The following is a 72089-nucleotide window of genomic DNA, read 5'->3' as shown; positions in this document are numbered from 1 at the left end:
GACTACGTTTGTTATTGTTGGTCGCCATTTTACCATAGCCGCAAAGTGCACTGTCGTAAATTGTCGTAATTCGATACCGCAAATAGAACTACGCGTTAATGACGTAAGCATCGTCCCGTTCTACCTTAACTTACCGTGAAAAGTCGTACAAAGTGAACGCAAAGTTGTGCAAAGTGATTACAAAGTTTGTAGATGTATTTGTATGTTTGACCTAAGTTGTTGGCATATAGAAACCCGCAATTGTAAAGTCAAACAAATGAATAAAAGCGAGATGAAAACAGCCTATATTAGCAGAGTATCACATGAGCTGACTGACCGTAAAGATGATAGAAGCAGCATGCAATGTTGATAAAAGCGTTCAAAACGTTGGCGGAGTTGCATGTATATATAACCTAAGTCATTGGAATGCCAACCCAGCAGTTAAATTTCGAAAACATTGAGTATATGTCTAGAAAATTCCCGATATGTAAGCAGATTATCGCAACTGCGAACCGAAAATTGAAGACAAAATGCTTACAAAGTTATGAAAAGCGATTGCAAAGTTTGTAGAATCGTTTGGCAATGTTACATATGATATTATATTGACGGATTCCATAGTCAAAAGTTCGAAAACGTAAATACACATTTCGCACATTGCCGTTAAAGTAACGTACTATCACTCGAAGCATGTAGAGGTCATAGGTCAATTCAAGAAGTTACTTGTACAAAAGCTATCAAGTTTAAAACAGATTCAAAAATGAAATAGTCGCTAATTCGAGTATATTTCCAATTACGTAAGCAGTAGTGTGGGTAGGTGAAGAGACAAAGTTTAATGTTAAGCTCAATCGGGCATGGTTAGTTCTTGCATGGGAGACTGCCTGAGAAAACCATCTGGGGATTTTTTTTGGTTTCATCACATACATATCAAAGATATGAGACAACGTTCGTGCATCTTTTTTTCACTGTGATGTTAATCATTTTTAGTAGAAAGACATGGAAATTTTCGCTTGTTTTCAAATTCATGAACATTTTTCAATTTCCCTATTATTTTCGGAGAACAAGTTGGTGACGCTGTCGGCACATAGTGGAGTTTGACCTGTTAACTTACCGTGAAAAGTCGTACAAAGTGAACGCAAAGTTGTGCAAAGTGATTACAAAGTTTGTAGATGCAATTGTATGTTTGACCTAAGTTGTTGGCATATAGAAACCCGCAATTGTAAAGTCAAACAAATGAATAAAAGCGAGATGAAAACAGCCGATATTAGCAGAGTATCACATGAGCTAACTGACCGTAAAGATGATAGAAGCAGCATGCAAAGTTGATAAAAGCGTTCAAAACGTTGGCGGAGTTGCATGTATATATAACCTAAGTCATTGGAATGCCAACCCCGCAGTTAAATTTCGAAAACATTGAGTATATGTCTAGAAAATTCCCGATATGTAAGCAGATTATCGCAACTGCGAACCGAAAATCGAAGACAAAATGCTTACAAAGTTATGAAAAGCGATTGCAAAGTTTGTAGAATCGTGTGGCAATGTTACATATGATATTATATTGACGGATTCCATAGTCAAAAGTTCGAAAACGTAAATACACATTTCGCACATTGCCGTTAAAGTAACGTACTATCACTCGAAGCATGTAGAGGTCATAGGTCAATTCAAGAAGTTACTTGTACAAAAGCTATCAAGTTTAAAACAGTTTCAAAGATGAAATAGTCGCTAATTCGAGTATATTTCCAATTACGTAAGCAGTAGTGTGGGTAGTTGAAGAGTCAATGTTTAAAGTTAAGCTCAATCGGGCATGGTTAGTTCTTGCATGGGAGACTGCCTGAGAAAACCAGCTGGAGATTTTTTTTTGGTTTCATCACATACATATCAAAGATATGAGACAATGTTCGTGCATCTTTTTTTCTCTGTGATGTTAATCATTTTTAGTAGAAAGACATGGAAAATTAGGCTTGTTTTCAAATTCATGAACATTTTTCAATTTCCCTATTATTTTCGGAGAACAAGTTGGTGACGCTGTCGGCACATAGTGGAGTTTGACCTGTTAACTTACCGTGAAAAGTCGTACAAAGTGAACGCAAAGTTGTGCAAAGTGATTAAAGTTTGTAGATGTATTTGTATGTTTGACCTAAGTTGTTGGCATATAGAAACCCGCAATTGTAAAGTCAAACAAATGAATAAAAGCGAGATGAAAACAGCCGATATTAGCAGAGTATCACATGAGCTGACTGACCGTAAAGATGATAGAAGCAGCATGCAAAGTTGATAAAAGCGTTCAAAACGTTGGCGGAGTTGCATGTATATATAACCTAAGTCATTGGAATGCCAACCCAGCAGTTAAATTTCGAAAACATTGAGTATATGTCTAGAAAATTCCCGATATGTAAGCAGATTATCGCAACTGCGAACCGAAAATTGAAGACAAAATGCTTACAAAGTTATGAAAAGCGATGGCAAAGTTTGTAGAATCGTTTGGCAATGTTACATATGATATTATATTGACGGATTCCATAGTCAAAAGTTCGAAAAGGTAAATACACATTTCGCTCATTGCCGTTAAAGTAACGTACTATCACTCGAAGCATGTAGAGGTCATAGGTCAATTCAAGAAGTTACTTGTACAAAAGCTATCAAGTTTAAAACAGTTTCAAAAATGAAATAGTCGCTAATTCGAGTATATTTCCAATTACGTAAGCAGTAGTGTGGGTAGGTGAAGAGACAAAGTTTAATGTTAAGCTCAATCGGGCATGGTTAGTTATTGCATGGGAGACTGCCTGAGAAAACCATCTGGGGATTTTTTTTGGTTTCATCACATACATATGAAAGATATGAGACAACGTTCGTGCATCTTTTTTTCACTGTGATGTTAATCATTTTAGTAGAAAGACATGGAAATTTACGCTTGTTTTCAAATTCATGAACATTTTTCAATTTCCCTATTATTTTCGGAGAACAAGTTGGTGACGCTGTCGGCACATAGTGGAGTTTGACCTGATAACTTACAGTGAAAAGTCGTACAAAGTGAACGCAAAGTTGTGCAAAGTGATTAAAGTTTGTAGATGTATTTGTATGTTTGACCTAAGTTGTTGGCATATAGAAACCCGCAATTGTAAAGTCAAACAAATGAATAAAAGCGAGATGAAAACAGCCGATATTAGCAGAGTATCACATGAGCTGACTGACCGTAAAGATGATAGAAGCAGCATGCAAAGTTGATAAAAGCGTTCAAAACGTTGGCGGAGTTGCATGTATATATAACTTAAGTCATTGGAATGCCAACCCCGCATTTAAATTTCGAAAACATTGAGTATATGTCTAGAAAATTCCCGATATGTAAGCAGATTATCGCAACTGCGAACCGAAAATCGAAGACAAAATGCTTACAAAGTTATGAAAAGCGATTGCAAAGTTTGTAGAATCGTGTGGCAATGTTACATATGATATTATATTGACGGATTCCATAGTCAAAAGTTCGAAAACGTAAATACACATTTCGCACATTGCCGTTAAAGTAACGTACTATCACTCGAAGCATGTAGAGGTCATAGGTCAATTCAAGAAGTTACTTGTACAAAAGCTATCAAGTTTAAAACAGTTTCAAAGATGAAATAGTCGCTAATTCGAGTATATTTCTAATTACGTAAGCATTAGTGTGGGTAGTTGAAGAGTCAATGTTTAAAGTTAAGCTCAATCGGGCATGGTTAGTTCTTGCATGGGAGACTGCCTGAGAAAACCAGCTGGAGATTTTTTTTTGGTTTCATCACATACATATCAAAGATATGAGACAATGTTCGTGCATCTTTTTTTCTCTGTGATGTTAATCATTTTTAGTAGAAAGACATGGAAAATTAGGCTTGTTTTCAAATTCATGAACATTTTTCAATTTCCCTATTATTTTCGGAGAACAAGTTGGTGACGCTGTCGGCACATAGTGGAGTTTGACCTGATAACTTACAGTGAAAAGTCGTACAAAGTGAACGCAAAGTTGTGCAAAGTGATTAAAGTTTGTAGATGTATTTGTATGTTTGACCTAAGTTGTTGGCATATAGAAACCCGCAATTGTAAAGTCAAACAAATGAATAAAAGCGAGATGAAAACAGCCGATATTAGCAGAGTATCACATGAGCTGACTGACCGTAAAGATGATAGAAGCAGCATGCAAAGTTGATAAAAGCGTTCAAAACGTTGGCGGAGTTGCATGTATATATAACCTAAGTCATTGGAATGCCAACCCCGCAGTTAAATTTCGAAAACATTGAGTATATGTCTAGAAAATTCCCGATATGTAAGCAGATTATCGCAACTGCGAACCGAAAATCGAAGACAAAATGCTTACAAAGTTATGAAAAGCGATTGCAAAGTTTGTAGAATCGTGTGGCAATGTTACATATGATATTATATTGACGGATTCCATAGTCAAAAGTTCGAAAACGTAAATACACATTTCGCACATTGCCGTTAAAGTAACGTACTATCACTCGAAGCATGTAGAGGTCATAGGTCAATTCAAGAAGTTACTTGTACAAAAGCTATCAAGTTTAAAACAGTTTCAAAGATGAAATAGTCGCTAATTCGAGTATATTTCTAATTACGTAAGCATTAGTGTGGGTAGTTGAAGAGTCAATGTTTAAAGTTAAGCTCAATCGGGCATGGTTAGTTCTTGCATGGGAGACTGCCTGAGAAAACCAGCTGGAGATTTTTTTTTGGTTTCATCACATACATATCAAAGATATGAGACAATGTTCGTGCATCTTTTTTTCTCTGTGATGTTAATCATTTTTAGTAGAAAGACATGGAAAATTAGGCTTGTTTTCAAATTCATGAACATTTTTCAATTTCCCTATTATTTTCGGAGAACAAGTTGGTGACGCTGTCGGCACATAGTGGAGTTTGACCTGATAACTTACAGTGAAAAGTCGTACAAAGTGAACGCAAAGTTGTGCAAAGTGATTAAAGTTTGTAGATGTATTTGTATGTTTGACCTAAGTTGTTGGCATATAGAAACCCGCAATTGTAAAGTCAAACAAATGAATAAAAGCGAGATGAAAACAGCCGATATTAGCAGAGTATCACATGAGCTGACTGACCGTAAAGATGATAGAAGCAGCATGCAAAGTTGATAAAAGCGTTCAAAACGTTGGCGGAGTTGCATGTATATATAACCTAAGTCATTGGAATGCCAACCCCGCAGTTAAATTTCGAAAACATTGAGTATATGTCTAGAAAATTCCCGATATGTAAGCAGATTATCGCAACTGCGAACCGAAAATCGAAGACAAAATGCTTACAAAGTTATGAAAAGCGATTGCAAAGTTTGTAGAATCGTGTGGCAATGTTACATATGATATTATATTGACGGATTCCATAGTCAAAAGTTCGAAAACGTAAATACACATTTCGCACATTGCCGTTAAAGTAACGTACTATCACTCGAAGCATGTAGAGGTCATAGGTCAATTCAAGAAGTTACTTGTACAAAAGCTATCAAGTTTAAAACAGTTTCAAAGATGAAATAGTCGCTAATTCGAGTATATTTCCAATTACGTAAGCAGTAGTGTGGGTAGTTGAAGAGTCAATGTTTAAAGTTAATCTCAATCGGGCATGGTTAGTTCTTGCATGGGAGACTGCCTGAGAAAACCATCTGGGGATTTTTTTTGGTTTCATCACATACATATGAAAGATATGAGACAACGTTCGTGCATCTTTTTTTCACTGTGATGTTAATCATTTTAGTAGAAAGACATGGAAATTAACGCTTGTTTTCAAATTCATGAACATTTTTCAATTTCCCTATTATTTTCGGAGAACAAGTTGGTGACGCTGTCGGCACATAGTGGAGTTTGACCTGTTAACTTACCGTGAAAAGTCGTACAAAGTGAACGCAAAGTTGTGCAAAGTGATTACAAAGTTTGTAGATGCAATTGTATGTTTGACCTAAGTTGTTGGCATATAGAAACCCGCAATTGTAAAGTCAAACAAATGAATAAAAGCGAGATGAAAACAGCCGATATTAGCAGAGTATCACATGAGCTGACTGACCGTAAAGATGATAGAAGCAGCATGCAAAGTTGATAAAAGCGTTCAAAACGTTGGCGGAGTTGCATGTATATATAACCTAAGTCATTGGAATGCCAACCCCGCAGGTAAATTTCGAAAACATTGAGTATATGTCTAGAAAATTCCCGATATGTAAGCAGATTATCGCAACTGCGAACCGAAAATCGAAGACAAAATGCTTACAAAGTTATGAAAAGCGATTGCAAAGTTTGTAGAATTGTGTGGCAATGTTACATATGATATTATATTGACGGATTCCATAGTCAAAAGTTCGAAAACGTAAATACACATTTCGCACATTGCCGTTAAAGTAATGTACTATCACTCGAAGCATGTAGAGGTCATAGGTCAATTCAAGAAGTTACTTGTACAAAAGCTATCAAGTTTAAAACAGTTTCAAAGATGAAATAGTCGCTAATTCGAGTATATTTCCAATTACGTAAGCAGTAGTGTGGGTAGTTGAAGAGACAATGTTTAAAGTTGAGCTCAATCGGGCATGGTTAGTTCTTGCATGGGAGACTGCCTGAGAAAACCAGCTGGAGATTTTTTTTTGGTTTCATCACATACATATCAAAGATATGAGACAATGTTCGTGCATCTTTTTTTCTCTGTGATGTTAATCATTTTTAGTAGAAAGACATGGACAATTAGGCTTGTTTTCAAATTCATGAACATTTTTCAATTTCCCTATTATTTTCGGAGAACAAGTTGGTGACGCTGTCGGCACATAGTGGAGTTTGACCTGTTAACTTACAGTGAAAAGTCGTACAAAGTGAACGCAAAGTTGTGCAAAGTGATTAAAGTTTGTAGATGTATTTGTATGTTTGACCTAAGTTGTTGGCATATAGAAACCCGCAATTGTAAAGTCAAACAAATGAATAAAAGCGAGATGAAAACAGCCGATATTAGCAGAGTATCACATGAGCTGACTGACCGTAAAGATGATAGAAGCAGCATGCAAAGTTGATAAAAGCGTTCAAAACGTTGGCGGAGTTGCATGTATATATAACCTAAGTCATTGGAATGCCAACCCCGCATTTAAATTTCGAAAACATTGAGTATATGTCTAGAAAATTCCCGATATGTAAGCAGATTATCGCAACTGCGAACCGAAAATCGAAGACAAAATGCTTACAAAGTTATGAAAAGCGATTGCAAAGTTTGTAGAATCGTGTGGCAATGTTACATATGATATTATATTGACGGATTCCATAGTCAAAAGTTCGAAAACGTAAATACACATTTCGCACATTGCCGTTAAAGTAACGTACTATCACTCGAAGCATGTAGAGGTCATAGGTCAATTCAAGAAGTTACTTGTACAAAAGCTATCAAGTTTAAAACAGTTTCAAAGATGAAATAGTCGCTAATTCGAGTATATTTCTAATTACGTAAGCATTAGTGTGGGTAGTTGAAGAGTCAATGTTTAAAGTTAAGCTCAATCGGGCATGGTTAGTTCTTGCATGGGAGACTGCCTGAGAAAACCAGCTGGAGATTTTTTTTTGGTTTCATCACATACATATCAAAGATATGAGACAATGTTCGTGCATCTTTTTTTCTCTGTGATGTTAATCATTTTTAGTAGAAGGACATGGAAAATTAGGCTTGTTTTCAAATTCATGAACATTTTTCAATTTCCCTATTATTTTCGGAGAACAAGTTGGTGACGCTGTCGGCACATAGTGGAGTTTGACCTGTTAACTTACCGTGAAAAGTCGTACAAAGTGAACGCAAAGTTGTGCAAAGTGATTACAAAGTTTGTAGATGCATTTGTATGTTTGACCTAAGTTGTTGGCATATAGAAACCCGCAATTGTAAAGTCAAACAAATGAATAAAAGCGAGATGAAAACAGCCGATATTAGCAGAGTATCACATGAGCTAACTGACCGTAAAGATGATAGAAGCAGCATGCAAAGTTGATAAAAGCGTTCAAAACGTTGGCGGAGTTGCATGTATATATAACCTAAGTCATTGGAATGCCAACCCCGCAGTTAAATTTCGAAAACATTGAGTATATGTCTAGAAAATTCCCGATATGTAAGCAGATTATCGCAACTGCGAACCGAAAATCGAAGACAAAATGCTTACAAAGTTATGAAAAGCGATTGCAAAGTTTGTAGAATCGTTTGGCAATGTTACATATGATATTATATTGACGGATTCCATAGTCAAAAGTTCGAAAAGGTAAATACACATTTCGCTCATTGCCGTTAAAGTAACGTACTATCACTCGAAGCATGTAGAGGTCATAGGTCAATTCAAGAAGTTACTTGTACAAAAGCTATCAAGTTTAAAACAGTTTCAAAAATGAAATAGTCGCTAATTCGAGTATATTTCCAATTACGTAAGCAGTAGTGTGGGTAGGTGAAGAGACAAAGTTTAATGTTAAGCTCAATCGGGCATGGTTAGTTATTGCATGGGAGACTGCCTGAGAAAACCATCTGGGGATTTTTTTTGGTTTCATCACATACATATGAAAGATATGAGACAACGTTCGTGCATCTTTTTTTCACTGTGATGTTAATCATTTTAGTAGAAAGACATGGAAATTTACGCTTGTTTTCAAATTCATGAACATTTTTCAATTTCCCTATTATTTTCGGAGAACAAGTTGGTGACGCTGTCGGCACATAGTGGAGTTTGACCTGATAACTTACAGTGAAAAGTCGTACAAAGTGAACGCAAAGTTGTGCAAAGTGATTAAAGTTTGTAGATGTATTTGTATGTTTGACCTAAGTTGTTGGCATATAGAAACCCGCAATTGTAAAGTCAAACAAATGAATAAAAGCGAGATGAAAACAGCCGATATTAGCAGAGTATCACATGAGCTGACTGACCGTAAAGATGATAGAAGCAGCATGCAAAGTTGATAAAAGCGTTCAAAACGTTGGCGGAGTTGCATGTATATATAACTTAAGTCATTGGAATGCCAACCCCGCATTTAAATTTCGAAAACATTGAGTATATGTCTAGAAAATTCCCGATATGTAAGCAGATTATCGCAACTGCGAACCGAAAATCGAAGACAAAATGCTTACAAAGTTATGAAAAGCGATTGCAAAGTTTGTAGAATCGTGTGGCAATGTTACATATGATATTATATTGACGGATTCCATAGTCAAAAGTTCGAAAACGTAAATACACATTTCGCACATTGCCGTTAAAGTAACGTACTATCACTCGAAGCATGTAGAGGTCATAGGTCAATTCAAGAAGTTACTTGTACAAAAGCTATCAAGTTTAAAACAGTTTCAAAGATGAAATAGTCGCTAATTCGAGTATATTTCTAATTACGTAAGCATTAGTGTGGGTAGTTGAAGAGTCAATGTTTAAAGTTAAGCTCAATCGGGCATGGTTAGTTCTTGCATGGGAGACTGCCTGAGAAAACCAGCTGGAGATTTTTTTTTGGTTTCATCACATACATATCAAAGATATGAGACAATGTTCGTGCATCTTTTTTTCTCTGTGATGTTAATCATTTTTAGTAGAAAGACATGGAAAATTAGGCTTGTTTTCAAATTCATGAACATTTTTCAATTTCCCTATTATTTTCGGAGAACAAGTTGGTGACGCTGTCGGCACATAGTGGAGTTTGACCTGATAACTTACAGTGAAAAGTCGTACAAAGTGAACGCAAAGTTGTGCAAAGTGATTAAAGTTTGTAGATGTATTTGTATGTTTGACCTAAGTTGTTGGCATATAGAAACCCGCAATTGTAAAGTCAAACAAATGAATAAAAGCGAGATGAAAACAGCCGATATTAGCAGAGTATCACATGAGCTGACTGACCGTAAAGATGATAGAAGCAGCATGCAAAGTTGATAAAAGCGTTCAAAACGTTGGCGGAGTTGCATGTATATATAACCTAAGTCATTGGAATGCCAACCCCGCAGTTAAATTTCGAAAACATTGAGTATATGTCTAGAAAATTCCCGATATGTAAGCAGATTATCGCAACTGCGAACCGAAAATCGAAGACAAAATGCTTACAAAGTTATGAAAAGCGATTGCAAAGTTTGTAGAATCGTTTGGCAATGTTACATATGATATTATATTGACGGATTCCATAGTCAAAAGTTCGAAAAGGTAAATACACATTTCGCTCATTGCCGTTAAAGTAACGTACTATCACTCTAAGCATGTAGAGGTCATAGGTCAATTCAAGAAGTTACTTGTACAAAAGCTATCAAGTTTAAAACAGTTTCAAAAATGAAATAGTCGCTAATTCGAGTATATTTCCAATTACGTAAGCAGTAGTGTGGGTAGGTGAAGAGACAAAGTTTAATGTTAAGCTCAATCGGGCATGGTTAGTTATTGCATGGGAGACTGCCTGAGAAAACCATCTGGGGATTTTTTTTGGTTTCATCACATACATATGAAAGATATGAGACAACGTTCGTGCATCTTTTTTTCACTGTGATGTTAATCATTTTAGTAGAAAGACATGGAAATTTACGCTTGTTTTCAAATTCATGAACATTTTTCAATTTCCCTATTATTTTCGGAGAACAAGTTGGTGACGCTGTCGGCACATAGTGGAGTTTGACCTGATAACTTACAGTGAAAAGTCGTACAAAGTGAACGCAAAGTTGTGCAAAGTGATTAAAGTTTGTAGATGTATTTGTATGTTTGACCTAAGTTGTTGGCATATAGAAACCCGCAATTGTAAAGTCAAACAAATGAATAAAAGCGAGATGAAAACAGCCGATATTAGCAGAGTATCACATGAGCTGACTGACCGTAAAGATGATAGAAGCAGCATGCAAAGTTGATAAAAGCGTTCAAAACGTTGGCGGAGTTGCATGTATATATAACTTAAGTCATTGGAATGCCAACCCCGCATTTAAATTTCGAAAACATTGAGTATATGTCTAGAAAATTCCCGATATGTAAGCAGATTATCGCAACTGCGAACCGAAAATCGAAGACAAAATGCTTACAAAGTTATGAAAAGCGATTGCAAAGTTTGTAGAATCGTGTGGCAATGTTACATATGATATTATATTGACGGATTCCATAGTCAAAAGTTCGAAAACGTAAATACACATTTCGCACATTGCCGTTAAAGTAACGTACTATCACTCGAAGCATGTAGAGGTCATAGGTCAATTCAAGAAGTTACTTGTACAAAAGCTATCAAGTTTAAAACAGTTTCAAAGATGAAATAGTCGCTAATTCGAGTATATTTCTAATTACGTAAGCATTAGTGTGGGTAGTTGAAGAGTCAATGTTTAAAGTTAAGCTCAATCGGGCATGGTTAGTTCTTGCATGGGAGACTGCCTGAGAAAACCAGCTGGAGATTTTTTTTTGGTTTCATCACATACATATCAAAGATATGAGACAATGTTCGTGCATCTTTTTTTCTCTGTGATGTTAATCATTTTTAGTAGAAAGACATGGAAAATTAGGCTTGTTTTCAAATTCATGAACATTTTTCAATTTCCCTATTATTTTCGGAGAACAAGTTGGTGACGCTGTCGGCACATAGTGGAGTTTGACCTGATAACTTACAGTGAAAAGTCGTACAAAGTGAACGCAAAGTTGTGCAAAGTGATTAAAGTTTGTAGATGTATTTGTATGTTTGACCTAAGTTGTTGGCATATAGAAACCCGCAATTGTAAAGTCAAACAAATGAATAAAAGCGAGATGAAAACAGCCGATATTAGCAGAGTATCACATGAGCTGACTGACCGTAAAGATGATAGAAGCAGCATGCAAAGTTGATAAAAGCGTTCAAAACGTTGGCGGAGTTGCATGTATATATAACCTAAGTCATTGGAATGCCAACCCCGCAGTTAAATTTCGAAAACATTGAGTATATGTCTAGAAAATTCCCGATATGTAAGCAGATTATCGCAACTGCGAACCGAAAATCGAAGACAAAATGCTTACAAAGTTATGAAAAGCGATTGCAAAGTTTGTAGAATCGTGTGGCAATGTTACATATGATATTATATTGACGGATTCCATAGTCAAAAGTTCGAAAACGTAAATACACATTTCGCACATTGCCGTTAAAGTAACGTACTATCACTCGAAGCATGTAGAGGTCATAGGTCAATTCAAGAAGTTACTTGTACAAAAGCTATCAAGTTTAAAACAGTTTCAAAGATGAAATAGTCGCTAATTCGAGTATATTTCTAATTACGTAAGCATTAGTGTGGGTAGTTGAAGAGTCAATGTTTAAAGTTAAGCTCAATCGGGCATGGTTAGTTCTTGCATGGGAGACTGCCTGAGAAAACCAGCTGGAGATTTTTTTTTGGTTTCATCACATACATATCAAAGATATGAGACAATGTTCGTGCATCTTTTTTTCTCTGTGATGTTAATCATTTTTAGTAGAAAGACATGGAAAATTAGGCTTGTTTTCAAATTCATGAACATTTTTCAATTTCCCTATTATTTTCGGAGAACAAGTTGGTGACGCTGTCGGCACATAGTGGAGTTTGACCTGATAACTTACAGTGAAAAGTCGTACAAAGTGAACGCAAAGTTGTGCAAAGTGATTAAAGTTTGTAGATGTATTTGTATGTTTGACCTAAGTTGTTGGCATATAGAAACCCGCAATTGTAAAGTCAAACAAATGAATAAAAGCGAGATGAAAACAGCCGATATTAGCAGAGTATCACATGAGCTGACTGACCGTAAAGATGATAGAAGCAGCATGCAAAGTTGATAAAAGCGTTCAAAACGTTGGCGGAGTTGCATGTATATATAACCTAAGTCATTGGAATGCCAACCCCGCAGTTAAATTTCGAAAACATTGAGTATATGTCTAGAAAATTCCCGATATGTAAGCAGATTATCGCAACTGCGAACCGAAAATCGAAGACAAAATGCTTACAAAGTTATGAAAAGCGATTGCAAAGTTTGTAGAATCGTGTGGCAATGTTACATATGATATTATATTGACGGATTCCATAGTCAAAAGTTCGAAAACGTAAATACACATTTCGCACATTGCCGTTAAAGTAACGTACTATCACTCGAAGCATGTAGAGGTCATAGGTCAATTCAAGAAGTTACTTGTACAAAAGCTATCAAGTTTAAAACAGTTTCAAAGATGAAATAGTCGCTAATTCGAGTATATTTCCAATTACGTAAGCAGTAGTGTGGGTAGTTGAAGAGTCAATGTTTAAAGTTAATCTCAATCGGGCATGGTTAGTTCTTGCATGGGAGACTGCCTGAGAAAACCATCTGGGGATTTTTTTTGGTTTCATCACATACATATGAAAGATATGAGACAACGTTCGTGCATCTTTTTTTCACTGTGATGTTAATCATTTTAGTAGAAAGACATGGAAATTAACGCTTGTTTTCAAATTCATGAACATTTTTCAATTTCCCTATTATTTTCGGAGAACAAGTTGGTGACGCTGTCGGCACATAGTGGAGTTTGACCTGTTAACTTACCGTGAAAAGTCGTACAAAGTGAACGCAAAGTTGTGCAAAGTGATTACAAAGTTTGTAGATGCAATTGTATGTTTGACCTAAGTTGTTGGCATATAGAAACCCGCAATTGTAAAGTCAAACAAATGAATAAAAGCGAGATGAAAACAGCCGATATTAGCAGAGTATCACATGAGCTGACTGACCGTAAAGATGATAGAAGCAGCATGCAAAGTTGATAAAAGCGTTCAAAACGTTGGCGGAGTTGCATGTATATATAACCTAAGTCATTGGAATGCCAACCCCGCAGGTAAATTTCGAAAACATTGAGTATATGTCTAGAAAATTCCCGATATGTAAGCAGATTATCGCAACTGCGAACCGAAAATCGAAGACAAAATGCTTACAAAGTTATGAAAAGCGATTGCAAAGTTTGTAGAATTGTGTGGCAATGTTACATATGATATTATATTGACGGATTCCATAGTCAAAAGTTCGAAAACGTAAATACACATTTCGCACATTGCCGTTAAAGTAATGTACTATCACTCGAAGCATGTAGAGGTCATAGGTCAATTCAAGAAGTTACTTGTACAAAAGCTATCAAGTTTAAAACAGTTTCAAAGATGAAATAGTCGCTAATTCGAGTATATTTCCAATTACGTAAGCAGTAGTGTGGGTAGTTGAAGAGACAATGTTTAAAGTTGAGCTCAATCGGGCATGGTTAGTTCTTGCATGGGAGACTGCCTGAGAAAACCAGCTGGAGATTTTTTTTTGGTTTCATCACATACATATCAAAGATATGAGACAATGTTCGTGCATCTTTTTTTCTCTGTGATGTTAATCATTTTTAGTAGAAAGACATGGACAATTAGGCTTGTTTTCAAATTCATGAACATTTTTCAATTTCCCTATTATTTTCGGAGAACAAGTTGGTGACGCTGTCGGCACATAGTGGAGTTTGACCTGTTAACTTACAGTGAAAAGTCGTACAAAGTGAACGCAAAGTTGTGCAAAGTGATTAAAGTTTGTAGATGTATTTGTATGTTTGACCTAAGTTGTTGGCATATAGAAACCCGCAATTGTAAAGTCAAACAAATGAATAAAAGCGAGATGAAAACAGCCGATATTAGCAGAGTATCACATGAGCTGACTGACCGTAAAGATGATAGAAGCAGCATGCAAAGTTGATAAAAGCGTTCAAAACGTTGGCGGAGTTGCATGTATATATAACCTAAGTCATTGGAATGCCAACCCCGCATTTAAATTTCGAAAACATTGAGTATATGTCTAGAAAATTCCCGATATGTAAGCAGATTATCGCAACTGCGAACCGAAAATCGAAGACAAAATGCTTACAAAGTTATGAAAAGCGATTGCAAAGTTTGTAGAATCGTGTGGCAATGTTACATATGATATTATATTGACGGATTCCATAGTCAAAAGTTCGAAAACGTAAATACACATTTCGCACATTGCCGTTAAAGTAACGTACTATCACTCGAAGCATGTAGAGGTCATAGGTCAATTCAAGAAGTTACTTGTACAAAAGCTATCAAGTTTAAAACAGTTTCAAAGATGAAATAGTCGCTAATTCGAGTATATTTCTAATTACGTAAGCATTAGTGTGGGTAGTTGAAGAGTCAATGTTTAAAGTTAAGCTCAATCGGGCATGGTTAGTTCTTGCATGGGAGACTGCCTGAGAAAACCAGCTGGAGATTTTTTTTTGGTTTCATCACATACATATCAAAGATATGAGACAATGTTCGTGCATCTTTTTTTCTCTGTGATGTTAATCATTTTTAGTAGAAGGACATGGAAAATTAGGCTTGTTTTCAAATTCATGAACATTTTTCAATTTCCCTATTATTTTCGGAGAACAAGTTGGTGACGCTGTCGGCACATAGTGGAGTTTGACCTGTTAACTTACCGTGAAAAGTCGTACAAAGTGAACGCAAAGTTGTGCAAAGTGATTACAAAGTTTGTAGATGCATTTGTATGTTTGACCTAAGTTGTTGGCATATAGAAACCCGCAATTGTAAAGTCAAACAAATGAATAAAAGCGAGATGAAAACAGCCGATATTAGCAGAGTATCACATGAGCTAACTGACCGTAAAGATGATAGAAGCAGCATGCAAAGTTGATAAAAGCGTTCAAAACGTTGGCGGAGTTGCATGTATATATAACCTAAGTCATTGGAATGCCAACCCCGCAGTTAAATTTCGAAAACATTGAGTATATGTCTAGAAAATTCCCGATATGTAAGCAGATTATCGCAACTGCGAACCGAAAATCGAAGACAAAATGCTTACAAAGTTATGAAAAGCGATTGCAAAGTTTGTAGAATCGTGTGGCAATGTTACATATGATATTATATTGACGGATTCCATAGTCAAAAGTTCGAAAACGTAAATACACATTTCGCACATTGCCGTTAAAGTAACGTACTATCACTCGAAGCATGTAGAGGTCATAGGTCAATTCAAGAAGTTACTTGTACAAAAGCTATCAAGTTTAAAACAGTTTCAAAAATGAAATAGTCGCTAATTCGAGTATATTTCCAATTACGTAAGCAGTAGTGTGGGTAGGTGAAGAGACAATGTTTAATGTTAAGCTCAATCGGGCATGGTTAGTTCTTGCATGGGAGACTGCCTGAGAAAACCATCTGGGGATTTTTTTTGGTTTCATCACATACATATCAAAGATATGAGAAATCGTTCGTGCATCTTTTTCTTCACTGTGATGTTAATCATTTTTAGTAGAAAGACATGGAAATTTAGGCTTGTTTTCAAATTCATGAACATTTTTCAATTTCCCTATTATTTTCGGAGAACAAGTTGGTGACGCTGTCGGCACATAGTGGAGTTTGACCTGTTAACTTACCGTGAAAAGTCGTACAAAGTGAACGCAAAGTTGTGCAAAGTGATTACAAAGTTTGTAGATGCATTTGTATGTTTGACCTAAGTTGTTGGCATATAGAAACCCGCAATTGTAAAGTCAAACAAATGAATAAAAGCGAGATGAAAACAGCCGATATTAGCAGAGTATCACATGAGCTAACTGACCGTAAAGATGATAGAAGCAGCATGCAAAGTTGATAAAAGCGTTCAAAACGTTGGCGGAGTTGCATGTATATATAACCTAAGTCATTGGAATGCCAACCCCGCAGTTAAATTTCGAAAACATTGAGTATATGTCTAGAAAATTCCCGATATGTAAGCAGATTATCGCAACTGCGAACCGAAAATCGAAGACAAAATGCTTACAAAGTTATGAAAAGCGATTGCAAAGTTTGTAGAATCGTGTGGCAATGTTACATATGATATTATATTGACGGATTCCATGGTCAAAAGTTCGAAAACGTAAATACACATTTCGCACATTGCCGTTAAAGTAACGTACTATCACTCGAAGCATGTAGAGGTCATAGGTCAATTCAAGAAGTTACTTGTACAAAAGCTATCAAGTTTAAAACAGTTTCAAAGATGAAATAGTCGCTAATTCGAGTATATTTCCAATTACGTAAGCAGTAGTGTGGGTAGTTGAGGAGTCAATGTTTAAAGTTAAGCTCAATCGGGCATGGTTAGTTCTTGCATGGGAGACTGCCTGAGAAAACCAGCTGGAGATTTTTTTTTGGTTTCATCACATACATATCAAAGATATGAGACAATGTTCGTGCATCTTTTTTTCTCTGTGCTGTTAATCATTTTTAGTAGAAAGACATGGAAAATTAGGCTTGTTTTCAAATTCATGAACATTTTTCAATTTCCCTATTATTTTCGGAGAACAAGTTGGTGACGCTGTCGGCACATAGTGGAGTTTGACCTGTTAACTTACCGTGAAAAGTCGTACAAAGTGAACGCAAAGTTGTGCAAAGTGATTAAAGTTTGTAGATGTATTTGTATGTTTGACCTAAGTTGTTGGCATATAGAAACCCGCAATTGTAAAGTCAAACAAATGAATAAAAGCGAGATGAAAACAGCCGATATTAGCAGAGTATCACATGAGCTGACTGACCGTAAAGATGATAGAAGCAGCATGCAAAGTTGATAAAAGCGTTCAAAACGTTGGCGGAGTTGCATGTATATATAACCTAAGTCATTGGAATGCCAACCCAGCAGTTAAATTTCGAAAACATTGAGTATATGTCTAGAAAATTCCCGATATGTAAGCAGATTATTGCAACTGCGAACCGAAAATTGAAGACAAAATGCTTACAAAGTTATGAAAAGCGATTGCAAAGTTTGTAGAATCGTTTGGCAATGTTACATATGATATTATATTGACGGATTCCATAGTCAAAAGTTCGAAAACGTAAATACACATTTCGCACATTGCCGTTAAAGTAACGTACTATCACTCGAAGCATGTAGAGGTCATAGGTCAATTCAAGAAGTTACTTGTACAAAAGCTATCAAGTTTAAAACAGTTTCAAAAATGAAATAGTCGCTAATTCGAGTATATTTCCAATTACGTAAGCAGTAGTGTGGGTAGGTGAAGAGACAAAGTTTAATGTTAAGCTCAATCGGGCATGGTTAGTTCTTGCATGGGAGACTGCCTGAGAAAACCATCTGGAGATTTTTTTTGGTTTCATCACATACATATGAAAGATATGAGACAACGTTCGTGCATCTTTTTTTCACTGTGATGTTAATCATTTTAGTAGAAAGACATGGAAATTTACGCTTGTTTTCAAATTCATGAACATTTTTCAATTCCCTATTATTTTCGGAGAACAAGTTGGTGACGCTGTCGGCACAGAGTGGAGTTTGACCTGTTAACTTACCGTGAAAAGTCGTACAAAGTGAACGCAAAGTTGTGCAAAGTGATTACAAAGTTTGTAGATGCAATTGTATGTTTGACCTAAGTTGTTGGCATATAGAAACCCGCAATTGTAAAGTCAAACAAATGAATAAAAGCGAGATGAAAACAGCCGATATTAGCAGAGTATCACATGAGCTGACTGACCGTAAAGATGATAGAAGCAGCATGCAAAGTTGATAAAAGTGTTCAAAACGTTGGCGGAGTTGCATGTATATATAACCTAAGTCATTGGAATGCCAACCCCGCAGTTAAATTTCGAAAACATTGAGTATATGTCTAGAAAATTCCCGATATGTAAGCAGATTATCGCAACTGCGAACCGAAAATCGAAGACAAAATGCTTACAAAGTTATGAAAAGCGATTGCAAAGTTTGTAGAATCGTGTGGCAATGTTACATATGATATTATATTGACGGATTCCATAGTCAAAAGTTCGAAAACGTAAATACACATTTCGCACATTGCCGTTAAAGTAACGTACTATCACTCGAAGCATGTAGAGGTCATAGGTCAATTCAAGAAGTTACTTGTACAAAAGCTATCAAGTTTAAAACAGTTTCAAAGATGAAATAGTCGCTAATTCGAGTATATTTCCAATTACGTAAGCAGTAGTGTGGGTAGTTGAAGAGACAAAGTTTAAAGTTAAGCTCAATCGGCCATGGTTAGTTCTTGCATGGGAGACTGCCTGAGAAAACCAGCTGGAGATTTTTTTTTGGTTTCATCACATACATATCAAAGATATGAGACAATGTTCGTGCATCTTTTTTTCTCTGTGATGTTAATCATTTTTAGTAGAAAGACATGGAAAATTAGGCTTGTTTTCAAATTCATGAACATTTTTCAATTTCCCTATTATTTTCGGAGAACAAGTTGGTGACGCTGTCGGCACATAGTGGAGTTTGACCTGTTAACTTACAGTGAAAAGTCGTACAAAGTGAACGCAAAGTTGTGCAAAGTGATTAAAGTTTGTAGATGTATTTGTATGTTTGACCTAAGTTGTTGGCATATAGAAACCCGCAATTGTAAAGTCAAACAAATGAATAAAAGCGAGATGAAAACAGCCGATATTAGCAGAGTATCACATGAGCTGACTGACCGTAAAGATGATAGAAGCAGCATGCAAAGTTGATAAAAGCGTTCAAAACGTTGGCGGAGTTGCATGTATATATAACCTAAGTCATTGGAATGCCAACCCCGCAGTTAAATTTCGAAAACATTGAGTATATGTCTAGAAAATTCCCGATATGTAAGCAGATTATCGCAACTGCGAACCGAAAATCGAAGACAAAATGCTTACAAAGTTATGAAAAGCGATTGCAAAGTTTGTAGAATCGTGTGGCAATGTTACATATGATATTATATTGACGGATTCCATAGTCAAAAGTTCGAAAACGTAAATACACATTTCGCACATTGCCGTTAAAGTAACGTACTATCACTCGAAGCATGTAGAGGTCATAGGTCAATTCAAGAAGTTACTTGTACAAAAGCTATCAAGTTTAAAACAGTTTCAAAGATGAAATAGTCGCTAATTCGAGTATATTTCTAATTACGTAAGCATTAGTGTGGGTAGTTGAAGAGTCAATGTTTAAAGTTAAGCTCAATCGGGCATGGTTAGTTCTTGCATGGGAGACTGCCTGAGAAAACAAGCTGGAGATTTTTTTTTGGTTTCATCACATACATATCAAAGATATGAGACAATGTTCGTGCATCTTTTTTTCTCTGTGATGTTAATCATTTTTAGTAGAAAGACATGGAAAATTAGGCTTGTTTTCAAATTCATGAACATTTTTCAATTTCCCTATTATTTTCGGAGAACAAGTTGGTGACGCTGTCGGCACATAGTGGAGTTTGACCTGTTAACTTACCGTGAAAAGTCGTACAAAGTGAACGCAAAGTTGTGCAAAGTGATTAAAGTTTGTAGATGTATTTGTATGTTTGACCTAAGTTGTTGGCATATAGAAACCCGCAATTGTAAAGTCAAACAAATGAATTAAAGCGAGATGAAAACAGCCGATATTAGCAGAGTATCACATGAGCTGACTGACCGTAAAGATGATAGAAGCAGCATGCAAAGTTGATAAAAGCGTTCAAAACGTTGGCGGAGTTGCATGTATATATAACCTAAGTCATTGGAATGCCAACCCCGCATTTAAATTTCGAAAACATTGAGTATATGTCTAGAAAATTCCCGATATGTAAGCAGATTATCGCAACTGCGAACCGAAAATCGAAGACAAAATGCTTACAAAGTTATGAAAAGCGATTGCAAAGTTTGTAGAATCGTTTGGCAATGTTACATATGATATTATATTGACGGATTCCATAGTCAAAAGTTCGAAAACGTAAATACACATTTCGCACATTGCCGTTAAAGTAACGTACTATCACTCGAAGCATGTAGAGGTCATAGGTCAATTCAAGAAGTTACTTGTACAAAAGCTATCAGGTTTAAAACAGTTTCAAAAATGAAATAGTCGCTAATTCGAGTATATTTCCAATTACGTAAGCAGTAGTGTGGGTAGGTGAAGAGACAAAGTTTAATGTTAAGCTCAATCGGGCATGGTTAGTTCTTGCATGGGAGACTGCCTGAGAAAACCATCTGGGGATTTTTTTTGGTTTCATCACATACATATCAAAGATATGAGACAACGTTCGTGCATCTTTTTTTCACTGTGATGTTAATCATTTTTAGTAGAAAGACATGGAAATGTAGGCTTGTTTTCAAATTCATGAACATTTTTCAATTTCCCTATTATTTTCGGAGAACAAGTTGGTGACGCTGTCGGCACATAGTGGAGTTTGACCTGTTAACTTACCGTGAAAAGTCGTACAAAGTGAACGCAAAGTTGTGCAAAGTGATTACAAAGTTTGTAGATGCATTTGTATGTTTGACCTAAGTTGTTGGCATATAGAAACCCGCAATTGTAAAGTCAAACAAATGAATAAAAGCGAGATGAAAACAGCCGATATTAGCAGAGTATCACATGAGCTGACTGACCGTAAAGATGATAGAAGCAGCATGCAAAGTTGATAAAAGCGTTCAAAACGTTGGCGGAGTTGCATGTATATATAACCTAAGTCATTGGAATGCCAACCCCGCATTTAAATTTCGAAAACATTGAGTATATGTCTAGAAAATTTCCGATATGTAAGCAGATTATCGCAACTGCGAACCGAAAATCGAAGACAAAATGCTTACAAAGTTATGAAAAGCGATTGCAAAGTTTGTAGAATCGTGTGGCAATGTTACATATGATATTATATTGACGGATTCCATAGTCAAAAGTTCGAAAACGTAAATACACATTTCGCACATTGCCGTTAAAGTAACGTACTATCACTCGAAGCATGTAGAGGTCATAGGTCAATTCAAGAAGTTACTTGTACAAAAGCTATCAAGTTTAAAACAGTTTCAAAGATGAAATAGTCGCTAATTCGAGTATATTTCCAATTACGTAAGCATTAGTGTGGGTAGTTGAAGAGTCAATGTTTAAAGTTAAGCTCAATCGGGCATGGTTATTTCTTGCATGGGAGACTGCCTGAGAAAACCAGCTGGAGATTTTTTTTTGGTTTCATCACATACATATCAAAGATATGAGACAATGTTCGTGCATCTTTTTTTCTCTGTGATGTTAATCATTTTTAGTAGAAAGACATGGAAAATTAGGCTTGTTTTCAAATTCATGAACATTTTTCAATTTCCCTATTATTTTCGGAGAACAAGTTGGTGACGCTGTCGGCACATAGTGGAGTTTGACCTGTTAACTTACAGTGAAAAGTCGTACAAAGTGAACGCAAAGTTGTGCAAAGTGATTAAAGTTTGTAGATGTATTTGTATGTTTGACCTAAGTTGTTGGCATATAGAAACCCGCAATTGTAAAGTCAAACAAATGAATAAAAGCGAGATGAAAACAGCCGATATTAGCAGAGTATCACATGAGCTGACTGACCGTAAAGATGATAGAAGCAGCATGCAAAGTTGATAAAAGCGTTCAAAACGTTGGCGGAGTTGCATGTATATATAACCTAAGTCATTGGAATGCCAACCCCGCATTTAAATTTCGAAAACATTGAGTATATGTCTAGAAAATTCCCGATATGTAAGCAGATTATCGCAACTGCGAACCGAAAATCGAAGACAAAATGCTTACAAAGTTATGAAAAGCGATTGCAAAGTTTGTAGAATCGTGTGGCAATGTTACATATGATATTATATTGACGGATTCCATAGTCAAAAGTTCGAAAACGTAAATACACATTTCGCACATTGCCGTTAAAGTAACGTACTATCACTCGAAGCATGTAGAGGTCATAGGTCAATTCAAGAAGTTACTTGTACAAAAGCTATCAAGTTTAAAACAGTTTCAAAGATGAAATAGTCGCTAATTCGAGTATATTTCTAATTACGTAAGCATTAGTGTGGGTAGTTGAAGAGTCAATGTTTAAAGTTAAGCTCAATCGGGCATGGTTAGTTCTTGCATGGGAGACTGCCTGAGAAAACCAGCTGGAGATTTTTTTTTGGTTTCATCACATACATATCAAAGATATGAGACAATGTTCGTGCATCTTTTTTTCTCTGTGATGTTAATCATTTTTAGTAGAAAGACATGGAAAATTAGGCTTGTTTTCAAATTCATGAACATTTTTCAATTTCCCTATTATTTTCGGAGAACAAGTTGGTGACGCTGTCGGCACATAGTGGAGTTTGACCTGTTAACTTACCGTGAAAAGTCGTACAAAGTGAACGCAAAGTTGTGCAAAGTGATTAAAGTTTGTAGATGTATTTGTATGTTTGACCTAAGTTGTTGGCATATAGAAACCCGCAATTGTAAAGTCAAACAAATGAATAAAAGCGAGATGAAAACAGCCGATATTAGCAGAGTATCACATGAGCTGACTGACCGTAAAGATGATAGAAGCAGCATGCAAAGTTGATAAAAGCGTTCAAAACGTTGGCGGAGTTGCATGTATATATAACCTAAGTCATTGGAATGCCAACCCCGCATTTAAATTTCGAAAACATTGAGTATATGTCTAGAAAATTCCCGATATGTAAGCAGATTATCGCAACTGCGAACCGAAAATCGAAGACAAAATGCTTACAAAGTTATGAAAAGCGATTGCAAAGTTTGTAGAATCGTTTGGCAATGTTACATATGATATTATATTGACGGATTCCATAGTCAAAAGTTCGAAAACGTAAATACACATTTCGCACATTGCCGTTAAAGTAACGTACTATCACTCGAAGCATGTAGAGGTCATAGGTCAATTCAAGAAGTTACTTGTACAAAAGCTATCAGGTTTAAAACAGTTTCAAAAATGAAATAGTCGCTAATTCGAGTATATTTCCAATTACGTAAGCAGTAGTGTGGGTAGGTGAAGAGACAAAGTTTAATGTTAAGCTCAATCGGGCATGGTTAGTTCTTGCATGGGAGACTGCCTGAGAAAACCATCTGGGGATTTTTTTTGGTTTCATCACATACATATCAAAGATATGAGACAACGTTCGTGCATCTTTTTTTCACTGTGATGTTAATCATTTTTAGTAGAAAGACATGGAAATTTAGGCTTGTTTTCAAATTCATGAACATTTTTCAATTTCCCTATTATTTTCGGAGAACAAGTTGGTGACGCTGTCGGCACATAGTGGAGTTTGACCTGTTAACTTACCGTGAAAAGTCGTACAAAGTGAACGCAAAGTTGTGCAAAGTGATTACAAAGTTTGTAGATGCATTTGTATGTTTGACCTAAGTTGTTGGCATATAGAAACCCGCAATTGTAAAGTCAAACAAATGAATAAAAGCGAGATGAAAACAGCCGATATTAGCAGAGTATCACATGAGCTGACTGACCGTAAAGATGATAGAAGCAGCATGCAAAGTTGATAAAAGCGTTCAAAACGTTGGCGGAGTTGCATGTATATATAACCTAAGTCATTGGAATGCCAACCCCGCATTTAAATTTCGAAAATATTGAGTATATGTCTAGAAAATTCCCGATATGTAAGCAGATTATCGCAACTGCGAACCGAAAATCGAAGACAAAATGCTTACAATGATATGAAAAGCGATTGCAAAGTTTGTAGAATCGTTTGGCAATGTTACATATGATATTATATTGACGGATTCCATAGTCAAAAGTTCGAAAACGTAAATACACATTTCGCACATTGCCGTTAAAGTAACGTACTATCACTCGAAGCATGTAGAGGTCATAGGTCAATTCAAGAAGTTACTTGTACAAAAGCTATCAGGTTTAAAACAGTTTCAAAAATAAAATAGTCGCTAATTCGAGTATATTTCCAATTACGTAAGCAGTAGTGTGGGTAGGTGAAGAGACAAAGTTTAATGTTAAGCTCAATCGGGCATGGTTAGTTCTTGCATGGGAGACTGCCTGAGAAAACCATCTGGGGATTTTTTTTGGTTTCATCACATACATATCAAAGATATGAGACAACGTTCGTGCATCTTTTTTTCACTGTGATGTTAATCATTTTTAGTAGAAAGACATGGAAATTTAGGCTTGTTTTCAAATTCATGAACATTTTTCAATTTCCCTATTATTTTCGGAGAACAAGTTGGTGACGCTGTCGGCACATAGTGGAGTTTGACCTGCTAACTTACCGTGAAAAGTCGTACAAAGTGAACGCAAAGTTGTGCAAAGTGACTACAAAGTTTGTAGATGCATTTGTATGTTTGACCTAAGTTGTTGGCATATAGAAACCCGCAATTGTAAAGTCAAACAAATGAATAAAAGCGAGATGAAAACAGCCTATATTAGCAGAGTATCACATGAGCTGACTGACCGTAAAGATGATAGAAGCAGCATGCAAAGTTGATAAAAGCGTTCAAAACGTTGGCGGAGTTGCATGTATATATAACCTAAGTCATTGGAATGCCAACCCCGCATTTAAATTTCGAAAACATTTAGTATATGTCTAGAAAATTCCCGATATGTAAGCAGATTATCGCAACTGCGAACCGAAAATCGAAGACAAAATGCTTACAAAGTTATGAAAAGCGATTGCAAAGTTTGTAGAATCGTTTGGCAATGTTACATATGATATTATATTGACGGATTCCATAGTCAAAAGTTCGAAAACGTAAATACACATTTCGCACATTGCCGTTAAAGTAACGTACTATCACTCGAAGCATGTAGAGGTCATAGGTCAATTCAAGAAGTTACTTGTACAAAAGCTATCAGGTTTAAAACAGTTTCAAAAATGAAATAGTCGCTAATTCGAGTATATTTCCAATTACGTAAGCAGTAGTGTGGGTAGGTGAAGAGACAAAGTTTAATGTTAAGCTCAATCGGGCATGGTTAGTTCTTGCATGGGAGACTGCCTGAGAAAACCATCTGGAGATTTTTTTTGGTTTCATCACATACATATCAAAGATATGAGACAACGTTCGTGCATCTTTTTTTCACTGTGATGTTAATCATTTTTAGTAGAAAGACATGGAAATTTAGGCTTGTTTTCAAATTCATGAACATTTTTCAATTTCCCTATTATTTTCGGAGAACAAGTTGGTGACGCTGTCGGCACATAGTGGAGTTTGACCTGTTAACTTACCGTGAAAAGTCGTACAAAGTGAACGCAAAGTTGTGCAAAGTGATTACAAGTTTGTAGATGTATTTGTATGTTTGACCTAAGTTGATGGCATATAGAAACCCGCAATTGTAAAGTCAAACAAATGAATAAAAGCGAGATGAAAACAGCCTATATTAGCAGAGTATCACATGAGCTGACTGACCGTAAAGATGATAGAAGCAGCATGCAATGTTGATAAAAGCGTTCAAAACGTTGGCGGAGTTGCATGTATATATAACCTAAGTCATTGGAATGCCAACCCAGCAGTTAAATTACGAAAACATTGAGTATATGTCTAGAAAATTCCCGATATGTAAGCAGATTATCGCAACTGCGAACCGAAAATTGAAGACAAAATGCTTACAAAGTTATGAAAAGCGATTGCAAAGTTTGTAGAATCGTTTGGCAATGTTACATATGATATTATATTGACGGATTCCATAGTCAAAAGTTCGAAAACGTAAATACACATTTCGCACATTGCCGTTAAAGTAACGTACTATCACTCGAAGCATGTAGAGGTCATAGGTCAATTCAAGAAGTTACTTGTACAAAAGCTATCAAGTTTAAAACAGTTTCAAAGATGAAATAGTCGCTAATTCGAGTATATTTCCAATTACGTAAGCAGTAGTGTGGGTAGTTGAAGAGTCAATGTTTAAAGTTAAGCTCAATCGGGCATGGTTAGTTCTTGCATGGGAGACTGCCTGAGAAAACCATCGAGGGATTTTTTTGGTTTCATCACATACATATGAAAGATATGAGACAACGTTCGTGCATCTTTTTTTCACTGTGATGTTAATCATTTTTAGTAGAAAGACATGGAAATTTAGGCTTGTTTTCAAATTCATGAACATTTTTCAATTTCCCTATTATTTTCGGAGAACAAGTTGGTGACGCTGTCGGCACATAGTGGAGTTTGACCTTTTAACTTACCGTGAAAAGTCGTACAAAGTGAACGCAAGGTTGTGCAAAGTGATTACAAATTTTGTAGATGCATTTGTATGTTTGACCTAAGTTGTTGGCATATAGAAACCCGCAATTGTAAAGTCAAACAAATGAATAAAAGCGAGATGAAAACAGCCTATATTAGCAGAGTATCACATGAGCTGACTGACCGTAAAGATGATAGAAGCAGCATGCAAAGTTGATAAAAGCGTTCAAAACGTTGGCGGAGTTGCATGTATATATAACCTAAGTCATTGGAATGCCAACCCCGCAGTTAAATTTCGAAAACATTGAGTATATGTCTAGAAAATTCCCGATATGTAAGCAGATTATCGCAACTGCGAACCGAAAATCGAAGACAAAATGCTTACAAAGTTATGAAAAGCGATTGCAAAGTTTGTAGAATCGTTTGGCAATGTTACATATGATATTATATTGACGGATTCCATAGTCAAAAGTTGGAAAACGTAAATACATATTTCGCACATTGCCGTTAAAGTAACGTACTATCACTCGAAGCATGTAGAGGTCATAGGTCAATTCAATAAGTTACTTGTACAAAAGCTATCAAGTTTAAAACAGTTTCAAAAATGAAATAGTCGCTAATTCGAGTATATTTCCAATTACGTAAGCAGTAGTGTGGGTAGGTGAAGAGACAAAGTTTAATGTTAAGCTCAATCGGGCATGGTTAGTTCTTGCATGGGAGACTGCCTGAGAAAACCATCTGGGGATTTTTTTTGGTTTCATCACATACATATCAAAGATATGATAAAACGTTCGTGCATCTTTTTCTTCACTGTGATGTTAATCATTTTTAGTAGAAAGACATGGACATTTAGGCTTGTTTTCAAATTCATGAACATTTTTCAATTTCCCTATTATTTTCGGAGAACAAGTTGGTGACGCTGTCGGCACATAGTGGAGTTTGACCTGTTAACTTACCGTGAAAAGTCGTACAAAGTGAACGCAAAGTTGTGCAAAGTGATTACAAAGTTTGTAGATGTATTTGTATGTTTGGCCTAAGTTGTTGGCATATAGAAACCCGCAATTGTAAAGTCAAACAAATGAATAAAAGCGAGATGAAAACAGCCTATATTATCAGAGTATCACATGAGCTGACTGACCGTAAAGATGATAGAAGCAGCATGCAATGTTGATAAAAGCGTTCAAAACGTTGGCGGAGTTGCATGTATATATAACCTAAGTCATTGGAATGCCATCCCAGCAGTTAAATTTCGAAAACATTGAGTATATGTCTAGAAAATTTCCGATATGTAAGCAGATTATCGCAACTGCGAACCGAAAATTGAAGGCAAAATGCTTACAAAGTTATGAAAAGCGATTGAAAAGTTTGTAGAATCGTTTGGCAATGTTACATATGATATTATATTGACGGATTCCATAGTCAAAAGTTCGAAAACGTAAATACACATTTCGCACATTGCCGTTAAAGTAACGTACTATCACTCGAAGCATGTAGAGGTCATAGGTCAATTCAAGAAGTTACTTGTACAAAAGCTATCAAGTTTAAAACAGTTTCAAAGATGAAATAGTCGCTAATTCGAGTATATTTCCAATTACGTAAGCAGTAGTGTGGGTAGTTGAAGAGTCAATGTTTAAAGTTAAGCTCAATCGGGCATGGTTAGTTCTAGCATGGGAGACTGCCTGAGAAAACCATCTGGGGATTTTTTTGGTTTCATCACATACATATGAAAGATATGAGACAACGTTCGTGCATCTTTTTTTCACTGTGATGTTAATCATTTTTAGTAGAAAGACATGGAAATTTAGGCTTGTTTTCAAATTCATGAACATTTTTCAATTTCCCTATTATTTTCGGAGAACAAGTTGGTGACGCTGTCGGCACATAGTGGAGTTTGACCTGTTAACTTACCGTGAAAAGTCGTACAAAGTGAACGCAAAGTTGTGCAAAGTGATTACAAATTTTGTAGATGCATTTATATGTTTGACCTAAGTTGTTGGCATATAGAAACCCGCAATTGTAAAGTCAAACAAATGAATAAAAGCGAGATGAAAACAGCCTATATTATCAGAGTATCACATGAGCTGACTGACCGTAAAGATGATAGAAGCAGCATGCAAAGTTGATAAAAGCGTTCAAAACGTTGGCGGAGTTGCATGTATATATAACCTAAGTCATTGGAATGCCAACCCCGCAGTTAAATTTCGAAAACATTGAGTATATGTCTAGAAAATTCCCGATATGTAAGCAGATTATCGCAACTGCGAACCGAAAATCGAAGACAAAATGCTTACAAAGTTATGAAAAGCGATTGCAAAGTTTGTAGAATCGTTTGGCAATGTTACATATGATATTATATTGACGGATTCCATAGTCAAAAGTTCGAAAACGTAAATACACATTTCGCACATTGCCGTTAAAGTAACGTACTATCACTCGAAGCATGTAGAGGTCCTAGGTCAATTCAAGAAGTTACTTGTACAAAAGCTATCAAGTTTAAAACAGTTTCAAAGATGAAATAGTCGCTAATTCGAGTATATTTCCAATTAGGTAAGCAGTAGTGTGGGTAGTTGAAGAGACAAAGTTTAAAGTTAAGCTCAATCGGGCATGGTTAGTTCTTGCATGGGAGACTGCCTGAGAAAACCAGCTGGAGATTTTTTTTGGTTTCATCACATACATATCAAAGATATGAGACAACGTTCGTGCATCTTTTTTTCACTGTGATGTTAATCATTTTTAGTAGAAAGACATGGAAATTTAGGCTTGTTTTCAAATTCATGAACATTTTTCAATTTCCCTATTATTTTCGGAGAACAAGTTGGTGACGCTGTCGGCACATAGTGGAGTTTGACCAGTTAACTTACCGTGAAAAGTCGTACAAAGTGAACGCAAAGTTGTGCAAAGTGATTACAAAGTTTGTAGATTCATTTGTATGTTTGACCTAAGTTGTTGGCATATAGAAACCCGCAATTGTAAAGTCAAACAAATGAATAAAAGCGACATGAAAACAGCCTATATTAGCAGAGTATCACATGAGCTGACTGACCGTAAAGATGATAGAAGCAGCATGCAAAGTTGATAAAAGCGTTCAAAACGTTGGCGGAGTTGCATGTATATATAACCTAAGTCATTGGAGTGCCAACGCCGCAGTTAAATTTCGAAAACATTGAGTATATGTCTAGAAAATTCCCGATATGTAATCAGATTATCGCAACTGCGAACCGAAAATCGAAGACAAAATGCTTACAAAGTTATGAAAAGCGATTGCAAAGTTTGTAGAATCGTTTGGCAATGTTACTTATGATATTATATTGACGGATTCCATAGTCAAAAGTTCGAAAACGTAAATACACATTTCGCACATTGCCGTTAAAGTAACGTACTATGACTCGAAGCATGTAGAGGTCATAGGTCAATTCAAGAAGTTACTTGTACAAAAGCTATCAAGTTTAAAACAGTTTCAAAAATGAAATAGTCGCTAATTCGAGTATATTTCCAATTACGTAAGCAGTAGTGTGGGTAGGTGAAGAGACAAAGTTTAATGTTAAGCTCAATCGGGCATGGTTAGTTCTTGCAATGGAGACTGCCTGAGAAAACCATCTGGGGATTTTTTTTGGTTTCATCACATACATATCAAAGATATGAGACAACGTTCGTGCATCTTTTTTTCACTGTGATGTTAATTATTTTTAGTAGAAAGACATGGAAATTTAGGCTTGTTTTCAAATTCATGAACATTTTTCAATTTCCCTATTATTTTCGGAGAACAAGTTGGTGACGCTGTCGGCACATAGTGGAGTTTGACCAGTTAACTTACCGTGAAAAGTCGTACAAAGTGAACGCAAAGTTGTGCAAAGTGATTACAAAGTTTGTAGATGCATTTGTATGTTTGACCTAAGTTGTTGGCATATATAAACCCGCAATTGTAAAGTCAAACAAATGAATAAAAGCGAGATGAAAACAGCCTATATTAGCAGAGTATCACATGAGCTGACTGACCGTAAAGATGATAGAAGCAGCATGCAAAGTTGATAAAAGCGTTCAAAACGTTGGCGGAGTTGCATGTATATATAACCTAAGTCATTGGAGTGCCAACCCCGCAGTTAAATTTCGAAAACATTGAGTATATGTCTAGAAAATTCCCGATATGTAAGCAGATTATCGCAACTGCGAACCGAAAATCGAAGACAAAATGCTTACAAAGTTATGAAAAGCGATTGCAAAGTTTGTAGAATCGTTTGGCAATGTTACATATGATATTATATTGACGGATTCCATAGTCAAAAGTTCGAAAACGTAAATACACATTTCGCACATTGCCGTTAAAGTAACGTACTATCACTCGAAGCATGTAGAGGTCATAGGTCAATTCAAGAAGTTACTTGTACAAAAGCTATCAAGTTTAAAACAGTTTCAAAAATGAAATAGTCGCTAATTCGAGTATATTTCCAATTACGTAAGCAGTAGTGTGGGTAGGTGAAGAGACAAAGTTTAATGTTAAGCTCAATCGGGCATGGTTAGTTCTTGCAATGGAGACTGCCTGAGAAAACCATCTGGGGATTTTTTTTGGTTTCATCACATACATATCAAAGATATGAGACAACGTTCGTGCATCTTTTTTTCACTGTGATGTTAATTATTTTTAGTAGAAAGACATGGAAATTTAGGCTTGTTTTCAAATTCATGAACATTTTTCAATTTCCCTATTATTTTCGGAGAACAAGTTGGTGACGCTGTCGGCACATAGTGGAGTTTGACCAGTTAACTTACCGTGAAAAGTCGTACAAAGTGAACGCAAAGTTGTGCAAAGTGATTACAAAGTTTGTAGATGCATTTGTATGTTTGACCTAAGTTGTTGGCATATAGAAACCCGCAATTGTAAAGTCAAACAAATGAATAAAAGCGAGATGAAAACAGCCTATATTAGCAGAGTATCACATGAGCTGACTGACCGTAAAGATGATAGAAGCAGCATGCAAAGTTGATAAAAGCGTTCAAAACGTTGGCGGAGTTGCATGTATATATAACCTAAGTCATTGGAGTGCCAACCCCGCAGTTAAATTTCGAAAACATTGAGTATATGTCTAGAAAATTCCCGATATGTAAGCAGATTATCGCAACTGCGAACCGAAAATCGAAGACAAAATGCTTACAAAGTTATGAAAAGCGATTGCAAAGTTTGTAGAATCGTTTGGCAATGTTACATATGATATTATATTGACGGATTCCATAGTCAAAAGTTCGAAAACGTAAATACACATTTCGCACATTGCCGTTAAAGTAACGTACTATCACTCGAAGCATGTAGAGGTCATAGGTCAATTCAAGAAGTTACTTGTACAAAAGCTATCAAGTTTAAAACAGTTTCAAAAATGAAATAGTCGCTAATTCGAGTATATTTCCATTTACGTAAGCAGTAGTGTGGGTAGGTGAAGAGACAAAGTTTAATGTTAAGCTCAATCGGGCATGGTTAGTTCTTGCAATGGAGACTGCCTGAGAAAACCATCTGGGGATTTTTTTTGGTTTCATCACATACATATCAAAGATATGAGACAACGTTCGTGCATCTTTTTTTCACTGTGATGTTAATTATTTTTAGTAGAAAGACATGGAAATTTAGGCTTGTTTTCAAATTCATGAACATTTTTCAATTTCCCTATTATTTTCGGAGAACAAGTTGGTGACGCTGTCGGCACATAGTGGAGTTTGACCAGTTAACTTACCGTGAAAAGTCGTACAAAGTGAACGCAAAGTTGTGCAAAGTGATTACAAAGTTTGTAGATGCATTTGTATGTTTGACCTAAGTTGTTGGCATATAGAAACCCGCAATTGTAAAGTCAAACAAATGAATAAAAGCGAGATGAAAACAGCCGATATTAGCAGAGTATCACATGAGCTGACTGACCGTAAAGATGATAGAAGCAGCATGCAAAGTTGATAAAAGCGTTCAAAACGTTGGCGGAGTTGCATGTATATATAACCTAAGTCATTGGAATGCCAACCCCGCAGTTAAATTTCGAAAACATTGAGTATATGTCTAGAAAATTCCCGATATGTAAGCAGATTATCGCAACTGCGAACCGAAAATCGAAGACAAAATGCTTACAAAGTTATGAAAAGCGATTGCAAAGTTTGTAGAATCGTTTGGCAATGTTACATATGATATTATATTGACGGATTCCATAGTCAAAAGTTCGAAAACGTAAATACACATTTCGCACATTGCCGTTAAAGTAACGTACTATCACTCGAAGCATGTAGAGGTCCTAGGTCAATTCAAGAAGTTACTTGTACAAAAGCTATCAAGTTTAAAACAGTTTCAAAGATGAAATAGTCGCTAATTCGAGTATATTTCCAATTAGGTAAGCAGTAGTGTGGGTAGTTGAAGAGACAAAGTTTAAAGTTAAGCTCAATCGGGCATGGTTAGTTCTTGCATGGGAGACTGCCTGAGAAAACCAGCTGGAGATTTTTTTTGGTTTCATCACATACATATCAAAGATATGAGACAACGTTCGTGCATCTTTTTTTCACTGTGATGTTAATCATTTTTAGTAGAAAGACATGGAAATTTAGGCTTGTTTTCAAATTCATGAACATTTTTCAATTTCCCTATTATTTTCGGAGAACAAGTTGGTGACGCTGTCGGCACATAGTGGAGTTTGACCAGTTAACTTACCGTGAAAATTCGTACAAAGTGAACGCAAAGTTGTGCAAAGTGATTACAAAGTTTGTAGATGCATTTGTATGTTTGACCTAAGTTGTTGGCATATAGAAACCCGCAATTGTGAAGTCAATTAATGAATAAAAGCGAGATGAAAACAGCCTATATTAGCAGAGTATCACATGAGCTGACTGACCGTAAAGATGATAGAAGCAGCATGCAAAGTTGATAAAAACGTTCAAAACGTTGGCGGAGTTGCATGTATATATAACCTAAGTCATTGGAGTGCCAACCCCGCAGTTAAATTTCGAAAACATTGAGTATATGTCTAGAAAATTCCCGATATGTAAGCAGATTATCGCAACTGTGAACCGAAAATCGAAGACAAAATGCTTACAAAGTTATGAAAAGCGATTGCAATGTTTGTAGAATCGTTTGGCAATGTTACATATGATATTATATTGACGGATTCCATAGTCAAAAGTTCGAAAACGTAAATACACATTTCGCACATTGCCTTTAAAGTAACGTACTATCACTCGAAGCATGTAGAGGTCATAGGTCAATTCAAGAAGTTACTTGTACAAAAGCTATCAAGTTTAAAACAGTTTCAAAAATGAAATAGTCGCTAATTCGAGTATATTTCCAATGTCGTAAGCAGTAGTGTGGGTAGGTGAAGAGACAAAATTTAATGTTAAGCTCAATCGGGCATGGTTAGTTCTTGCAATGGAGACTGCCTGAAAAAACCATCTGGGGATTTTTTTTGGTTTCATCACATACATATCAAAGATATGAGACAACGTTCGTGCATCTTTTTTTCACTGTGATGTTAATCATTTTTAGAAGAAAGACATGGAAATTTTGGCTTGTTTTCAAATTCATGAACATTTTTCAATTTCCCTATTATTTTCGGAGAACAAGTTGGTGACGCTGTCGGCACATAGTGGAGTTTGACCAGTTAACTTACCGTGAAAAGTCGTACAAAGTGAACGCAAAGTTGTGCAAAGTGATTACAAAGTTTGTAGATGCATTTGTATGTTTGACCTAAGTTGTTGGCATATAGAAACCCGCAATTGTAAAGTCAAACAAATGAATAAAAGCGAGATGAAAACAGCCTATATTAGCAGAGTATCACATGAGCTGACTGACCGTAAAGATGATAGAAGCAGCATGCAAAGTTGATAAAAGCGTTCAAAACGTTGGCGGAGTTGCATGTATATATAACCTAAGTCATTGGAATGCCAACCCCGCAGTTAAATTTCGAAAACATTGAGTATATGTCTAGAAAATTCCCGATATGTAAGCAGATTATCGCAACTGCGAACCGAAAATCGAAGACAAAATGCTTACAAAGTTATGAAAAGCGATTGCAAAGTTTGTAGAATCGTTTGGCAATGTTACATATGATATTATATTGACGGATTCCATAGTCAAAAGTTCGAAAACGTAAATACACATTTCGCACATTGCCGTTAAAGTAACGTACTATCACCCGAAGCATGTAGAGGTCATAGGTCAATTCAAGAAGTTACTTGTACAAAAGCTATCAAGTTTAAAACAGTTTCAAAGATGAAATAGTCGCTAATTCGAGTATATTTCCAATTACGTAAGCAGTAGTGTGGGTAGTTGAAGAGTCAATGTTTAAAGTTAAGCTCAATCGGGCATGGTTAGTTCTTGCATGGGAGACTGCCTGAGAAAACCAGCTGGAGATTTTTTTTTGGTTTCATCACATACATATCAAAGATATGAGACAATGTTCGTGCATCTTTTTTTCTCTGTGATGTTAATCATTTTTAGTAGAAAGACATGGAAATTTAGGCTTGTTTTCAAATTCATGAACATTTTTCAATTTCCCTATTATTTTCGGAGAACAAGTTGGTGACGCTGTCGGCACATAGTGGAGTTTGACCAGTTAACTTACCGTGAAAATTCGTACAAAGTGAACGCAAAGTTGTGCAAAGTGATTAATGTTTGTAGATGTATTTGTATGTTTGACCTAAGTTGTTGGCATATAGAAACCCGCAATTGTAAAGTCAAACAAATGAATAAAAGCGAGATGAAAACAGCCGATATTAGCAGAGTATCACATGAGCTGACTGACCGTAAAGATGATAGAAGCAGCATGCAAAGTTGATAAAAGCGTTCAAAACGTTGGCGGAGTTGCATGTATATATAACCTAAGTCATTGGAATGCCAACCCCGCATTTAAATTTCGAAAACATTGAGTATATGTCTAGAAAATTCCCGATATGTAAGCAGATTATCGCAACTGCGAACCGAAAATCGAAGACAAAATGCTTACAAAGTTATGAAAAGCGATTGCAAAGTTTGTAGAATCGTTTGGCAATGTTACATATGATATTATATTGACGGATTCCATAGTCAAAAGTTCGAAAACGTAAATACACATTTCGCACATTGCCGTTAAAGTAACGTACTATCACTCGAAGCATGTAGAGGTCCTAGGTCAATTCAAGAAGTTACTTGTACAAAAGCTATCAAGTTTAAAACAGTTTCAAAGATGAAATAGTCGCTAATTCGAGTATATTTCCAATTAGGTAAGCAGTAGTGTGGGTAGTTGAAGAGACAAAGTTTAAAGTTAAGCTCAATCGGGCATGGTTAGTTCTTGCATGGGAGACTGCCTGAGAAAACCAGCTGGAGATTTTTTTTTGTTTCATCACATACATATCAAAGATATGAGACAACGTTCGTGCATCTTTTTTTCACTGTGATGTTAATCATTTTTAGTAGAAAGAAATGGAAATTTAGGCTTGTTTTCAAATTCATGAAAATTTTTCAATTTCCCTATTATTTTCGGAGAACAAGTTGGTGACGCTGTCGGCACATAGTGGAGTTTGACCAGTTAACTTACCGTGAAAAGTCGTACAAAGTGAACGCAAAGTTGTGCAAAGTGATTACAAAGTTTGTAGATGCATTTGTATGTTTGACCTAAGTTGTTGGCATATAGAAACCCGCAATTGTAAAGTCAAACAAATGAATAAAAGCGAGATGAAAACAGCCTATATTAGCAGAGTATCACATGAGCTGACTGACCGTAAAGATGATAGAAGCAGCATGCAAAGTTGATAAAAGCGTTCAAAACGTTGGCGGAGTTGCATGTATATATAACCTAAGTCATTGGAATGCCAACCCCGCAGTTAAATTTCGAAAACATTGAGTATATGTCTAGAAAATTCCCGATATGTAAGCAGATTATCGCAACTGCGAACCGAAAATCGAAGACAAAATGCTTACAAAGTTATGAAAAGCGATTGCAAAGTTTGTAGAATCGTTTGGCAATGTTACATATGATATTATATTGACGGATTCCATAGTCAAAAGTTCGAAAACGTAAATACACATTTCGCACATTGCCGTTAAAGTAACGTACTATCACCCGAAGCATGTAGAGGTCATAGGTCAATTCAAGAAGTTACTTGTACAAAAGCTATCAAGTTTAAAACAGTTTCAAAGATGAAATAGTCGCTAATTCGAGTATATTTCCAATTACGTAAGCAGTAGTGTGGGTAGTTGAAGAGTCAATGTTTAAAGTTAAGCTCAATCGGGCATGGTTAGTTCTTGCATGGGAGACTGCCTGAGAAAACCAGCTGGAGATTTTTTTTTGGTTTCATCACATACATATCAAAGATATGAGACAATGTTCGTGCATCTTTTTTTCTCTGTGATGTTAATCATTTTTAGTAGAAAGACATGGAAAATTAGGCTTGTTTTCAAATTCATGAACATTTTTCAATTTCCCTATTATTTTCGGAGAACAAGTTGGTGACGCTGTCGGCACATAGTGGAGTTTGACCTGTTAACTTACCGTGAAAATTCGTACAAAGTGAACGCAAAGTTGTGCAAAGTGATTAATGTTTGTAGATGTATTTGTATGTTTGACCTAAGTTGTTGGCATATAGAAACCCGCAATTGTAAAGTCAAACAAATGAATAAAAGCGAGATGAAAATAGCCGATATTAGCAGAGTATCACATGAGCTGACTGACCGTAAAGATGATAGAAGCAGCATGCAAAGTTGATAAAAGCGTTCAAAACGTTGGCGGAGTTGCATGTATATATAACCTAAGTCATTGGAATGCCAACCCCGCATTTAAATTTCGAAAACATTGAGTATATGTCTAGAAAATTTACGATATGTAAGCAGATTATCGCAACTGCGAACCGAAAATCGAAGACAAAATGCTTACAAAGTTATGAAAAGCGATTGCAAAGTTTGTAGAATCGTTTGGCAATGTTACATATGATATTATATTGACGGATTCCATAGTCAAAAGTTCGAAAACGTAAATACACATTTCGCACATTGCCGTTAAAGTAACGTACTATCACTCGAAGCATGTAGAGGTCATAGGTCAATTCAAGAAGTTACTTGTACAAAAGCTATCAAGTTTAAAACAGTTTCAAAAATGAAATAGTCGCTAATTCGAGTATATTTCCAATGTCGTAAGCAGTAGTGTGGGTAGGTGAAGAGACAAAGTTTAATGTTAAGCTCAATCGGGCATGGTTAGTTCTTGCAATGGAGACTGCCTGAGAAAACCATCTGGGGATTTTTTTTGGTTTCATCACATACATATCAAAGATATGAGACAACGTTCGTGCATCTTTTTTTCACTGTGATGTTAATCATTTTTAGTAGAAAGACATGGAAATTTTGGCTTGTTTTCAAATTCATGAACATTTTTCAATTTCCCTATTATTTTCGGAGAACAAGTTGGTGACGCTGTCGGCACATAGTGGAGTTTGACCAGTTAACTTACCGTGAAAAGTCGTACAAAGTGAACGCAAAGTTGTGCAAAGTGATTACAAAGTTTGTAGATGCATTTGTATGTTTGACCTAAGTTGTTGGCATATAGAAACCCGCAATTGTAAAGTCAAACAAATGAATAAAAGCGAGATGAAAACAGCCTATATTAGCAGAGTATCACATGAGCTGATTGACCGTAAAGATGATAGAAGCAGCATGCAAAGTTGATAAAAGCGTTCAAAACGTTGGCGGAGTTGCATGTATATATAACCTAAGTCATTGGAATGCCAACCCCGCAGTTAAATTTCGAAAACATTGAGTATATGTCTAGAAAATTCCCGATATGTAAGCAGATTATCGCAACTGCGAACCGAAAATCGAAGACAAAATGCTTACAAAGTTATGAAAAGCGATTGCAAAGTTTGTAGAATCGTTTGGCAATGTTACATATGATATTATATTGACGGATTCCATAGTCAAAAGTTCGAAAACGTAAATACACATTTCGCACATTGCCGTTAAAGTAACGTACTATCACCCGAAGCATGTAGAGGTCATAGGTCAATTCAAGAAGTTACTTGTACAAAAGCTATCAAGTTTAAAACAGTTTCAAAGATGAAATAGTCGCTAATTCGAGTATATTTCCAATTACGTAAGCAGTAGTGTGGGTAGTTGAAGAGTCAATGTTTAAAGTTAAGCTCAATCGGGCATGGTTAGTTCTTGCATGGGAGACTGCCTGAGAAAACCAGCTGGAGATTTTTTTTTGGTTTCATCACATACATATCAAAGATATGAGACAATGTTCGTGCATCTTTTTTTCTCTGTGATGTTAATCATTTTTAGTAGAAAGACATGGAAATTTAGGCTTGTTTTCAAATTCATGAACATTTTTCAATTTCCCTATTATTTTCGGAGAACAAGTTGGTGACGCTGTCGGCACATAGTGGAGTTTGACCAGTTAACTTACCGTGAAAATTCGTACAAAGTGAACGCAAAGTTGTGCAAAGTGATTAATGTTTGTAGATGTATTTGTATGTTTGACCTAAGTTGTTGGCATATAGAAACCCGCAATTGTAAAGTCAAACAAATGAATAAAAGCGAGATGAAAACAGCCGATATTAGCAGAGTATCACATGAGCTGACTGACCGTAAAGATGATAGAAGCAGCATGCAAAGTTGATAAAAGCGTTCAAAACGTTGGCGGAGTTGCATGTATATATAACCTAAGTCATTGGAATGCCAACCCCGCATTTAAATTTCGAAAACATTGAGTATATGTCTAGAAAATTCCCGATATGTAAGCAGATTATCGCAACTGCGAACCGAAAATCGAAGACAAAATGCTTACAAAGTTATGAAAAGCGATTGCAAAGTTTGTAGAATCGTTTGGCAATGTTACATATGATATTATATTGACGGATTCCATAGTCAAAAGTTCGAAAACGTAAATACACATTTCGCACATTGCCGTTAAAGTAACGTACTATCACTCGAAGCATGTAGAGGTCCTAGGTCAATTCAAGAAGTTACTTGTACAAAAGCTATCAAGTTTAAAACAGTTTCAAAGATGAAATAGTCGCTAATTCGAGTATATTTCCAATTAGGTAAGCAGTAGTGTGGGTAGTTGAAGAGACAAAGTTTAAAGTTAAGCTCAATCGGGCATGGTTAGTTCTTGCATGGGAGACTGCCTGAGAAAACCAGCTGGAGATTTTTTTTTGTTTCATCACATACATATCAAAGATATGAGACAACGTTCGTGCATCTTTTTTTCACTGTGATGTTAATCATTTTTAGTAGAAAGACATGGAAATTTAGGCTTGTTTTCAAATTCATGAAAATTTTTCAATTTCCCTATTATTTTCGGAGAACAAGTTGGTGACGCTGTCGGCACATAGTGGAGTTTGACCAGTTAACTTACCGTGAAAAGTCGTACAAAGTGAACGCAAAGTTGTGCAAAGTGATTACAAAGTTTGTAGATGCATTTGTATGTTTGACCTAAGTTGTTGGCATATAGAAACCCGCAATTGTAAAGTCAAACAAATGAATAAAAGCGAGATGAAAACAGCCTATATTAGCAGAGTATCACATGAGCTGACTGACCGTAAAGATGATAGAAGCAGCATGCAAAGTTGATAAAAGCGTTCAAAACGTTGGCGGAGTTGCATGTATATATAACCTAAGTCATTGGAATGCCAACCCCGCAGTTAAATTTCGAAAACATTGAGTATATGTCTAGAAAATTCCCGATATGTAAGCAGATTATCGCAACTGCGAACCGAAAATCGAAGACAAAATGCTTACAAAGTTATGAAAAGCGATTGCAAAGTTTGTAGAATCGTTTGGCAATGTTACATATGATATTATATTGACGGATTCCATAGTCAAAAGTTCGAAAACGTAAATACACATTTCGCACATTGCCGTTAAAGTAACGTACTATCACCCGAAGCATGTAGAGGTCATAGGTCAATTCAAGAAGTTACTTGTACAAAAGCTATCAAGTTTAAAACAGTTTCAAAGATGAAATAGTCGCTAATTCGAGTATATTTCCAATTACGTAAGCAGTAGTGTGGGTAGTTGAAGAGTCAATGTTTAAAGTTAAGCTCAATCGGGCATGGTTAGTTCTTGCATGGGAGACTGCCTGAGAAAACCAGCTGGAGATTTTTTTTTGGTTTCATCACATACATATCAAAGATATGAGACAATGTTCGTGCATCTTTTTTTCTCTGTGATGTTAATCATTTTTAGTAGAAAGACATGGAAAATTAGGCTTGTTTTCAAATTCATGAACATTTTTCAATTTCCCTATTATTTTCGGAGAACAAGTTGGTGACGCTGTCGGCACATAGTGGAGTTTGACCTGTTAACTTACCGTGAAAATTCGTACAAAGTGAACGCAAAGTTGTGCAAAGTGATTAATGTTTGTAGATGTATTTGTATGTTTGACCTAAGTTGTTGGCATATAGAAACCCGCAATTGTAAAGTCAAACAAATGAATAAAAGCGAGATGAAAATAGCCGATATTAGCAGAGTATCACATGAGCTGACTGACCGTAAAGATGATAGAAGCAGCATGCAAAGTTGATAAAAGCGTTCAAAACGTTGGCGGAGTTGCATGTATATATAACCTAAGTCATTGGAATGCCAACCCCGCATTTAAATTTCGAAAACATTGAGTATATGTCTAGAAAATTTACGATATGTAAGCAGATTATCGCAACTGCGAACCGAAAATCGAAGACAAAATGCTTACAAAGTTATGAAAAGCGATTGCAAAGTTTGTAGAATCGTTTGGCAATGTTACATATGATATTATATTGACGGATTCCATAGTCAAAAGTTCGAAAACGTAAATACACATTTCGCACATTGCCGTTAAAGTAACGTACTATCACTCGAAGCATGTAGAGGTCATAGGTCAATTCAAGAAGTTACTTGTACAAAAGCTATCAAGTTTAAAACAGTTTCAAAAATGAAATAGTCGCTAATTCGAGTATATTTCCAATGTCGTAAGCAGTAGTGTGGGTAGGTGAATAGACAAAGTTTAATGTTAAGCTCAATCGGGCATGGTTAGTTCTTGCAATGGAGACTGCCTGAGAAAACCATCTGGGGATTTTTTTTGGTTTCATCACATACATATCAAAGATATGAGACAACGTTCGTGCATCTTTTTTTCACTGTGATGTTAATCATTTTAGTAGAAAGACATGGAAATTTTGGCTTGTTTTCAAATTCATGAACATTTTTCAATTTCCCTATTATTTTCGGAGAACAAGTTGGTGACGCTGTCGGCACATAGTGGAGTTTGACCAGTTAACTTACCGTGAAAAGTCGTACAAAGTGAACGCAAAGTTGTGCAAAGTGATTACAAAGTTTGTAGATGCATTTGTATGTTTGACCTAAGTTGTTGGCATATAGAAACCCGCAATTGTAAAGTCAAACAAATGAATAAAAGCGAGATGAAAACAGCCTATATTAGCAGAGTATCACATGAGCTGACTGACCGTAAAGATGATAGAAGCAGCATGCAAAGTTGATAAAAGCGTTCAAAACGTTGGCGGAGTTGCATGTATATATAACCTAAGTCATTGGAATGCCAACCCCGCAGTTAAATTTCGAAAACATTGAGTATATGTCTAGAAAATTCCCGATATGTAAGCAGATTATCGCAACTGCGAACCGAAAATCGAAGACAAAATGCTTACAAAGTTATGAAAAGCGATTGCAAAGTTTGTAGAATCGTTTGGCAATGTTACATATGATATTATATTGACGGATTCCATAGTCAAAAGTTCGAAAACGTAAATACACATTTCGCACATTGCCGTTAAAGTAACGTACTATCACTCAAAGCATGTAGAGGTCCTAGGTCAATTCAAGAAGTTACTTGTACAAAAGCTATCAAGTTTAAAACAGTTTCAAAGATGAAATAGTCGCTAATTCGAGTATATTTCCAATTAGGTAAGCAGTAGTGTGGGTAGTTGAAGAGACAAAGTTTAAAGTTAAGCTCAATCGGGCATGGTTAGTTTTTGCATGGGAGACGGCCTGAGAAAACCAGCTGGAGATTTTTTTTGGTTTCATCACATACATATCAAAGATATGAGACAACGTTCGTGCATCTTTTTTTCACTGTGATGTTAATCATTTTTAGTAGAAAGACATGGAAATTTAGGCTTGTTTTCAAATTCATGAACATTTTTCAATTTCCCTATTATTTTCGGAGAACAAGTTGGTGACGCTGTCGGCACATAGTGGAGTTTGACCAGTTAACTTACCGTGAAAATTCGTACAAAGTGAACGCAAAGTTGTGCAAAGTGATTAATGTTTGTAGATGTATTTGTATGTTTGACCTAAGTTGTTGGCATATAGAAACCCGCAATTGTAAAGTCAAACAAATGAATAAAAGCGAGATGAAAACAGCCGATATTAGCAGAGTATCACATGAGCTGACTGACCGTAAAGATGATAGAAGCAGCATGCAAAGTTGATAAAAGCGTTCAAAACGTTGGCGGAGTTGCATGTATATATAACCTAAGTCATTGGAATGCCAACCCCGCATTTAAATTTCGAAAACATTGAGTATATGTCTAGAAAATTCCCGATATGTAAGCAGATTATCGCAACTGCGAACCGAAAATCGAAGACAAAATGCTTACAAAGTTATGAAAAGCGATTGCAAAGTTTGTAGAATCGTTTGGCAATGTTACATATGATATTATATTGACGGATTCCATAGTCAAAAGTTCGAAAACGTAAATACACATTTCGCACATTGCCGTTAAAGTAACGTACTATCACTCGAAGCATGTAGAGGTCCTAGGTCAATTCAAGAAGTTACTTGTACAAAAGCTATCAAGTTTAAAACAGTTTCAAAGATGAAATAGTCGCTAATTCGAGTATATTTCCAATTAGGTAAGCAGTAGTGTGGGTAGTTGAAGAGACAAAGTTTAAAGTTAAGCTCAATCGGGCATGGTTAGTTCTTGCATGGGAGACTGCCTGAGAAAACCAGCTGGAGATTTTTTTTTGTTTCATCACATACATATCAAAGATATGAGACAACGTTCGTGCATCTTTTTTTCACTGTGATGTTAATCATTTTTAGTAGAAAGACATGGAAATTTAGGCTTGTTTTCAAATTCATGAAAATTTTTCAATTTCCCTATTATTTTCGGAGAACAAGTTGGTGACGCTGTCGGCACATAGTGGAGTTTGACCAGTTAACTTACCGTGAAAAGTCGTACAAAGTGAACGCAAAGTTGTGCAAAGTGATTACAAAGTTTGTAGATGCATTTGTATGTTTGACCTAAGTTGTTGGCATATAGAAACCCGCAATTGTAAAGTCAAACAAATGAATAAAAGCGAGATGAAAACAGCCTATATTAGCAGAGTATCACATGAGCTGACTGACCGTAAAGATGATAGAAGCAGCATGCAAAGTTGATAAAAGCGTTCAAAACGTTGGCGGAGTTGCATGTATATATAACCTAAGTCATTGGAATGCCAACCCCGCAGTTAAATTTCGAAAACATTGAGTATATGTCTAGAAAATTCCCGATATGTAAGCAGATTATCGCAACTGCGAACCGAAAATCGAAGACAAAATGCTTACAAAGTTATGAAAAGCGATTGCAAAGTTTGTAGAATCGTTTGGCAATGTTACATATGATATTATATTGACGGATTCCATAGTCAAAAGTTCGAAAACGTAAATACACATTTCGCACATTGCCGTTAAAGTAACGTACTATCACCCGAAGCATGTAGAGGTCATAGGTCAATTCAAGAAGTTACGTGTACAAAAGCTATCAAGTTTAAAACAGTTTCAAAGATGAAATAGTCGCTAATTCGAGTATATTTCCAATTACGTAAGCAGTAGTGTGGGTAGTTGAAGAGTCAATGTTTAAAGTTAAGCTCAATCGGGCATGGTTAGTTCTTGCATGGGAGACTGCCTGAGAAAACCAGCTGGAGATTTTTTTTTGGTTTCATCACATACATATCAAAGATATGAGACAATGTTCGTGCATCTTTTTTTCTCTGTGATGTTAATCATTTTTAGTAGAAAGACATGGAAAATTAGGCTTGTTTTCAAATTCATGAACATTTTTCAATTTCCCTATTATTTTCGGAGAACAAGTTGGTGACGCTGTCGGCACATAGTGGAGTTTGACCAGTTAACTTACCGTGAAAATTCGTACAAAGTGAACGCAAAGTTGTGCAAAGTGATTAATGTTTGTAGATGTATTTGTATGTTTGACCTAAGTTGTTGGCATATAGAAACCCGCAATTGTAAAGTCAAACAAATGAATAAAAGCGAGATGAAAACAGCCGATATTAGCAGAGTATCACATGAGCTGACTGACCGTAAAGATGATAGAAGCAGCATGCAAAGTTGATAAAAGCGTTCAAAACGTTGGCGGAGTTGCATGTATATATAACCTAAGTCATTGGAATGCCAACCCCGCATTTAAATTTCGAAAACATTGAGTATATGTCTAGAAAATTCCCGATATGTAAGCAGATTATCGCAACTGCGAACCGAAAATCGAAGACAAAATGCTTACAAAGTTATGAAAAGCGATTGCAAAGTTTGTAGAATCGTTTGGCAATGTTACATATGATATTATATTGACGGATTCCATAGTCAAAAGTTCGAAAACGTAAATACACATTTCGCACATTGCCGTTAAAGTAACGTACTATCACTCGAAGCATGTAGAGGTCCTAGGTCAATTCAAGAAGTTACTTGTACAAAAGCTATCAAGTTTAAAACAGTTTCAAAGATGAAATAGTCGCTAATTCGAGTATATTTCCAATTAGGTAAGCAGTAGTGTGGGTAGTTGAAGAGACAAAGTTTAAAGTTAAGCTCAATCGGGCATGGTTAGTTCTTGCATGGGAGACTGCCTGAGAAAACCAGCTGGAGATTTTTTTTTGTTTCATCACATACATATCAAAGATATGAGACAACGTTCGTGCATCTTTTTTTCACTGTGATGTTAATCATTTTTAGTAGAAAGACATGGAAATTTAGGCTTGTTTTCAAATTCATGAAAATTTTTCAATTTCCCTATTATTTTCGGAGAACAAGTTGGTGACGCTGTCGGCACATAGTGGAGTTTGACCAGTTAACTTACCGTGAAAAGTCGTACAAAGTGAACGCAAAGTTGTGCAAAGTGATTACAAAGTTTGTAGATGCATTTGTATGTTTGACCTAAGTTGTTGGCATATAGAAACCCGCAATTGTAAAGTCAAACAAATGAATAAAAGCGAGATGAAAACAGCCTATATTAGCAGAGTATCACATGAGCTGACTGACCGTAAAGATGATAGAAGCAGCATGCAAAGTTGATAAAAGCGTTCAAAACGTTGGCGGAGTTGCATGTATATATAACCTAAGTCATTGGAATGCCAACCCCGCAGTTAAATTTCGAAAACATTGAGTATATGTCTAGAAAATTCCCGATATGTAAGCAGATTATCGCAACTGCGAACCGAAAATCGAAGACAAAATGCTTACAAAGTTATGAAAAGCGATTGCAAAGTTTGTAGAATCGTTTGGCAATGTTACATATGATATTATATTGACGGATTCCATAGTCAAAAGTTCGAAAACGTAAATACACATTTCGCACATTGCCGTTAAAGTAACGTACTATCACCCGAAGCATGTAGAGGTCATAGGTCAATTCAAGAAGTTACTTGTACAAAAGCTATCAAGTTTAAAACAGTTTCAAAGATGAAATAGTCGCTAATTCGAGTATATTTCCAATTACGTAAGCAGTAGTGTGGGTAGTTGAAGAGTCAATGTTTAAAGTTAAGCTCAATCGGGCATGGTTAGTTCTTGCATGGGAGACTGCCTGAGAAAACCAGCTGGAGATTTTTTTTTGGTTTCATCACATACATATCAAAGATATGAGACAATGTTCGTGCATCTTTTTTTCTCTGTGATGTTAATCATTTTTAGTAGAAAGACATGGAAAATTAGGCTTGTTTTCAAATTCATGAACATTTTTCAATTTCCCTATTATTTTCGGAGAACAAGTTGGTGACGCTGTCGGCACATAGTGGAGTTTGACCTGTTAACTTACCGTGAAAATTCGTACAAAGTGAACGCAAAGTTGTGCAAAGTGATTAATGTTTGTAGATGTATTTGTATGTTTGACCTAAGTTGTTGGCATATAGAAACCCGCAATTGTAAAGTCAAACAAATGAATAAAAGCGAGATGAAAATAGCCGATATTAGCAGAGTATCACATGAGCTGACTGACCGTAAAGATGATAGAAGCAGCATGCAAAGTTGATAAAAGCGTTCAAAACGTTGGCGGAGTTGCATGTATATATAACCTAAGTCATTGGAATGCCAACCCCGCATTTAAATTTCGAAAACATTGAGTATATGTCTAGAAAATTTACGATATGTAAGCAGATTATCGCAACTGCGAACCGAAAATCGAAGACAAAATGCTTACAAAGTTATGAAAAGCGATTGCAAAGTTTGTAGAATCGTTTGGCAATGTTACATATGATATTATATTGACGGATTCCATAGTCAAAAGTTCGAAAACGTAAATACACATTTCGCACATTGCCGTTAAAGTAACGTACTATCACTCGAAGCATGTAGAGGTCATAGGTCAATTCAAGAAGTTACTTGTACAAAAGCTATCAAGTTTAAAACAGTTTCAAAAATGAAATAGTCGCTAATTCGAGTATATTTCCAATGTCGTAAGCAGTAGTGTGGGTAGGTGAAGAGACAAAGTTTAATGTTAAGCTCAATCGGGCATGGTTAGTTCTTGCAATGGAGACTGCCTGAGAAAACCAGCTGGAGATTTTTTTTTGGTTTCATCACATACATATCAAAGATATGAGACAATGTTCGTGCATCTTTTTTTCTCTGTGATGTTAATCATTTTTAGTAGAAAGACATGGAAAATTAGGCTTGTTTTCAAATTCATGAACATTTTTCAATTTCCCTATTATTTTCGGAGAACAAGTTGGTGACGCTGTCGGCACATAGTGGAGTTTGACCTGTTAACTTACCGTGAAAATTCGTACAAAGTGAACGCAAAGTTGTGCAAAGTGATTAATGTTTGTAGATGTATTTGTATGTTTGACCTAAGTTGTTGGCATATAGAAACCCGCAATTGTAAAGTCAAACAAATGAATAAAAGCGAGATGAAAATAGCCGATATTAGCAGAGTATCACATGAGCTGACTGACCGTAAAGATGATAGAAGCAGCATGCAAAGTTGATAAAAGCGTTCAAAACGTTGGCGGAGTTGCATGTATATATAACCTAAGTCATTGGAATGCCAACCCCGCATTTAAATTTCGAAAACATTGAGTATATGTCTAGAAAATTTACGATATGTAAGCAGATTATCGCAACTGCGAACCGAAAATCGAAGACAAAATGCTTACAAAGTTATGAAAAGCGATTGCAAAGTTTGTAGAATCGTTTGGCAATGTTACATATGATATTATATTGACGGATTCCATAGTCAAAAGTTCGAAAACGTAAATACACATTTCGCACATTGCCGTTAAAGTAACGTACTATCACTCGAAGCATGTAGAGGTCATAGGTCAATTCAAGAAGTTACTTGTACAAAAGCTATCAAGTTTAAAACAGTTTCAAAAATGAAATAGTCGCTAATTCGAGTATATTTCCAATGTCGTAAGCAGTAGTGTGGGTAGGTGAAGAGACAAAGTTTAATGTTAAGCTCAATCGGGCATGGTTAGTTCTTGCAATGGAGACTGCCTGAGAAAACCATCTGGGGATTTTTTTTGGTTTCATCACATACATATCAAAGATATGAGACAACGTTCGTGCATCTTTTTTTCACTGTGATGTTAATCATTTTTAGTAGAAAGACATGGAAATTTTGGCTTGTTTTCAAATTCATGAACATTTTTCAATTTCCCTATTATTTTCGGAGAACAAGTTGGTGACGCTGTCGGCACATAGTGGAGTTTGACCAGTTAACTTACCGTGAAAAGTCGTACAAAGTGAACGCAAAGTTGTGCAAAGTGATTACAAAGTTTGTAGATGCATTTGTATGTTTGACCTAAGTTGTTGGCATATAGAAACCCGCAATTGTAAAGTCAAACAAATGAATAAAAGCGAGATGAAAACAGCCTATATTAGCAGAGTATCACATGAGCTGACTGACCGTAAAGATGATAGAAGCAGCATGCAAAGTTGATAAAAGCGTTCAAAACGTTGGCGGAGTTGCATGTATATATAACCTAAGTCATTGGAATGCCAACCCCGCAGTTAAATTTCGAAAACATTGAGTATATGTCTAGAAAATTCCCGATATGTAAGCAGATTATCGCAACTGCGAACCGAAAATCGAAGACAAAATGCTTACAAAGTTATGAAAAGCGATTGCAAAGTTTGTAGAATCGTTTGGCAATGTTACATATGATATTATATTGACGGATTCCATAGTCAAAAGTTCGAAAACGTAAATACACATTTCGCACATTGCCGTTAAAGTAACGTACTATCACTCAAAGCATGTAGAGGTCCTAGGTCAATTCAAGAAGTTACTTGTACAAAAGCTATCAAGTTTAAAACAGTTTCAAAAATGAAATAGTCGCTAATTCGAGTATATTTCCAATGTCGTAAGCAGTAGTGTGGGTAGGTGAAGAGACAAAGTTTAATGTTAAGCTCAATCGGGCATGGTTAGTTCTTGCAATGGAGACTGCCTGAGAAAACCATCTGGGGATTTTTTTTGGTTTCATCACATACATATCAAAGATATGAGACAACGTTCGTGCATCTTTTTTTCACTGTGATGTTAATCATTTTTAGTAGAAAGACATGGAAATTTTGGCTTGTTTTCAAATTCATGAACATTTTTCAATTTCCCTATTATTTTCGGAGAACAAGTTGGTGACGCTGTCGGCACATAGTGGAGTTTGACCAGTTAACTTACCGTGAAAAGTCGTACAAAGTGAACGCAAAGTTGTGCAAAGTGATTACAAAGTTTGTAGATGCATTTGTATGTTTGACCTAAGTTGTTGGCATATAGAAACCCGCAATTGTAAAGTCAAACAAATGAATAAAAGCGAGATGAAAACAGCCTATATTAGCAGAGTATCACATGAGCTGACTGACCGTAAAGATGATAGAAGCAGCATGCAAAGTTGATAAAAGCGTTCAAAACGTTGGCGGAGTTGCATGTATATATAACCTAAGTCATTGGAATGCCAACCCCGCAGTTAAATTTCGAAAACATTGAGTATATGTCTAGAAAATTCCCGATATGTAAGCAGATTATCGCAACTGCGAACCGAAAATCGAAGACAAAATGCTTACAAAGTTATGAAAAGCGATTGCAAAGTTTGTAGAATCGTTTGGCAATGTTACATATGATATTATATTGACGGATTCCATAGTCAAAAGTTCGAAAACGTAAATACACATTTCGCACATTACCGTTAAAGTAACGTACTATCACTCAAAGCATGTAGAGGTCCTAGGTCAATTCAAGAAGTTACTTGTACAAAAGCTATCAAGTTTAAAACAGTTTCAAAGATGAAATAGTCGCTAATTCGAGTATATTTCCAATTAGGTAAGCAGTAGTGTGGGTAGTTGAAGAGACAAAGTTTAAAGTTAAGCTCAATCGGGCATGGTTAGTTCTTGCATGGGAGACTGCCTGAGAAAACCAGCTGGAGATTTTTTTTGGTTTCATCACATACATATCAAAGATATGATACAACGTTCGTGCATCTTTTTTTCACTGTGATGTTAATCATTTTTAGTAGAAAGACATGGAAATTTAGGCTTGTTTTCAAATTCATGAACATTTTTCAATTTCCCTATTATTTTCGGAGAACAAGTTGGTGACGGTGTCCTCACATAGTGGAGTTTGACCAGTTAACTTACCGTGAAAAGTCGTACAAAGTGAACGCAAAGTTGTGCAAAGTGATTACAAAGTTTGTAGATGCATTTGTATGCTTGACCTAAGTTGTTGGCATATAGACTCCCGCAATTGTAAAGTCAAAGAAATGAATAAAAGCGAGATGAAAACAGCCTATATTAGCAGAGTATCACATGAGCTGACTGACCGTAAAGATGATAGAAGCAGCATGTAAAGTTGATAAAAGCGTTCAAAACGTTGGCGGAGTTGCATGTATATATAACCTAAGTCATTATAGTGCCAACCCCGCAGTTAAATTTCGAAAACATTGAGTATATGTCTAGAAAATTCCCGATATGTAAGCAGATTATCGCAACTGCGAACCGACAATCGAAGACAAAATGCTTACAAAGTTATGAAAAGCGATTGCAAAGTTTGTAGAATCGTTTGGCAATGTTACATATGATATTATATTGACGGATTCCATAGTCAAAAGTTCGAAAACGTAAATACACATTTCGCACATTGCCGTTAAAGTAACGTACTATCACTCGAAGCATGTAGAGGTCATAGGTCAATTCAAGAAGTTACTTGTACAAAAGCTATCAAGTTTAAAACAGTATCAAAAATGAAATAGTCGCTAATTCGAGTATATTTCCAATGTCGTAAGCAGTAGTGTGGGTAGGTGAAGAGACAAAGTTTAATGTTAAGCTCAATCGGGCATGGTTAGTTCTTGCAATGGAGACTGCCTGAGAAAACCATCTGGGGATTTTTTTTGGTTTCATCACATACATATCAAAGATATGAGACAACGTTCGTGCATCTTTTTTTCACTGTGATGTTAATCATTTTTAGTAGAAAGACATGGAAATTTAGGTTTGTTTTCAAATTCATGAACATTTTTCAATTTCCCTATTATTTTCGGAGAACAAGTTGGTGACGCTCTCGGCACATAGTGGAGTTTGACCAGTTAACTTACCGTGAAAAGTCGTACAAAGTGAACGCAAAGTTGTGCAAAGTGATTACAAAGTTTGTAGATGCATTTGTATGTTTGACCTAAGTTGTTGGCATATAGAAACCCGCAATTGTAAAGTCAAACAAATGAATAAAAGCGAGATGAAAACAGCCTATATTAGCAGAGTATCACATGAGCTGACTGACCGTAAAGATGATAGAAGCAGCATGCAAAGTTGATAAAAGCGTTCAAAACGTTGGCGGAGTTGCATGTATATATAACCTAAGTCATTGGAATGCCAACCCCGCAGTTAAATTTCGAAAACATTGAGTATATGTCTAGAAAATTCCCGATATGTAAGCAGATTATCGCAACTGCGAACCGAAAATCGAAGACAAAATGCTTACAAAGTTATGAAAAGCGATTGCAAAGTTTGTAGAATCGTTTGGCAATGTTACATATGATATTATATTGACGGATTCCATAGTCAAAAGTTCGAAAACGTAAATACACATTTCGCACATTACCGTTAAAGTAACGTACTATCACTCAAAGCATGTAGAGGTCCTAGGTCAATTCAAGAAGTTACTTGTACAAAAGCTATCAAGTTTAAAACAGTTTCAAAGATGAAATAGTCGCTAATTCGAGTATATTTCCAATTAGGTAAGCAGTAGTGTGGGTAGTTGAAGAGACAAAGTTTAAAGTTAAGCTCAATCGGGCATGGTTAGTTCTTGCATGGGAGACTGCCTGAGAAAACCAGCTGGAGATTTTTTTTGGTTTCATCACATACATATCAAAGATATGATACAACGTTCGTGCATCTTTTTTTCACTGTGATGTTAATCATTTTTAGTAGAAAGACATGGAAATTTAGGCTTGTTTTCAAATTCATGAACATTTTTCAATTTCCCTATTATTTTCGGAGAACAAGTTGGTGACGGTGTCCTCACATAGTGGAGTTTGACCAGTTAACTTACCGTGAAAAGTCGTACAAAGTGAACGCAAAGTTGTGCAAAGTGATTACAAAGTTTGTAGATGCATTTGTATGCTTGACCTAAGTTGTTGGCATATAGACTCCCGCAATTGTAAAGTCAAAGAAATGAATAAAAGCGAGATGAAAACAGCCTATATTAGCAGAGTATCACATGAGCTGACTGACCGTAAAGATGATAGAAGCAGCATGTAAAGTTGATAAAAGCGTTCAAAACGTTGGCGGAGTTGCATGTATATATAACCTAAGTCATTATAGTGCCAACCCCGCAGTTAAATTTCGAAAACATTGAGTATATGTCTAGAAAATTCCCGATATGTAAGCAGATTATCGCAACTGCGAACCGACAATCGAAGACAAAATGCTTACAAAGTTATGAAAAGCGATTGCAAAGTTTGTAGAATCGTTTGGCAATGTTACATATGATATTATATTGACGGATTCCATAGTCAAAAGTTCGAAAACGTAAATACACATTTCGCACATTGCCGTTAAAGTAACGTACTATCACTCGAAGCATGTAGAGGTCATAGGTCAATTCAAGAAGTTACTTGTACAAAAGCTATCAAGTTTAAAACAGTATCAAAAATGAAATAGTCGCTAATTCGAGTATATTTCCAATGTCGTAAGCAGTAGTGTGGGTAGGTGAAGAGACAAAGTTTAATGTTAAGCTCAATCGGGCATGGTTAGTTCTTGCAATGGAGACTGCCTGAGAAAACCATCTGGGGATTTTTTTTGGTTTCATCACATACATATCAAAGATATGAGACAACGTTCGTGCATCTTTTTTTCACTGTGATGTTAATCATTTTTAGTAGAAAGACATGGAAATTTAGGTTTGTTTTCAAATTCATGAACATTTTTCAATTTCCCTATTATTTTCGGAGAACAAGTTGGTGACGCTCTCGGCACATAGTGGAGTTTGACCAGTTAACTTACCGTGAAAAGTCGTACAAAGTGAACGCAAAGTTGTGCAAAGTGATTACAAAGTTTGTAGATGCATTTGTATGTTTGACCTAAGTTGTTGGCATATAGAAACCCTCAATTGTAAAGTCAAACAAATGAATAAAAGCGAGATGAAAACAGCCTATATTAGCAGAGTATCACATGAGCTGACTGACCGTAAAGATGATAGAAGCAGCATGCAAAGTTGATAAAAGCGTTCAAAACGTTGGCGGAGTTGCATGTATATATAACCTAAGTCATTGGAATGCCAACCCCGCAGTTAAATTTCGAAAACATTGAGTATATGTCTAGAAAATTCCCGATATGTAAGCAGATTATCGCAACTGCGAACCGAAAATCGAAGACAAAATGCTTACAAAGTTATGAAAAGCGATTGCAAAGTTTGTAGAATCGTTTGGCAATGTTACAAATGATATTATATTGACGGATTCCATAGTCAAAAGTTCGAAAACGTAAATACACATTTCGCACATTGCCGTTAAAGTAATGTACTATCACTCGAAGCATGAAGAGGTCATAGGTCAATTCAATAAGTTACTTGTACAAAAGCTATCAAGTTTAAAACAGTTTCAAAAATGAAATAGTCGCTAATTCGAGTATATTTCCAATTACGTAAGCAGTAGTGTGGGTAGGTGAAGAGACAACGTTTAATGTTAAGCTCAATCGGGCATGGTTAGTTCTTGCATGGGAGACTGCCTGAGAAAACCATCTGGGGATTTTTTTTGGTTTCATCACATACATATCAAAGATATGAGACAACGTTCGTGCATCTTTTTTCACTGTGATGTTAATCATTTTTAGTAGAAAGACATGGAAATTTAGGCTTGTTTTCAAATTCATGAACATTTTTCAATTTCCCTATTATTTTCGGAGAACAAGTTGGTGACGCTGTCGGCACATAGTGGAGTTTGACCAGTTAACTTACCGTGAAAAGTCGTACAAAGTGAACGCAAAGTTGTGCAAAGTGATTACAAAGTTTGTAGATGCATTTGTATGTTTGACCTAAGTTGTTGGCATATAGAAACCCGCAATTGTAAAGTCAAACAAATGAATAAAAGCGAGATGAAAACAGCCTATATTAGCAGAGTATCACATGAGCTGACTGACCGTAAAGATGATAGAAGCAGCATGCAAAGTTGATAAAAGCGTTCAAAACGTTGGCGGAGTTGCATGTATATATAACCTAAGTCATTGGAATGCCAAACCCGCAGTTAAATTTCGAAAACATTGAGTATATGTCTAGAAAATTCCCGATATGTAAGCAGATTATCGCAACTGCGAACCGAAAATCGAAGACAAAATGCTTACAAAGTTATGAAAAGCGATTGCAAAGTTTGTAGAATCGTTTGGCAATGTTACAAATGATATTATATTGACGGATTCCATAGTCAAAAGTTCGAAAACGTAAATACACATTTCGCACATTGCCGTTAAAGTAATGTACTATCACTCGAAGCATGTAGAGGTCATAGGTCAATTCAATAAGTTACTTGTACAAAAGCTATCAAGTTTAAAACAGTTTCAAAAATGAAATAGTCGCTAATTCGTGTATATTTCCAATTACGTAAGCAGTAGTGTGGGTAGGTGAAGAGACAACGTTTAATGTTAAGCTCAATCGGGCATGGTTAGTTCTTGCATGGGAGACTGCCTGAGAAAACCATCTGGGGATTTTTTTTGGTTTCATCACATACATATCAAAGATATGAGACAACGTTCGTGCATCTTTTTTTCACTGTGATGTTAATCATTTTTAGTAGAAAGACATGGAAATTTAGGCTTGTTTTCAAATTCATGAACATTTTTCAATTTCCCTATTATTTTCGGAGAGCAAGTTGGTGACGCTGTCGGCACATAGTGGAGTTTGACCAGTTAACTTACCGTGAAAAGTCGTACAAAGTGAACGCAAAGTTGTGCAAAGTGATTACAAAGTTTGTAGATGCATTTGTATGTTTGACCTAAGTTGTTGGCATATAGAAACCCGCAATTGTAAAGTCAAACAAATGAATAAAAGCGAGATGAAAACAGCCTATATTAGCAGAGTATCACATGAGCTGACTGACCGTAAAGATGATAGAAGCAGCATGCAAAGTTGATAAAAGCGTTCAAAACGTTGGCGGAGTTGCATGTATATATAACCTAAGTCATTGGAATGCCAAACCCCGCAGTTAAATTTCGAAAACATTGAGTATATGTCTAGAAAATTCCCGATATGTAAGCAGATTATCGCAACTGCGAACCGAAAATCGAAGACAAAATGCTTACAAAGTTATGAAAAGCGATTGCAAAGTTTGTAGAATCGTTTGGCAATGTTACAAATGATATTATATTGACGGATTCCATAGTCAAAAGTTCGAAAACGTAAATACACATTTCGCACATTGCCGTTAAAGTAATGTACTATCACTCGAAGCATGTAGAGGTCATAGGTCAATTCAATAAGTTACTTGTACAAAAGCTATCAAGTTTAAAACAGTTTCAAAAATGAAATAGTCGCTAATTCGAGTATATTTCCAATTACGTAAGCAGTAGTGTGGGTAGGTGAAGAGACAACGTTTAATGTTAAGCTCAATCGGGCATGGTTAGTTCTTGCATGGGAGACTGCCTGAGAAAACCATCTGTGGATTTTTTTTGGTTTCATCACATACATATCAAAGATATGAGACAACGTTCGTGCATCTTTTTTTCACTGTGATGTTAATCATTTTTAGTAGAAAGACATGGAAATTTAGGCTTGTTTTCAAATTCATGAACATTTTTCAATTTCCCTATTATTTTCGGAGAACAAGTTGGTGACGCTGTCGGCACATAGTGGAGTTTGACCAGTTAACTTACCGTGAAAAGTCGTACAAAGTGAACGCAAAGTTGTGCAAAGTGATTACAAAGTTTGTAGATGCATTTGTATGTTTGACCTAAGTTGTTGGCATATAGAAACCCGCAATTGTAAAGTCAAACAAATGAATAAAAGCGAGATGAAAACAGCCTATATTAGCAGAGTATCACATGAGCTGACTGACCGTAAAGATGATAGAAGCAGCATGCAAAGTTGATAAAAGCGTTCAAAACGTTGGCGGAGTTGCATGTATATATAACCTAAGTCATTGGAATGCCAAACCCGCAGTTAAATTTCGAAAACATTGAGTATATGTCTAGAAAATTCCCGATATGTAAGCAGATTATCGCAACTGCGAACCGAAAATCGAAGACAAAATGCTTACAAAGTTATGAAAAGCGATTGCAAAGTTTGTAGAATCGTTTGGCAATGTTACAAATGATATTATATTGACGGATTCCATAGTCAACAGTTCGAAAACGTAAATACACATTTCGCACATTGCCGTTAAAGTAATGTACTATCACTCGAAGCATGTAGAGGTCATAGGTCAATTCAATAAGTTACTTGTACAAAAGCTATCAAGTTTAAAACAGTTTCAAAAATGAAATAGTCGCTAATTCGAGTATATTTCCAATTACGTAAGCAGTAGTGTGGGTAGGTGAAGAGACAACGTTTAATGTTAAGCTCAATCGGGCATGGTTAGTTCTTGCATGGGAGACTGCCTGAGAAAACCATCTGTGGATTTTTTTTGGTTTCATCACATACATATCAAAGATATGAGACAACGTTCGTGCATCTTTTTTTCACTGTGATGTTAATCATTTTTAGTAGAAAGACATGGAAATTTAGGCTTGTTTTCAAATTCATGAACATTTTTCAATTTCCCTATTATTTTCGGAGAACAAGTTGGTGACGCTGTCGGCACATAGTGGAGTTTGACCAGTTAACTTACCGTGAAAAGTCGTACAAAGTGAACGCAAAGTTGTGCAAAGTGATTACAAAGTTTGTAGATGCATTTGTATGTTTGACCTAAGTTGTTGGCATATAGAAACCCGCAATTGTAAAGTCAAACAAATGAATAAAAGCGAGATGAAAACAGCCTATATTAGCAGAGTATCACATGAGCTGACTGACCGTAAAGATGATAGAAGCAGCATGCAAAGTTGATAAAAGCGTTCAAAACGTTGGCGGAGTTGCATGTATATATAACCTAAGTCATTGGAATGCCAAACCCGCAGTTAAATTTCGAAAACATTGAGTATATGTCTAGAAAATTCCCGATATGTAAGCAGATTATCGCAACTGCGAACCGAAAATCGAAGACAAAATGCTTACAAAGTTATGAAAAGCGATTGCAAAGTTTGTAGAATCGTTTGGCAATGTTACAAATGATATTATATTGACGGATTCCATAGTCAAAAGTTCGAAAACGTGAAATACACATTTCGCACATTGCCGTTAAAGTAATGTACTATCACTCGAAGCATGTAGAGGTCATAGGTCAATTCAATAAGTTACTTGTACAAAAGCTATCAAGTTTAAAACAGTTTCAAAAATGAAATAGTCGCTAATTCGAGTATATTTCCAATTACGTAAGCAGTAGTGTGGGTAGGTGAAGAGACAAAGTTTAATGTTAAGCTCAATCGGGCATGGTTAGTTATTGCATGGGAGACTGCCTGAGAAAACCATCTGGGGATTTTTTTTGGTTTCATCACATACATATCAAAGATATGAGACAACGTTCGTGCATCTTTTTTTCACTGTGATGTTAATCATTTTTAGTAGAAAGACATGGAAATTTAGGCTTGTTTTCAAATTCATGAACATTTTTCAATTTCCCTATTATTTTCGGAGAACAAGTTGGTGACGCTGTCGGCACATAGTGGAGTTTGACCAGTTAACTTACCGTGAAAAGTCGTACAAAGTGAACGCAAAGTTGTGCAAAGTGATTACAAAGTTTGTAGATGTATTTGTATGTTTGACCTAAGTTGTTGGCATATAGACTCCCGCAATTGTAAAGTCAAACAAATGAATAAAAGCGAGATGAAAACAGCCTATATTAGCAGAGTATCACATGAGCTGACTGACCGTAAAGATGATAGAAACAGCATGCAAAGTTGATAAAAGCGTTCAAAACGTTGGCGGAGTTGCATGTATATATAACCTAAGTCATTCGAATGCCAACCCCGCAGTTAAATTTCGAAAACATTGAGTATATGTCTAGAAAATTCCCGATATGTAAGCAGATTATCGCAACTGCGAACCGAAAATCGAAGACAAAATGCTTACAAAGTTATGAAAAGCGATTGCATAGTTTGTAGAATCGTTTGGAAATGTTACATATGATATTATATTGGCGGGTTACATAGTCAAAAGTTCGAAAACGTAAATACATATTTCGCACATTGCCGTTAAAGTAGCGTACTATCACTCGGAGCATGTGGAGGTCATAGGTCAATTCAAGAAGTTACTTGTACAAAAGCTATCAAGTTTAAAACAGTTTCAAAGATGAAATTGTCGCTAATTCGAGTATATTTCCAATTACGTAAGCAGTAGTGTGGGTAGGTGAAGAGACAACGTTTAATGTTAAGCTCAATCGGGCATGGTTAGTTCTTGCATGGGAGACTGCCTGAGAAAACCATCTGTGGATTTTTTTTGGTTTCATCACATACATATCAAAGATATGAGACAACGTTCGTGCATCTTTTTTTCACTGTGATGTTAATCATTTTTAGTAGAAAGACATGGAAATTTAGGCTTGTTTTCAAATTCATGAACATTTTTCAATTTGCCTATTATTTTCGGAGAACAAGTTGGTGACGCTGTCGGCACATAGTGGAGTTTGACCAGTTAACTTACCGTGAAAAGTCGTACAAAGTGAACGCAAAGTTGTGCAAAGTGATTACAAACTTTGTAGATGTATTTGTATGTTTGACCTAAGTTGTTGGCATATAGAAACCCGCAATTGTAAAGTCAAACAAATGAATAAAAGCGAGATGAAAACAGCCTATATTAGCAGAGTATCACATGAGCTGACTGACCGTAAAGATGATAGAAGCAGCATGCAAAGTTGATAAAAGCGTTCAAAACGTTGGCGGAGTTGCATGTATATATAACCTAAGTCATTGGAATGCCAACCCCGCAGTTAAATTTCGAAAACATTGAGTATATGTCTAGAAAATTCCCGATATGTAAGCAGATTATCGCAACTGCGAACCGAAAATCGAAGACAAAATGCTTACAAAGTTATGAAAAGCGATTGCAAAGTTTGTAGAATCGTTTGGCAATGTTACAAATGATATTATATTGACGGATTCCATAGTCAAAAGTTCGAAAACGTGAAATACACATTTCGCACATTGCCGTTAAAGTAATGTACTATCACTCGAAGCATGTAGAGGTCATAGGTCAATTCAATAAGTTACTTGTACAAAAGCTATCAAGTTTAAAACAGTTTCAAAAATGAAATAGTCGCTAATTCGAGTATATTTCCAATTACGTAAGCAGTAGTGTGGGTAGGTGAAGAGACAAAGTTTAATGTTAAGCTCAATCGGGCATGGTTAGTTATTGCATGGGAGACTGCCTGAGAAAACCATCTGGGGATTTTTTTTGGTTTCATCACATACATATCAAAGATATGAGACAACGTTCGTGCATCTTTTTTTCACTGTGATGTTAATCATTTTTAGTAGAAAGACATGGAAATTTAGGCTTGTTTTCAAATTCATGAACATTTTTCAATTTCCCTATTATTTTCGGAGAACAAGTTGGTGACGCTGTCGGCACATAGTGGAGTTTGACCAGTTAACTTACCGTGAAAAGTCGTACAAAGTGAACGCAAAGTTGTGCAAAGTGATTACAAAGTTTGTAGATGTATTTGTATGTTTGACCTAAGTTGTTGGCATATAGACTCCCGCAATTGTAAAGTCAAACAAATGAATAAAAGCGAGATGAAAACAGCCTATATTAGCAGAGTATCACATGAGCTGACTGACCGTAAAGATGATAGAAACAGCATGCAAAGTTGATAAAAGCGTTCAAAACGTTGGCGGAGTTGCATGTATATATAACCTAAGTCATTCGAATGCCAACCCCGCAGTTAAATTTCGAAAACATTGAGTATATGTCTAGAAAATTCCCGATATGTAAGCAGATTATCGCAACTGCGAACCGAAAATCGAAGACAAAATGCTTACAAAGTTATGAAAAGCGATTGCATAGTTTGTAGAATCGTTTGGAAATGTTACATATGATATTATATTGGCGGGTTACATAGTCAAAAGTTCGAAAACGTAAATACATATTTCGCACATTGCCGTTAAAGTAGCGTACTATCACTCGGAGCATGTGGAGGTCATAGGTCAATTCAAGAAGTTACTTGTACAAAAGCTATCAAGTTTAAAACAGTTTCAAAGATGAAATTGTCGCTAATTCGAGTATATTTCCAATTACGTAAGCAGTAGTGTGGGTAGTTGAAGAGACAAAGTTTAAAGTTAAGCTCAATCGGGCATGGTTAGTTCTTGCATGGGAGACTGCCTGAGAAAACTAGCTGGGGATTTTTTTTGGTTTCATCACATACATATCAAAGATATGTGAAAACGTTCGTGCATCTTTTTCTTCACTGTGATGTTAATCATTTTTAGTAGAAAGACATGGAAATTTAGGCTTGTTTTCAAATTCATGAACATTTTTCAATTTCCCTATTATTTTCGGAGAACAAGTTGGTGACGCTGTCGGCACATAGTGGAGTTTGACCAGTTAACTTACCGTGAAAAGTCGTACAAAGTGAACGCAAAGTTGTGCAAAGTGATTACAAAGTTTGTAGATGTATTTGTATGTTTGACCTAAGTTGTTGGCATATAGACTCCCGCAATTGTAAAGTCAAACAAATGAATAAAAGCGAGATGAAAACAGCCTATATTAGCAGAGTATCACATGAGCTGACTGACCGTAAAGATGATAGAAACAGCATGCAAAGTTGATAAAAGCGTTCAAAACGTTGGCGGAGTTGCATGTATATATAACCTAAGTCATTGGAATGCCAACCCCGCAGTTAAATTTCGAAAACATTGAGTATATGTCTAGAAAATTCCCGATATGTAAGCAGATTATCGCAACTGCGAACCGAAAATCGAAGACAAAATGCTTACAAAGTTATGAAAAGCGATTGCATAGTTTGTAGAATCGTTTGGAAATGTTACATATGATATTATATTGGCGGGTTACATAGTCAAAAGTTCGAAAACGTAAATACATATTTCGCACATTGCCGTTAAAGTAGCGTACTATCACTCGGAGCATGTAGAGGTCATAGGTCAATTCAATAAGTTACTTGTACAAAAGCTATCAAGTTTAAAACAGTTTCAAAAATGAAATAGTCGCTAATTCGAGTATATTTCCAATTACGTAAGCAGTAGTGTGGGTAGGTGAAGAGACAACGTTTAATGTTAAGCTCAATCGGGCATGGTTAGTTCTTGCATGGGAGACTGCCTGAGAAAACCATCTGTGGATTTTTTTTGGTTTCATCACATACATATCAAAGATATGAGACAACGTTCGTGCATCTTTTTTTCACTGTGATGTTAATCATTTTTAGTAGAAAGACATGGAAATTTAGGCTTGTTTTCAAATTCATGAACATTTTTCAATTTCCCTATTATTTTCGGAGAACAAGTTGGTGACGCTGTCGGCACATAGTGGAGTTTGACCAGTTAACTTACCGTGAAAAGTCGTACAAAGTGAACGCAAAGTTGTGCAAAGTGATTACAAAGTTTGTAGATGCATTTGTATGTTTGACCTAAGTTGTTGGCATATAGAAACCCGCAATTGTAAAGTCAAACAAATGAATAAAAGCGAGATGAAAACAGCCTATATTAGCAGAGTATCACATGAGCTGACTGACCGTAAAGATGATAGAAGCAGCATGCAAAGTTGATAAAAGCGTTCAAAACGTTGGCGGAGTTGCATGTATATATAACCTAAGTCACTGGAATGCCAAACCCGCAGTTAAATTTCGAAAACATTGAGTATATGTCTAGAAAATTCCCGATATGTAAGCAGATTATCGCAACTGCGAACCGAAAATCGAAGACAAAATGCTTACAAAGTTATGAAAAGCGATTGCAAAGTTTGTAGAATCGTTTGGCAATGTTACAAATGATATTATATTGACGGATTCCATAGTCAAAAGTTCGAAAACGTGAAATACACATTTCGCACATTGCCGTTAAAGTAATGTACTTTCACTCGAAGCATGTAGAGGTCATAGGTCAATTCAATAAGTTACTTGTACAAAAGCTATCAAGTTTAAAACAGTTTCAAAAATGAAATAGTCGCTAATTCGAGTATATTTCCAATTACGTAAGCAGTAGTGTGGGTAGGTGAAGAGACAAAGTTTAATGTTAAGCTCAATCGGGCATGGTTAGTTATTGCATGGGAGACTGCCTGAGAAAACCATCTGGGGATTTTTTTTGGTTTCATCACATACATATCAAAGATATGAGACAACGTTCGTGCATCTTTTTTTCACTGTGATGTTAATCATTTTTAGTAGAAAGACATGGAAATTTAGGCTTGTTTTCAAATTCATGAACATTTTTCAATTTCCCTATTATTTTCGGAGAACAAGTTGGTGACGCTGTCGGCACATAGTGGAGTTTGACCAGTTAACTTACCGTGAAAAGTCGTACAAAGTGAACGCAAAGTTGTGCAAAGTGATTACAAAGTTTGTAGATGTATTTGTATGTTTGACCTAAGTTGTTGGCATATAGACTCCCGCAATTGTAAAGTCAAACAAATGAATAAAAGCGAGATGAAAACAGCCTATATTAGCAGAGTATCACATGAGCTGACTGACCGTAAAGATGATAGAAACAGCATGCAAAGTTGATAAAAGCGTTCAAAACGTTGGCGGAGTTGCATGTATATATAACCTAAGTCATTCGAATGCCAACCCCGCAGTTAAATTTCGAAAACATTGAGTATATGTCTAGAAAATTCCCGATATGTAAGCAGATTATCGCAACTGCGAACCGAAAATCGAAGACAAAATGCTTACAAAGTTATGAAAAGCGATTGCATAGTTTGTAGAATCGTTTGGAAATGTTACATATGATATTATATTGGCGGGTTACATAGTCAAAAGTTCGAAAACGTAAATACATATTTCGCACATTGCCGTTAAAGTAGCGTACTATCACTCGGAGCATGTGGAGGTCATAGGTCAATTCAAGAAGTTACTTGTACAAAAGCTATCAAGTTTAAAACAGTTTCAAAGATGAAATTGTCGCTAATTCGAGTATATTTCCAATTACGTAAGCAGTAGTGTGGGTAGTTGAAGAGACAAAGTTTAAAGTTAAGCTCAATCGGGCATGGTTAGTTCTTGCATGGGAGACTGCCTGAGAAAACTAGCTGGGGATTTTTTTTGGTTTCATCACATACATATCAAAGATATGTGAAAACGTTCGTGCATCTTTTTCTTCACTGTGATGTTAATCATTTTTAGTAGAAAGACATGGAAATTTAGGCTTGTTTTCAAATTCATGAACATTTTTCAATTTCCCTATTATTTTCGGAGAACAAGTTGGTGACGCTGTCGGCACATAGTGGAGTTTGACCAGTTAACTTACCGTGAAAAGTCGTACAAAGTGAACGCAAAGTTGTGCAAAGTGATTACAAAGTTTGTAGATGTATTTGTATGTTTGACCTAAGTTGTTGGCATATAGACTCCCGCAATTGTAAAGTCAAACAAATGAATAAAAGCGAGATGAAAACAGCCTATATTAGCAGAGTATCACATGAGCTGACTGACCGTAAAGATGATAGAAACAGCATGCAAAGTTGATAAAAGCGTTCAAAACGTTGGCGGAGTTGCATGTATATATAACCTAAGTCATTGGAATGCCAACCCCGCAGTTAAATTTCGAAAACATTGAGTATATGTCTAGAAAATTCCCGATATGTAAGCAGATTATCGCAACTGCGAACCGAAAATCGAAGACAAAATGCTTACAAAGTTATGAAAAGCGATTGCATAGTTTGTAGAATCGTTTGGAAATGTTACATATGATATTATATTGGCGGGTTACATAGTCAAAAGTTCGAAAACGTAAATACATATTTCGCACATTGCCGTTAAAGTAGCGTACTATCACTCGGAGCATGTGGAGGTCATAGGTCAATTCAAGAAGTTACTTGTACAAAAGCTATCAAGTTTAAAACAGTTTCAAAGATGAAATTGTCGCTAATTCGAGTATATTTCCAATTACGTAAGCAGTAGTGTGGGTAGTTGAAGAGACAAAGTTTAAAGTTAAGCTCAATCGGGCATGGTTAGTTCTTGCATGGGAGACTGCCTGAGAAAACTAGCTGGGGATTTTTTTTTGTTTCATCACATACATATCAAAGATATGTGAAAACGTTCGTGCATCTTTTTCTTCACTGTGATGTTAATCATTTTTAGTAGAAAGACATGGAAATTTAGGCTTGTTTTCAAATTCATGAACATTTTTCAATTTCCCTATTATTTTCGGAGAACAAGTTGGTGACGCTGTCGGCACATAGTGGAGTTTGACCAGTTAACTTACCGTGAAAAGTCGTACAAAGTGAACGAAAAGTTGTGCAAAGTGATTACAAAGTTTTTAGATGTATTTGTATGTTTGACCTAAGTTGTTGGCATATAGACTCCCGCAATTGTAAAGTCAAACAAATGAATAAAAGCGAGATGAAAACAGCCTATATTAGCAGAGTATCACATGAGCTGACTGACCGTAAAGATGATAGAAACAGCATGCAAAGTTGATAAAAGCGTTCAAAACGTTGGCGGAGTTGCATGTATATATAACCTAAGTCATTGGAATGCCAACCCCGCAGTTAAATTTCGAAAACATTAAGTATATGTGTAGAAAATTCCCGATATGTAAGCAGATTATCGCAACTGCGAACCGAAAATCGAAGACAAAATGCTTACAAAGTTATGAAAAGCGATTGCAAAGTTTGTAGAATCGTTTGGAAATGTTACATATGATATTATATTTGCGGGTTACATAGTCAAAAGTTCGAAAACGTAAATACATATTTCGCACATTGCCGTTAAAGTAGCGTACTATCACTCGGAGCATGTGGAGGTCATAGGTCAATTCAAGAAGTTACTTGTACAAAAGCTATCAAGTTTAAAACAGTTTCAAAGATGAAATAGTCGCTAATTCGAGTATATTTCCAATTACGTAAGCAGTAGTGTGGGTAGTTGAAGAGACAAAGTTTAAAGTTAAGCTCAATCGGGCATGGTTAGTTCTTGCATGGGAGACTGCCTGAGAAAACTAGCTGGGGATTTTTTTTGGTTTCATCACATACATATCAAAGATATGTGAAAACGTTCGTGCATCTTTTTCTTCACTGTGATGTTAATCATTTTTAGTAGAAAGACATGGAAATTTAGGCTTGTTTTCAAATTCATGAACATTTTTCAATTTCCCTATTATTTTCGGAGAACAAGTTGGTGACGCTGTCGGCACATAGTGGAGTTTGACCAGTTAACTTACCGTGAAAAGTCGTACAAAGTGAACGCAAAGTTGTGCAAAGTGATTACAAAGTTTGTAGATGTATTTGTAAGTTTGACCTAAGTTGTTGGCATATAGACTCCCGCAATTGTAAAGTCAAACAAATGAATAAAAGCGAGATGAAAACAGCCTATATTAGCAGAGTATCACATGAGCTGACTGACCGTAAAGATGATAGAAACAGCATGCAAAGTTGATAAAAGCGTTCAAAACGTTGGCGGAGTTGCATGTATATATAACCTAAGTCATTGGAATGCCAACCCCGCAGTTAAATTTCGAAAACATTAAGTATATGTGTAGAAAATTCCCGATATGTAAGCAGATTATCGCAACTGCGAACCGAAAATCGAAGACAAAATGCTTACAAAGTTATGAAAAGCGATTGCAAAGTTTGTAGAATCGTTTGGAAATGTTACATATGATATTATATTGGCGGGTTACATAGTCAAAAGTTCGAAAACGTAAATACATATTTCGCACATTGCCGTTAAAGTAACGTACTATCACTCGAAGCATGTAGAGGTCATAGGTCAATTCAATAAGTTACTTGTACAAAAGCTATCAAGTTTAAAACAGTTTCAAAAATGAAATAGTCGCTAATTCGAGTATATTTCAAATTACGTAAGCAGTAGTGTGGGTAGTTGAAGAGACAAAGTTTAATGTTAAGCTCAATCGGGCATGGTTAGTTCTTGCATGGGAGACTGCCTGAGAAAACCATCTGGGGATTTTTTTTTGTTTCATCACATACATATCAAAGATATGAGACAACGTTCGTGCATCTTTTTTTCACTGTGATGTTAATCATTTTTAGTAGAAAGACATGGAAATTTAGGCTTGTTTTCAAATTCATGAACATTTTTCAATTTCCCTATTATTTTCGGAGAACAAGTTGGTGACGCTGTCGGCACATAGTGGAGTTTGACCTGTTAACTTACCGTGAAAAGTCGTACAAAGTGAACGCAAAGTTGTGCAAAGTGATTACAAAGTTTGTAGATGTATTTGTATGTTTGACCTAAGTTGTTGGCATATAGACTCCCGCAATTGTAAAGTCAAACAAATGAATAAAAGCGAGATGAAAACAGCCTATATTAGCAGAGTATCACATGAGCTGACTGACCGTAAAGATGATAGAAACAGCATGCAAAGTTGATAAAAGCGTTCAAAACGTTGGCGGAGTTGCATGTATATATAACCTAAGTCATTGGAATGCCAACCCCACAGTTAAATTTCGAAAACATTAAGTATATGTGTAGAAAATTCCCGATATGTAAGCAGATTATCGCAACTGCGAACCGAAAATCGAAGACAAAATGCTTACAAAGTTATGAAAAGCGATTGCAAAGTTTGTAGAATCGTTTGGAAATGTTACATATGATATTATATTGGCGGGTTACATGGTCAAAAGTTCGAAAACGTAAATACATATTTCGCACATTCCCGTTAAAGTAGCGTACTATCACTCGGAGCATGTGGAGGTCATAGGTCAATTCAAGAAGTTACTTGTACAAAAGCTATCAAGTTTAAAACAGTTTCAAAGATGAAATAGTCGCTAATTCGAGTATATTTCCAATTACGTAAGCAGTAGTGTGGGTAGTTGAAGAGACAAAGTTTAAAGTTAAGCTCAATCGGGCATGGTTAGTTCTTGCATGGGAGACTGCCTGAGAAAACTAGCTGGGGATTTTTTTTGGTTTCATCACATACATATCAAAGATATGTGAAAACGTTCGTGCATCTTTTTCTTCACTGTGATGTTAATCATTTTTAGTAGAAAGACATGGAAATTTAGGCTTGTTTTCAAATTCATGAACATTTTTCAATTCCCCTATTATTTTCGGAGAACAAGTTGGTGACGCTGTCGGCACATAGTGGAGTTTGACCTGTTAACTTACCGTGAAAAGTCGTACAAAGTGAACGCAAAGTTGTGCAAAGTGATTACAAAGTTTGTAGATGTATTTGTATGTTTGACCTAAGTTGTTGGCATATAGAAACCCGCAATTGTAAAGTCAAACAAATGAATAAAAGCGAGATGAAAACAGCCTATATTAGCAGAGTATCACATGAGCTGACTGACCGTAAAGATGATAGAAACAGCATGCAAAGTTGATAAAAGCGTTCAAAACGTTGGCGGAGTTGCATGTATATATAACCTAAGTCATTGGAATGCCAACCCCGCAGTTAAATTTCGAAAACATTAAGTATATGTGTAGAAAATTCCCGATATGTAAGCAGATTATCGCAACTGCGAACCGAAAATCGAAGACAAAATGCTTACAAAGTTATGAAAAGCGATTGCAAAGTTTGTAGAATCGTTTGGAAATGTTACATATGATATTATATTGGCGGGTTACATAGTCAAAAGTTCGAAAACGTAAATACATATTCGCACATTGCCGTTAAAGTAACGTACTATCACTCGAAGCATGTAGAGGTCATAGGTCAATTCAAGAAGTTACTTGTACAAAAGCTATCAAGTTTAAAACAGTTTCAAAGATGAAATAGTCGCTAATTCGAGTATATTTCCAATTACGTAAGCAGTAGTGTGGGTAGTTGAAGAGACAAAGTTTAAAGTTAAGCTCAATCGGGCATGGTTAGTTCTTGCATGGGAGACTGCCCGAGAAAACTAGCTGGGGATTTTTTTTGGTTTCATCACATACATATCAAAGATATGTGAAAACGTTCGTGCATCTTTTTCTTCACTGTGATGTTAATCATTTTTAGTAGAAAGACATGGAAATTTAGGCTTGTTTTCAAATTCATGAACATTTTTCAATTTCCCTATTATTTTCGGAGAACAAGTTGGTGACGCTGTCGGCACATAGTGGAGTTTGACCTGTTAACTTACCGTGAAAAGTCGTACAAAGTGAACGCAAAGTTGTGCAAAGTGATTACAAAGTTTGTAGATGTATTTGTAAGTTTGACCTAAGTTGTTGGCATATAGACTCCCGCAATTGTAAAGTCAAACAAATGAATAAAAGCGAGATGAAAACAGCCTATATTAGCAGAGTATCACATGAGCTGACTGACCGTAAAGATGATAGAAACAGCATGCAAAGTTGATAAAAGCGTTCAAAACGTTGGCGGAGTTGCATGTATATATAACCTAAGTCATTGGAATGCCAACCCCGCAGTTAAATTTCGAAAACATTAAGTATATGTGTAGAAAATTCCCGATATGTAAGCAGATTATCGCAACTGCGAACCGAAAATCGAAGACAAAATGCTTACAAAGTTATGAAAAGCGATTGCAAAGTTTGTAGAATCGTTTGGAAATGTTACATATGATATTATATTGGCGGGTTACATAGTCAAAAGTTCGAAAACGTAAATACATATTTCGCACATTGCCGTTAAAGTAACGTACTATCACTCGAAGCATGTAGAGGTCATAGGTCAATTCAATAAGTTACTTGTACAAAAGCTATCAAGTTTAAAACAGTTTCAAAAATGAAATAGTCGCTAATTCGAGTATATTTCCAATTACGTAAGCAGTAGTGTGGGTAGTTGAAGAGACAAAGTTTAATGTTAAGCTCAATCGGGCATGGTTAGTTCTTGCATGGGAGACTGCCTGAGAAAACCATCTGGGGATTTTTTTTGGTTTCATCACATACATATCAAAGATATGAGACAACGTTCGTGCATCTTTTTTTCACTGTGATGTTAATCATTTTTAGTAGAAAGACATGGAAATTTAGGCTTGTTTTCAAATTCATGAACATTTTTCAATTTCCCTATTATTTTCGGAGAACAAGTTGGTGACGCTGTCGGCACATAGTGGAGTTTGACCTGTTAACTTACCGTGAAAAGTCGTACAAAGTGAACGCAAAGTTGTGCAAAGTGATTACAAAGTTTGTAGATGTATTTGTATGTTTGACTAAGTTGTTGGCATATAGACTCCCGCAATTGTAAAGTCAAACAAATGAATAAAAGCGAGATGAAAACAGCCTATATTAGCAGAGTATCACATGAGCTGACTGACCGTAAAGATGATAGAAACAGCATGCAAAGTTGATAAAAGCGTTCAAAACGTTGGCGGAGTTGCATGTATATATAACCTAAGTCATTGGAATGCCAACCCCACAGTTAAATTTCGAAAACATTAAGTATATGTGTAGAAAATTCCCGATATGTAAGCAGATTATCGCAACTGCGAACCGAAAATCGAAGACAAAATGCTTACAAAGTTATGAAAAGCGATTGCAAAGTTTGTAGAATCGTTTGGAAATGTTACATATGATATTATATTGGCGGGTTACATAGTCAAAAGTTCGAAAACGTAAATACATATTTCGCACATTCCCGTTAAAGTAGCGTACTATCACTCGGAGCATGTGGAGGTCATAGGTCAATTCAAGAAGTTACTTGTACAAAAGCTATCAAGTTTAAAACAGTTTCAAAGATGAAATAGTCGCTAATTCGAGTATATTTCCAATTACGTAAGCAGTAGTGTGGGTAGTTGAAGAGACAAAGTTTAAAGTTAAGCTCAATCGGGCATGGTTAGTTCTTGCATGGGAGACTGCCTGAGAAAACTAGCTGGGGATTTTTTTTGGTTTCATCACATACATATCAAAGATATGTGAAAACGTTCGTGCATCTTTTTCTTCACTGTGATGTTAATCATTTTTAGTAGAAAGACATGGAAATTTAGGCTTGTTTTCAAATTCATGAACATTTTTCAATTTCCCTATTATTTTCGGAGAACAAGTTGGTGACGCTGTCGGCACATAGTGGAGTTTGACCAGTTAACTTACCGTGAAAAGTCGTACAAAGTGAACGCAAAGTTGTGCAAAGTGATTACAAAGTTTGTAGATGTATTTGTATGTTTGACCTAAGTTGTTGGCATATAGAAACCCGCAATTGTAAAGTCAAACAAATGAATAAAAGCGAGATGAAAACAGCCTATATTAGCAGAGTATCACATGAGCTGACTGACCGTAAAGATGATAGAAACAGCATGCAAAGTTGATAAAAGCGTTCAAAACGTTGGCGGAGTTGCATGTATATATAACCTAAGTCATTGGAATGCCAACCCCGCAGTTAAATTTCGAAAACATTAAGTATATGTGTAGAAAATTCCCGATATGTAAGCAGATTATCGCAACTGCGAACCGAAAATCGAAGACAAAATGCTTACAAAGTTATGAAAAGCGATTGCAAAGTTTGTAGAATCGTTTGGAAATGTTACATATGATATTATATTGGCGGGTTACATAGTCAAAAGTTCGAAAACGTAAATACATATTTCGCACATTGCCGTTAAAGTAACGTACTATCACTCGAAGCATGTAGAGGTCATAGGTCAATTCAATAAGTTACTTGTACAAAAGCTATCAAGTTTAAAACAGTTTCAAAAATGAAATAGTCGCTAATTCGAGTATATTTCCAATTACGTAAGCAGTAGTGTGGGTAGTTGAAGAGACAAAGTTTAATGTTAAGCTCAATCGGGCATGGTTAGTTCTTGCATGGGAGACTGCCTGAGAAAACCATCTGGGGATTTTTTTTGGTTTCATCACATACATATCAAAGATATGAGACAACGTTCGTGCATCTTTTTTTCACTGTGATGTTAATCATTTTTAGTAGAAAGACATGGAAATTTAGGCTTGTTTTCAAATTCATGAACATTTTTCAATTTCCCTATTATTTTCGGAGAACAAGTTGGTGACGCTGTCGGCACATAGTGGAGTTTGACCTGTTAACTTACCGTGAAAAGTCGTACAAAGTGAACGCAAAGTTGTGCAAAGTGATTACAAAGTTTGTAGATGTATTTGTATGTTTGACCTAAGTTGTTGGCATATAGACTCCCGCAATTGTAAAGTCAAACAAATGAATAAAAGCGAGATGAAAACAGCCTATATTAGCAGAGTATCACATGAGCTGACTGACCGTAAAGATGATAGAAACAGCATGCAAAGTTGATAAAAGCGTTCAAAACGTTGGCGGAGTTGCATGTATATATAACCTAAGTCATTGGAATGCCAACCCCACAGTTAAATTTCGAAAACATTAAGTATATGTGTAGAAAATTCCCGATATGTAAGCAGATTATCGCAACTGCGAACCGAAAATCGAAGACAAAATGCTTACAAAGTTATGAAAAGCGATTGCAAAGTTTGTAGAATCGTTTGGAAATGTTACATATGATATTATATTGGCGGGTTACATAGTCAAAAGTTCGAAAACGTAAATACATATTTCGCACATTCCCGTTA

The 72089-nt window shown here is 36.0% G+C and overlaps 1 protein-coding gene across 1 annotated transcript in view; it reads right to left on the bottom strand.

The window, feature by feature from the left end:
• LOC146732612 (uncharacterized) overlaps window positions 1–41 on the bottom strand; it is a 5053-nt gene extending 5012 nt beyond the window's left edge. Inside the window, exon 1 of the mRNA XM_085492095.1 lies at window positions 1–41. This exon is cut by the window's left edge and continues 347 nt beyond it. Within this exon, the coding sequence (XP_085348221.1) occupies window positions 1–28 (28 nt within the window). The 5' untranslated portion in view covers window positions 29–41.
• Window positions 42–72089: the final 72048 nt, after the last annotated feature.

The sequence above is a fragment of the Saccoglossus kowalevskii genome, chromosome 17, assembly GCF_978046115.1.
Source record: "Saccoglossus kowalevskii chromosome 17, keSacKowa6.1, whole genome shotgun sequence".
Lineage (NCBI taxonomy): Eukaryota > Metazoa > Hemichordata > Enteropneusta > Harrimaniidae > Saccoglossus > Saccoglossus kowalevskii.
Note: the sequence above shows the minus strand (reverse complement) of the source record. Positions and strands in the feature narration are given on the sequence as shown.